The sequence below is a fragment of the Eptesicus fuscus genome, chromosome 17 (genome assembly GCF_027574615.1).
Source record: "Eptesicus fuscus isolate TK198812 chromosome 17, DD_ASM_mEF_20220401, whole genome shotgun sequence".
NCBI classification, from domain to species: Eukaryota; Metazoa; Chordata; class Mammalia; order Chiroptera; family Vespertilionidae; genus Eptesicus; species Eptesicus fuscus.
The window spans coordinates 10,307,083-10,379,171 of NC_072489.1; the positions used below are offsets into that span (position 1 = coordinate 10,307,083).

Sequence of the window (72,089 nt, forward strand, 5' to 3'; positions counted from 1 at the left end):
CCTTTCCTTGTCCTATGGCCTGACATTGCCACCAGGAATTATATTTTTAATCATGTCCAGTTTAATAAATAACACAATTTTACTTTTTGTATTACATCAGTACTTTCCCCCCCTGGTTTATATAAAAAAATGTAATTATTTTGTTCATTTTTGTTTAATTGTAATATTCATCCCTCGATGTACATGACTTATTGTACGATTATAATAATCATTGGTTTAATGGAATAATGACCTTCCTTTTATAAGATTACCTTTGTATTCCTATGAGGTTAATATTGTGAAGCTGCACTATAATATTGTGATATTATAATTTATACAAAATATATATTTGGTCATTCAGAGGACCAAAATATATTTCTCATATATATTTGACCTTCATTCATGTTTCCTGGCACATGGCTCACAAAATCTTTGGAATTTCCTGAGTCATGAGTCATGGGAGCATCTTTTGTTATAATTTGGTTTCTTGGCCTCAGTTCCTAAAATTGCTTCAGAGCCCTTAAGGTGGAAGTGTATCTTGTTAATTATAGCAACTGGGTTTATATTAATGAGGTGACTTTTGGAAAGCACTTAAGAATGGGGGCTGGTTGCTGGGATAAACAAGCATGCAAAGTCCCACCTCCTGATTTCTAGGGAAAAGCCTGGGTAGAGGGTGCATCAATCACCAGTGGTCAATGAGTTAATCAATGATGCCTATGTAATAAAGCTCATAAAACCCGAAGGGTAGCATGTGGAGAGCTTCCAGGGTGGAAACACGGAGATGTGGGGAAAGTGGTACATGCAGAGAGAGTAGGAAAGCTCTGTGCCCGTTCCCTATACCCTGCCCTCTGTATCTATTTCACCTGCTGTTCCTCAGTTATATCCTTTTTCAAAAAAACCATCAACCTAGCAGGAAACCATTTCTGAGTTCTGTGAGACACTCTAGCAATTATTTGAGACAAACAAGACCGTCAGTGGAAGAACAGGTGACAACTCGGGCTTGCGATTGGCTTCTGAAGTTGGTTAAGGGGGTGGAGGGAGTCTTGTAAGACTGAGCCCTTAACCTGTGGAATCTGATGCTATCTCCAGGTAGACAGTGCAGAATTTAGTTAAAATGTAGGATGTCCAGCTGGGTTTGAGAACAGATTGATGGCAAGAGGAAACCCACCTCCACACACTGGAATTGGTGACCAGAATCTTTATCTTTTAACTGCCTTTATATTATTTCTCAACTATGTGTCCCAACTCCATTATGCCATGGAAGGTCAAGTTCCATTTAAAAACCCCAATTACATTTTCAAATCTTTATTATTTCTACTTCAGACTTAATTTTCTCATTTTATTCCTCATTTCAGACTTCTTTGTCCTGCTAACTTTTAGCACTCCACTTCTACCACCCAAATCTCTATACACACCCTAGATTTTTAAATTGTATTATCATTTTTATTGAATTTATCGGGGTGACATTGGTTAATAACATTATATAGGTTTCAAGTATACTGTCACCCTCGTGTTGTCTGTGTCAATACGTTTTTGTTTTTTTTTTTTCTTTTTTGCTTATTCCCTTCACCTTTTTCACTCAGCCCCACAAACCCTCTCCCCTCTGACAGCTGTCAGTCTATTCTCTATCTATGAGTCTGTTTCTATTTTGTTTGCTAGTTTGTTTTGTTCATTAGATTCCACATATGAGTGAGATCATATGGTACTTTGTCTTTTTCTGACTGGGTTATTTCACTTAGCATAATGCTCTCCAGGTCTATCCATGCTGTCACAAAGGATAAGATCTTTTTTATGGCTGAGTAGTATTCAATTGTGTAAATGTACCACTGCTTTTTAAAAATTTTCATCCACTAAAACATTTGTACATTTAAACAATATGATCTAACTGCAACGTTCTAAGCTTTTACATAGCATTTTAATTATGCCAATCCCACATCTTCTTCCACCTCATTAGTATCATATCCTTATTGACTCTGTTACTTTCTCACTAATAACCATATTATCTCCAATTCTTTTCCTCTACAGATTAGATTCTCTGGAAAATTAGTTCAACCATTTCTTTACAAATTCCTAAACTCCTCTGTTTCATTGTCTTTCCCTGGGACAGATACAGCCACTGTGCTTCCCGACCGCAGTGGAGCATTTGGGCACTATTGGAGACCATACATGAAATAGCAGTGCTAGCAAACATCTCTGACCAAACCCCCAGGTGCTCCCTCCACATCTTCCAGAAACCCAACGTATGTTCCTAAATTAACTCACTTTCCCTTTATTTACAAGGGCTGTTTCCAAGCTTTACTTTTAGCTAAAGCTTATTTACTTTTTAAATTTTATTTTTCTACTATAGTTGGCATTGAACACATTTTTGTATTCATTTCAGGTGTGCAGCAGAGCAGATAGACATTCATGTAGGTTTCCAGGTGTTCCCTCCAATAATTCCATTCCCGCCTGGCAGTCTAGATAGTTATTACAGGACTAGAGGCCCGGTGCACGAAATTCGTGCACAGAGCGGGGTTCTCCCTCAGCCCAGCCTGTACCCTCTTCAATATGAGACCCCTTGAGGGATGTCCGACTGCCCGTTTAGGCCCGATCCCAGTGGGATCGGGCCTAAACGGGCAGTCGGACAACCCTCTCACAATCCAGGACTGCTGGCTCCCAACTGCTTGCCTGCCTGCCTTCCTGATTGGCCCTAACCGCTTCTGCCTGCCAGCCTGATAACCCCCTAACCACTCCGCTGCCAGCCTGATTGATGCCTAACAGCTCCCCTGCCAGCCTGTTTGCCCCTAACTTCCCTCCTCTGCCGGCCTGGTCACTCCTAACTGCCCTCTCCTGGAGGGTTGATCACCTCCAACTGCCCTTTTTTGCAGGCCTGGTCCCTCTCAACTGCCCTCCCTTGCAGGGCTGATCCCTCACAACTGCCCTCCCTTGCAGGCCAGGTGCCTCCCAACTGCCCTCTCCTGCTGGCCATCTTGTGGTGGCCATCTTGTGTCCACATGGGGGCAGGATCTTTGACCACATGGGGGCAGCTATATTGTGTGTTGCAGTGATGATCAATCTGCATATTACTCTTTTATTAGATAGGATAGAGGCCTGGTACAGGGGTGGGGGCCAGCTGGTTTGCCCTGAAGGGCGTCCCAGATCAGGTGGGGGTTCCCTTGGGGTGTGAGGCGGCCTGAGCGAGGGGCCTGTGGTGGTTTGCAGGCAGGCCACGCCCCCTGGTAACCCAAGCGGAGGCCCTGGTATCTGGAATTTATTTTCCTTCTACAATTGAAACTTTGTAGCCTGGAGCGGAGCCAAGCCTGGGGCTCCCTCCGAGGCCGCAGCCATTGTGTTGGGGTTATAATTGAAACTTTGTTGCCTTAAGCAGGTGAGCCCGGCCAGGGTGTGTGGAAAGCTTTGCTTCCCCTGTTGCTGGCGGCAACCCTGGCCTGCTCTCTCAAGCTCCATTCTGCTGCCATTTGTTTGAATTTGTTTACCTTCTATAATTGAAACTTTGTAGCTTGAGTGGAGGCTTAGGCCTGGAAATGGCAGGCGGAAAGCTTGGCCTCCTCTGTTACCTAGGAAACCTTGCTCTCTGTGGCTGTAGCCATCTTGGTTTGGGTTAATTTGCATACTCGCTCTGATTGGATGGTGGGCGTGGCTTGTGGGCGTGTCGGAGGTATGGTCAATTTGCATATTTGTCTATTATTAGATTAGATTGTTGACTATATTCCCTGTGCTTTACCTTACATCCTCTTGACTATTTTGTAACTGCCAATTAGTATTTCTTTATCCCATCACCTTTTTTTACACTGTCCCCCAAAACTTCACCCATCTGGCCTCCACCAGTTTGTTCTCTGTATCTGTAAGTCTGTTTCTATTTTATTTTGTTTTTTAGGTTCCACATATAAGTGATATCATATGATTTGATATTCTCTAGATATTATGTTGTCTCAAATGGTGATATTTCCTTCTTTTTTACAGCTTAGTAGTATTCCATTTTGTAAATGTACCACAGCTTTTCCCCCCACTTACCCACTGATGGACATTTGGACTACTTCCATGGCTTGACTATTGCAAATAGTTCTGTAAAGAAGGGGAACATATGTTCTTTTGAAAGTTTTTCAAGGTTTGTTTAGATATATTTCCAGGAGTGGAAATGTTGGGTTATAAGGAAGTTCTATTTTTACTTTTTTGGGGGAAACTCCATACTTTTTTCACAGTGGCCACACCAATCTGCATTATAAATTCCCTTTTCTCCACATTCTCACCAACACTTGTTGTTTGTTGATTTATTAATGATAGCTTTTCTGACAGGTATGTAGTGCTATCTTATTGTGGTTTTGTTTGCATTTCTCTAATGGTTAGCGATGATGAGCAACTTTTCATATGTCTGCTGGACATTTGTATGTCCTCCTTGAAGAAGTGTCTATTCAGGTTTTCTGTCCATTTTCTAATTGGGTAGTTTGTTTTTGTAGTGTTGAGTTGTTTGAGTCCTTCATAAGTTTTAGATATTAACCCTTCATTAAATGTATCATTGGAAAATATATTGTTTTTCATTTTGTTGAAAGTTTTCTTTGCTTTACAAAAAACATTTTGGTTTGATGTAGTCTCAATACTCATTTGCTTTTCAACTTGGGAGTTCAATCATCACTTGCTTCAGACAGTCCTTACTGATAACCAAGACTGGATTAAATCCCCTTGTCATATATTCCCATAGCACCTTCTATTTTTCTTTGTATAACTTGGCAACTTATTATTTGTTCAAATTTTACTTTCCTGTAAAAATTAAATTTCTATGAAGAGTGACTATTATATGTTCCTATTTTTTAAAGTTGTAACCTCAACCCCAATACAGCTTCTACCTCATATAATTTTTTTTTAATATTGCCTGGCTGGTGCGGCCCACTTGACTATCATCCTGTGCACCAGGAAGGAGGTCACCAGTTGGATTCCTGGTCAGCACACATGCCCAGGTTGTGGGCTCGATCTCCAGTATGGGGCGTGCAAGAGGCAGCTGATGGGTGTCTCTCTCTCATCCCATGGATGTTTCTCTCCCTCTCCCTTCCTTTCTCTGAAGTCATCTAAAAATATTTTTCTCTGAAATCAAAGACAATTTTCCATCACAACAAAAATAAGAAAAGATAAGAATGGCATATCTCTTATCTCAATCGAATTCTCTTTTTAACTCTCAAAATCCATTTTCTTAACTTTATCAGTGAGGATGGTTTGCTCAAAATAGCCTACATTGATTGACTTTACTCTGATGTTAACACGGGCCTGTAAAGAACTAAATATACAAGCCCCTCTGCTTATTTTCTATGTTTACAACAATACTTCACAGAAATATACAGATGGAAAGATGCCAGGCAAACACTAAGCCAAATGCAATTAAGTGGTGTGTAGGTTCATTAATTTTAGACAAAAAACAATTTAAGGCAAAGCACATAAAGATTTAAAAGACACTATGTATTAATGAAGGAATTAATAAATTAAAGTGATAGAAAAGTCATACATGTAGCGATTAACACTGTGGTGTAGTATACAAAGCAAATTTTCAGAATTGTCAAATTTAAGAAATCCACAATTATATAGAGTTCAGGCTAACTATAATAGCTAACAATCATAGGATATAAAGACAAAAAATTAGTATAATTATAAGAATGATTATATATATTTGTATGCTCATCTGTATATAAATTTATACATGTATTTATGTACATATATGCAATGTATATACATATACAAACACAAAACAGATAATTTTCATTAATTTCATGATAAAATGTGAATTTAAAAATTTGTCAAGTTAATATGACACAATGGAACAAATTTTCAAGAATTTATCTCATAAAGCTATCACTGGGTGAGCCCTGGCCAGGCAGTTCAGTTGGTTATATCATTGTCCCAATACACCAAGGTTGAGAGTTCAATCTCTGGTCAGGGCACAAACAAGAATCAACCACTGAATGCATAAAGAAGTGGAATAGCAAAATCAATGTTTCTCTGTCTCTCTCTTTGTTACGTTTCTCCACACCTTTCCTCTTTCTCTCTTTAAAATCAATAAATTAAAAACATTAAATTTTAAAAATAAAAGTATTACAAAAATAAGTATATATTGTGCTATCACTGGATGAATGCAATCCTATCTAATAATAGAGTAACATGTAAATTACCATCACTCCGCTACGCCCACAATTGGGCGGTGGGAGGTTGGGGGGCGGGACTCAGGGTGGCCTATCCGGCCATTGAGAGGCATGGATCCGCTGCCACTGAGGGGGGCTACCCTGCTGTTGAGAGGCGCAGGGGGCGGGACCCCGCCCCCTGTGCCTCTCAACGGCCAGATCCGCGGCCGCTGAGGGGGCCTGCCGCGGACACCCAGCTGTGCCTCTCAATGGCAGGGTAGCCAGTTGTCCAGGGCAGCCCCCCTCAGCGGCCATTGAGAGGCGCAGGGGGCAGGAGTTCCTCCCCCTGCGCCTCTCAACAGCAGGGTAGCCCCCCTCAGCGGCTGCGGACCATCAAAAGTGTGGGAGCTGGGTGCCTGTCTGCTCCAGCACCAGGCCTTTCAGAAGCCTCCTCCTGGTGCACCAGCGGACAGGCACCCAGTTCCACCGCGAAAAGCGAAAGAATGTAGGGGACCCTACACGTGCATGATTCAATCATGCACTGGGTCTCTAGTAGTACATAATTTATCCAAAAATTTAGTATACTGTACATGTAGACTTAAAAAATATAAAAGACAATAAAAACTGTTATTCATAAGTTACTCATAATTATGAATAGTGAACAATGCAATCTACAAATTAAATTATTAAATAGTAGCAAATGATAACATATGAAGCCTTAAGGGCTTCAGCTACAGTAGTATTTAGAAAAAAGTTATTTTAAAAAATCTCTATATATTTAAAAGGCTAATATGCTAAGTGTCCAACCGGTCGCTATGACGTGCACTGACTACCGAGGCAGATGCTCAATGCAGGAGCTGCCATGACGTGCACTGGCCACTTACAGAGAAAAGGCACTACGGATCTGGTGCCCACAAAGCAACACTTGGCTTCTCCCAAGGAGGACACAGGCCCCGCCACCACCCCCGAGCTACACCCCACCAAATCGCAGTTGACGCTGCCGAGACCCCATGGCGCAAAATGCGCCCACAGCCCAGCCCAGCCTGGAAACGGGTCACAGTGGGTGCCACATAATGACGTCACGTAGCAACACCCAGCTTCCTCTCCCTAGCGACTAGCCTCCTTGCAGTTTCTTCAGCCCAGGAACATGACTTGCTTTATAGCCAGATGGAAACATGTTATACATTAACCAAATGTCTGTGAAGTGTTTTCCAGTGCCTCATTTCATTTGATCCTCACAGAAGTCCTGGAGTAAGTAGATAGGAGATTCGGTGGAATCCTATTTTCTTTTCATTATTCAGAAAATGGAGATTTAGAAAGCTTAGAAACTTGACCCGACTGAAAAGAAGTAAGAAATGGTGGACCTTGAAAATGACTTCAGGTTTTCTCACTGCGCAGAATATAGTCAAACACCGCTGCAGTTAAATATTTAACCCTTTGTTCTCCCTGCGTGATCTACAATAATAATCTGCGGTGTGTTGGTATTTACTTCTGTGTTGCTGACAATTACCTGAAAGAGAAGTTGGGGTGCTTCACTGGGTTGGAGAAAGTTTAGCTAAATCAGAAAGCAGGTCGAATTAAGCAAGTTTATTCCATATCTATAAAAGGCTAAGTTGACTCGTGCATGCGTGATACATATAAAGCCCTCGCTGGTGCCAATTGCATGCATGTGTTTCCATCTGTCATTGTTGATCGTGAATGTGGTTGACACTTCTATTATAGAGAAAGGGCGAATAATGATATTAAAATATTTCTTCTAATTAATTTCCTTTCAATGTGCATGAATTCATGCACCAGGCCGCTAGTATATTAATAAAACAATTATTAAAAAGAAATAATGTAGCAAACTTAAAAAAGGTAAAATGGAGGATATAAAAATAAGTGCAAAATTAAAAACAAATAAAAAAGAACTAAAGAATAAAAAGGGTGAACAAAACTTATTCTTTAAGTCCAGTCCCATTTCTTCAACTCACCCCGAGAAATTAAAATTTAACAGACTAATTAAAAAAAACACAGATCTTTGATTAGTTGGAACAAATTCAAAGGACATAAATACAGACAAAAGTAAATATATTTAAAATTGTAAGGAGCTAATAAAAATAAAAGAATGCAATTAATTTAAGTATATATTTTATTAAAATGAATTCAAGAAAAGATAAAAATCCTGAATGAATATAAAGAATTTACATTAAATTTATAATCAAAATTATCCCTTCCAAAAGGCCACTAGATGGCTTTATATGCAAGTTTGAGCAAATTTTTCAAAGAACAAATAAACCCTGTGTTATGCAAACTCAGAGTGTAATGAAACAAAATTCTAATTAAAATATTTATGAGCTTAATATAAACTGGATGCTTTATTGAAAAGGTCAAACTAAAAAATAATAATTTATCTCACCTATAAAATACACTATATTAAAGCAAATTCAGTAATGCGGAAAAATGCATATACAGGGAAAGAAGACATTTAAACATCAGACAATCTATTGTACCAAACACCAAATCAATAGCTAAAAGGTTGATAATCTATGACAACCTCTATATCTATCATTTATCTATCATCTATCATCTATCTATCTATCTATCTATCTATCTATCTATCTATTTATCTATCTATTGAACATTACCTAGCATATATGTCATATTATATAATAAGTACAGTAATTACATAATTATTACATAACATTCAGTACTTTGTGATCAATATTTTCTCTAGAAATTAGAAACAAGTCTCACAGCTAATAGCAAGGGATAATAGAAACATTCTTAAAGTGAGAATGAGATAGGACTGTTTCATATCACTGCTCATATAAACTAGGAAATAAAATGAGAGGCTTAAAGTGCTGAAATAAAAAGAGAAAAGAAAAAGTGTCAAAATTTACAAAAGGATATTCATGTACAAATAATCTGAAAGTCCTGGCAAACAATTAGAATAGAGTTCAAAGTGTGCTGAATAAATATTAACAAGTAAATGATATTACATTTCTTATTCCTATTAATAAAAGAATATGAGTATGTTTATACTCACCATGTGTCATAAAACTTTAATAATAGACTATCTTTTTGTGCACCCTATTACGATGCACACCAACCTTCTTTCCTAATAGACTCAAACACTTATTTTGGAAGAGGACTATCATAGCACACATTGTTTAAGATTTTAGTATATATATATATATATATATATATATATATTTCATTTAATCAATATATGTCATTTTGAATGTTTCAATCTTAATAAATAGAATATTGTTGTGCATCAATATGCATTTATTTTCTTAGTCTTATGTTTAAATATACATCCATATTGTCATAATCTACTATATTTTCACTGCTTTAGAGTGTATTATAAGGGCATATTGCAATATATTCATACTAGAGACCCAGTGCACGAATTCATGCACCAGTGGAGTCCCTCGGCCTGGCCTGCAGGATCGGGCTGAAACCAGCTCTCCGACATCCTCTGAAGGGTTCCAGATTGCAAGAGAGTGCAGGCCAAGCTGAGGGACCCCATTGGTGCACAATCAGGAGGTTGGCCAGCTGGGAAGGGACCGCAGGAGGCTCCAGGGCGTGTCTAGCCCATCTCGCTTAGTCCCTATCTGCCGGACCCCAGCAGCAAGCTAACCTACTGGTCAGAACGTTTGCCCGCTGGTGGTCAGTGCACATTATAGTGAGCAGTTGAGTGGACTTAGCATGCCATTAGAATATTATGCTTTGATTGGTTGAACAGACAACCTAATGACTGGACACTTAGCATATGTGGCTTTTATTATATTGGATATTTCCATCTTGGACATTTTCTTTGGTTTCAATGGTTTTGTGGTTAAAATATTACTTATGTGTACATTTCATATACAGATCACATTATACATTTGTGAAATGGTTACTATAGAGTTTATACATAGAATAGAATTGGTGAGTCATATGCTATGTGCATCTTCATTGCCAAATTCTCTAAACTGCGGATAAAAATTTACATTCAAATCACAGAGTGAAATGATAATCCTAATCATTAGTATTGACAGGTGTGTTTTTTGAACTTTTCTCAATCTGAAGACAATTGGGGTATTAATTTTGCTTCCTTGCTTAGTAGGAAGATTAAATATCTTTTTACATACTTATTGGTCACTGTTTTTTTTTCTGCTAAGATTTATTTCTTAATAGTGTGTGTGTAGGAGGAGGGGCATGAGGGTACATATGGACACTAAGAATTATCTTGCCCACCATGCATTTCAAATTCTTTCTAGTATGCAAAGGCTAGGAAGTCAAAATCAGCAATGTGAAGACTCCCTGGACATGAGGGCTTCCCTTTGTCTTGAAGGCTCTGACAGTTAGATGCACTTTGATGTGATAATGAGTCGCCCTGGGCGAGAGGCAGTGTGGGGTGCATCGTTTGCTTATGTCGATTCTGTTGGAGGCACTGAAGTTCTGAGGTCAGGCAGCAAAGACTTCTAATTTTCTCCATAAATCACTTGGATCCTTTTAAACGAATGCCCTGGATATTGTGTGGTTATTTTCCTATTGATTTACCTATCAACCTCTCCCACTATTTATCCATCTCCACATACTTTAATGTAACTTCTCAAATTATATAGATATGTATCTGTATAAGACTACTTCAAGCTGTTTTAAGTGTTACATTTTTTGCTACATTTTCTAATATTTGTTGCTAGTGTACTAGAATTACTTATTATTTTATTGCTCAACTTCACTGTAAAATAAACCACAAAATTCAGTCACATGTAAGAATGAGCATTTATCCTTATGCTCAGAGCTCTGCCATTCAGCTGAGGTGACTTCATTTCAGGTTGTGTGTCTATGGGTCACCGGGGCCTCTCTGCTCCCTGCATGTTCATTCCTGAGCCCAGATGAAAGCAGAGCAGCAGCAGCCTCCCACTGGCTACTGCCTCCATATTTTTTATCTACTTTGCAGCAAAGTTCTTTAAAACAATGCTCTAGAACAGGAGATGGCAAACCACACACACACACACACACACACACACACACACACACACACACCACAAAACACCAATAAAGATAATTATGCAATTATAAAGGACAGTATAAATGCATGTTTCTTAGTTCTTACTAGAGGCCCTGTGCACAAATTTGTGCACAAGTGGGTTCAGGTTGGCCCACCCCAATTGGGACCCATTGGCAGGGCCGGCCTTGGGGAGGGGCCATGGGTGGTTGGCCGACTGTCCCTGTCCCTGACCAGGGTTGGGGGGGGTTATTGGAGGCTGGGCTGGGGGGGATCTGATCGGGGCCAGAATCAGGCCTGTTGGCTGCCACAGTGTGTGTCATAGCCACCAGTCTTTCTGGTCATTCTGCCACTCTGGTTGCTGGGCTTTTATATATATAGATAGTAAATGATTAGAAAATTACATAAAGCAATATGTATGTAATTTTATTGTCATGGCTCTAACATACAGAAATGTAAAATATTTGCAAATAACCCAGAGGTGTGGATAGGAGCAAAGCTGTATTAGACTAAAGAAATTAAGCCAGATGGTAACTCAATACCACAGGGACAAATGGAAAGAATCATAAATGGTAAACAAGAAGATAAATATAACAAGCTTTGTAAATGTATAGTTGTTCTCATTTTCTTTGAGGTTCTTTAATTGACACAAATAATATAAAGCTATTTATAAAATTATTACAATGTTTTATTGTTATGCTTAATAAGCATAACAATAATAGCACCAAAAGGAGAAAGAAGAAATAGATCTCTATTGAGTAACATTTTTATATCCCAGTGGATAAAGTTAATGCAAATCTGAAGTTGATTCTGATAGTTGCTCTAGGGTTTACCATATACATCTGAATTAATTAGAAAATATAGTAAAAACCTTCATTAAAAGAATTAAAATGTTATACTAAAAAATCCATTTCATACAAAAGAAGTAGTAAAGGAGGAATAGAGGATTATAAAGCCATGGAATATAGAAAACAAAAAGTAAAAAGGCAGATGTAAGTCTAACTTTATCAATAATAACATTAAATGTGAGTTGAATAAGTAATTCAATCAAAGGCAAAGGGGAAAAACATGAACCCACTCTATGCTGGCTATAAAGGACACATTTTAGAGTCAAAACCACAAATAGGTTAAAAGTAAAATGACTGAAAAGATATATAGTAGTTAGCAAAAAAGAGCGGGAGTGGCTATACAAGTAAGTTCAGAAAAAAATAGACTTTAAGCAAATGTTCATAGCGTCATTATTCATGATATCCACAAATGGAAACGATTCAAATACCCATAAATTGATTAATGGATGAACAAAATGTGGCATAACAAAGTCTTATTTGGCAATGAAAGGAATGAACAAATAGCAGCAACACCAAACTGTGGAAGAGGGAGAATCTGATTTCTAGAGTTGACAAATTACATTATTTAAAATATCCAGTTTTCTATTCCTTTAAAATAATTTCTATCTCTTTATTGTACTATATTTGGCAAAATAGTGCAATTGTATTTTTATTTGTTTTTTTAGACATTGTTTCCTATAGTTCCTTTTTTAAAAAAAATATTTATTGATTAAGGTGTTACATATGTGTCTTTATTCCCCCATTATCCCCCATCCCCCCCATTTATGCCCTCACCCCCCTGTTATCTGTGTCCATTGGTTAGGCTTATATGCATGCATATAAATCCTTTGGTTGATCTCTCCCCCCTTACTCCCACCCTCCCTTACTTTTCCTCTGAGGTTTGATGGTTTGATCGATGAAATAGCTGATTTAAAGCCTCTTAATTACCATTCTAATTAGCTAGACATTAATAATAGAAAGAAGGCAAAGGGAGGCCAGATATTATAAGGGTGGCCATCTGGGCAGCTTCACCAGGAAGCTCTCCACAGGAGAATACCGTCCATTCCCTGCAAATCACTGGGGGAAGGAGTCCAACACAGGTGATGGACGCGTGGGCAGTAACGTCAGGGTGAGGTAGGGAAGTGCCTGTCCCTCTAACCTGGATCACTGGCCAAGGGGGTGAGGCCACTGCAATCCTATGAAAACTCGGAAATACATAATCCCCAGACAAAGGAGTTTGTAATCTTGGCTCTCTGGTGGCTCTCTCGTTCCTCTGGTTTCTTACATGCACCCGAGTTCCCCCGATAGCCATGTGGCCCTCGCCTAGAGGACCCACGTGCAATGGGCTGACGGGCTGCAGCGGAAAACACAAACGGGGCCAGCTCATTGCTGGATCGGACTGTGTGCCACGTGGAACAGAAACCCTGGGCCTCGGCTTCAATCCTAGCTCTGCTGCAAGCAAAGTGGGCCTTTTCCCCTGGTGGGACGGAGGGGAATGGGGCCCTGGAAACTTAGGTATCTACTCCGATGCAAAAAAAATGTCACTTACACTCCTTTGCAAGACTGGGAAAGTCCCTTTTCTCATGATATCGCAAGAATCCCGCTTCCACTGGCAATGGGTGGGGACACGGAGAGCTACCCACCGATAACCGTTTCTTTCACTTTTAAATATTGGTTTTCAGTAACTACATTGATCTTGACTTTTGGAGGCTGCCTGTGAAACACTTAGCCATTCCTTATGTCAGATCTAATTAGTTGGTTCCTAACTATTAATCTACTTCCTGAAATTTTCTCTTTATTGTGGATTTATACTTTAAAAAAACATGTTTCTGCCATCTCAGTGAGTTTTTGAGAATGAATAAATAAATTTAATATTTTATTTTTAAGAATATGAACAAAATACAAAAAGGAATTAATATTTTGTAAAGCTAGGCAGTTGGTATAGAGGCATTCATAACCTAATTCTTTAGACTTTAAAAATAGATTATTATATTTAATAATTTAAAAGGGGGTTGGTGGTAACTGGAACTGAAGTTGACTGGTTTATTGATCAGATCACACCTTTTTTATAGTATAGTCAGTGATTTTTTTTTTTTTTTTACTGAACTGGCCTATGAATTCATTTATTCTACTTAAATTCCATTTCATAATGTAGTTCAAAGTCTTTGTCATTTTATCTGGAGATTATTTTTACATATCTACTTTTGACTAACCTTTCCTCATTTTTAAAAATAATTATTTATTCAAAACCAGTTATCTTGTAAACTTATCATGATCAGAATCACAAAACCTAGATTTAATTTTGAGTGTTAATAATACATTTATTTTCCTTTATTTCAGGACTCGATAATCTGTCCACAGTCTACATGCATAAACATAAGATATTTCATATTCTCTCTGGCATTACAGAAGTTTGAGTATTTCTCTGAATATATTTTTTACTTATGTGCTTTTAAAATACTGTATGCCTGGCCCTGGCTGGGTAGGTCAGTTGGTTAGAGCATCGTCCAGATATGCCAAGGTTGTGAGTTGAACTCGGGTCAGGGTACATAAAAGAAGCAAAGAAGCAAACAATGAATGCATAAATAAGTGGAACAACAAATCAACACTTCTCTCTCTCTTTCTTCCCCCTTCCTCTCTTTCTCTAAAAATCAATCAATAAAATACTGAAATGCTTTCCTACCATCTCAGAAAACTTCAACAAGTTTTTCAAATCCAGATATTGTACCCTGGCACACTTCAGAAAGTCTACCTTGATGTCTCCCATCTTCCTTAAACTTGCTAAGCATATGTATTTAAAAAATTTAACTGTTAAAGTTTACTCTGTGCTAGTTATTGACATCCTTAATCTTGACAATTCATTATTTTCATCTTTTATTCCCAAGACATCAAAATAAATATTTTGTAATTTTTCATGGTAGCCAGCTTAGTGTTGAGCTCTGGAATTAAATATTGGTTGGATGGTTCTTCCATTATTTGGATGGATGAATCATGTTATGGTTAATTGATGAAATTCAATATTACTTGATAGATACTTTCATTCTTTATGTATATTGATTGGACAATTATTCAATATTATGACCATAGATGAGTTTAGCAAGTCACTGCTAACTTAACTATAACTTAGCTGTATTAAGGTACTCAATAGGATAGGGGAACGTGTCACTGAAAAGTATTCCAGATTATATATTCTGCAGAGAAGAAGTATAAAATAACACAAAGATCTATGATTTTAAGAATTTAGAATATGTCTGATTATAGGTGCAAGGTAACAAGCTTTGATTCCAAGTCTTTCCAGAAGGTTGGTCTTTGATAATCAATATAGCAAATGAGTTCAGTGACTCTGGGTTGCCAGGTGTTTTAAGGCAGTTCTGAAAATACCTATTATTGTCATGTGAAATAAAGAAAATTAGCTACTAGGCCTTTTGAAAAACAGCTGTATGCTATTGACCTGATTGGAAATTGTTTTAACCATTTTGTTGGAAACAGTTGAAAGAATTCATTGTATCATGTGCAACATCTGCTGTTGTAAGAAGTAGCATCTGGCTGCAAATTCACTGGTCTGCCGTAATTACATAAAGTGACAATTTTCTCTTTCATTTAGTATTGATGAATTGTGATGTTGGAGATTTAACATTTAAAAATCTGTGTTTTAACAGATACATGAGTACAAAACCACCTATGCATTTTAAAAATTAAATCGTTATTGTTGGAAGTATTACCTATGCATTTTCAATTTTATTTTAGCCTTGCTTTTCATTGGGACTTGGACCGAACAATGTTTTAAAAGAGAACAATTTGTTTTTCTGTCTGTATGGAGTAGGTAACAAAGGAACTTCCTGAAAATTTTCAGATATTCTCTCCTACTTCCCAATCGGCAATTTCAGATTTCCCAAATTCTTACCTTTGTAATTTGTGTCATTTCTGTAATGTAGTTATCTACTTCAAGACTTTGAAATCTTACCTATCTGCATACATTTTTTGATTGATTGATTTTTATGAGGTATAGTTGAGGTATAATATCATATTAATTTCAGGTATACAACATAATGATTTAATATTGTATACATTGAGAAATTATTACCAAAATAAGTCTAGTTAAAATTTGTCACCATGCATAGCTACAGTTTTTTTCTTGTGAAGAGGATTTTAGATATATTCTCTTAGCAACTTTCAAATATGTAATGCAGTGATATTAACTACTAGAGGCCTGGTGCATGAAATTAGTGCATGGAGGGGGGTTGTCCCTCAGCCCAGCCGGCACCCTCTCCAATCTGGGGACCCCTCGAGGGATGTCCGACTGCCCGTTTAGGCCCGATCCCAACCTCTTCTTTTGCTCTCCACCGGGATTGGGCCTAAACGGGCAGTCGGACATCCCTCTCACAATCCAGGACTGCTGGCTCCCAACTGTTTGCCTGCCTGCCTTCCTGATAGCCCCTAACCACTTCTGCCTGCCAGCCTGATCACCCCCTAACCACTCCACTGCCAGCCTGATTGATGCCTAACTGCTCCCCTGCCAGCCTGTTTGCCCCCAACTTCCCTTCTCTGCCGGCCTGGTCACCCCTAACTGCCCTCTCCTGCAGGGTTGCTTGCCTCCAACTGCCCTCCCTTGCAGGCCTGGTCCCTCTCAACTGCCCTCCCTTGCAGGCCTGGTGCCTCCCAACTGCCCTCCCCTGCTGGCCATCTTGTGGTGGCCATCTTGTGTCCACATGGGGGCAGGATCTTTGACCACATGGGGGCAGCTATATTGTGTGTTGCAGTGATGATCAATCTGCATATTACTCTTTTATTAGATAGGATAGAGGCCTGGTGCATGGGTGGGGGCCAGCTGGTTTGCCCTGAAGGGTGTCCCAGATCAGGGTGGGGGTTCCCTTGGGGCGTGGGGCGGCCTGAGCGAGGGGCCTGTGGTGGTTTGCAGGCCAGCCACACCCCCTGGTGACCCAAGAGGAGGCCCTGGTATCTGGAATTTATTTACCTTCTACAATTGAAACTTTGTAGCCTGGAGCGGAGCCAAGCCTCCTACTCACTCCGTGGCCAGCAGCCATTTCTGTTGGGGTTAATTCACCTTCTATAATTGAAACTTTGTAGCCTGGAGTGGAGGTCTAGGCCGGCCAGGGCAGGTGGAAAGCTTGGCTTCATCCATTGCTGGGGGCAACCCTGGCCTGCTCTCTCCAGCTCTGTGGATGGTGCCATTTCTGTTTGGATTTGTTTACCTTCTATAATTGAAACTTTGTAGCTTGATTGGAGGCTTAGGCCTGGCAAGGGCAGGTGGAAAGCTTGGCTTCCTCCGTTGTCTGGGAAACCTTGCTCTCTGTGGATGTAGCCATCTTGGTTGGGTTTATTTGCATATCTGCTCCTGATTGGCTGGTGGGTGTGGCTTGTAGGTGTAGTGGAGTTAGGGTCAATTTGCATATCACTCTTTTATTAGGTAGGATAGTCACCTTGCTATTCATTACATCCCTAGTATTTCATTATTTTAAAGCACAGTTTGTACCTTTTAACCCACTTCACCTATTTCTTCCACCTTCCACTCCCCACATCGGACATTCACCAATCTCTTCTCTATCTTTGAGTTTGTTTTTATGCTGGAGTCATTGTTATTGCTTTAAATCTGACATAAAAATGAGAGCTTGCAGTATTTGTCTTTCTCTATCTGATTTATTTTACTTAGCATAATGCCCTCAAGGTTTACTTATGTTGTCATAAATGACAAGATTTTGGGTTATTGTTGTTTTTCATGGCAGAATAGCATTCCATTGTACATATACATATATATCACATCTTCTTTATCCATTCATTTACTGATAAACACTTAGGTTGTTTCCATATCATAAATAATATTGCAATGAGGATGAGGGTGCATATATCTTTTTGAGTTAGTGTCCTTGTTTTCTCTGGATAAATACCCAGAGGTGGAAATGTTGGACCAGATAATAGTTTCACTTTTTTTTTTTTTTTTAAGGAATCTCCATGCTGTTTTCTATATAACAATTTACATTCCCACCAACAGTGCACAAGACTTCAATTTCTCCAGATTCATGCCAACATTATTTTGTCTTTATTATAATAGCCATTCTAACAGGTGTGAGTTGATATCTCATTGTGGTTTTAATTTGTATTTCCCTGATGATTAGTGATGTTGAGCATATTTTTATGTATGTAACTAGAGGCCCAGTGCATGAAATTCATGCATGGGTAGGGTCCATAGGCCTGGCCAGCGATTGGGCTGATCGGGGCCTTCGGGCTGCTGGCCGGGGCCTACCTTCCTGGCTGCCGGCTGGGGCCTTCCTTTGTTCCGCCTCACTCCCTGGTGATCAGCGCATGTCATAGCGAGCGATAGAACTCCCAGTCTCCCGGTTGAACTCCTGTGGGGACACTTTGCATATTAGCCTTTTATATATATAGTTGTCTGTATGTCTCTGGGAGAATGTCTATTCAGATACTTCACCCATTTTTTATCGAAATTTTATTTACTTGCTATTGAGTTATATGACTATATGTAGACATTTAGTACAAATATTCATCTCTCTTTCATAGTTCCTTCCATATGTCATGCCAATTTTTATCTAAAATGTATCATGGAAAGAAATAGATAAATTCTTAGAAACATGACTGAATCAAGAAGAAACAGAAAATCTAAAATACTGATTGCTACCAAATAAATCAAATTACTAATCTCCAAACTCCCAACAAATAAATGTTCTGGACCAAATAGCTTTACAGGTGAATGTTACTAAATATTCTAAGAAGAATTAACACTTGTTCTTCTCAAACTATTATATATATTATTTCATGTATGTGTGGAATCTAAAGAACAAACAAAGAAACAAACAAAAACCAGAAGCAGATTCAAAGATACAGAGAACAGACTGTGGGTTGCCAGAGGGGAGATGTATATGGGGCTGGGTGAAAAAGGTGAAGGAATTAAGAAGTACAAATTGGTGGTTGCAAAACAGTTATGGGGATGGAAAATACAGGCTAAGGAATATAGTCAATAATATTGTAATAACTATGTTTGGAGCTAGATGAGTACTAAAATTATTGGGTGGAATCACTTCATAAATTATATATTTGCCTAATCATTATGCTGTACACCTGAAACTAATATAAAATAATATTGACTTAATTGAAAATAAAGCTTAAGTAACTAGTTAGTTAATTATATCATGAATCTATCTGCATTTTCCATGCCCTACCATAAATCTAAAACTCTGAATCTATTTTTTTCCCCAATAATCACATCAAGTATCAGTTCAATTGGAACAACAAATCCCAGATGAAATCCTTCTTCTGCTTTTGGTATCAGCCAGACTATTTGGTAATAGGAAATGCTGAACAATTCTCAAGTGATTAGGAGATTACCTGGTAAGCTGTCAGAGGCAGGGCATCTCCAGAGTTGGTTATTTCAGAGGCTTTAGGACATCATAGACTATCCCTTCACTTATTAATTCACTCAACAAATATGTACTAAACACCTATTATCTATAAGGCTTCATTCAAAATACTTGATTTACATCAGTGAATGAAAGAGTAGTAGACCACTGCCTTGTGGAAATTCCATTCCCATTGTGGGAATCAGATTAATAATATACACTATACACATTAAATAGCAAATAGTTTAGTATGTTAGAAGATAATAGAAGCTCTGGGAAGAAAGGAAGAGGGAAACAAAGATTAAGGGCACTGATCGTGCATTTTAAAGTAGGATGAGCAACCTTTGAGAGGTGGCATACGTGCTGAGTCTTCAGGGAGATGTCTGGGGCAAAAATCTGATTAAAGTAAAGAGCTAATACAAAAATCACAACGGGCAGTTGTGACTGTCAATTTAGAAGAACTCTGAAGGTGCCAGAGTGGCTGTAACCAAGTGAGGGCATGATAGAGTAGAACTGCATCCAGAGGAAAGCCAGGGCTTTTTAGATAATTTTAAGTGCGTTGACTTTTATGCAGTTTAAAATGTTAAGCAGTTGTCAGTTTTTAATGAAAGGGATGACATAAAATGACTTACTATTTTAAGTATACAGCATACAATAGGCACTGGAAATTGTTGGGGCAAGTTAGAAGCAGTACTACAATAACCCGGTAAAAATGATAGAAGCCCACCGCAGTGGGTGGTCATGGAGTAGTCCATGGAATCTGGGTATAATTTGAGGGTAGAGGCAACATCTTCTTAAACAGATTTAAAACTTGTTTGAGAAAGAGAAATCAAGAATAACTCCAGAGTCTTGTATTTCTATTATTGACTTTGATCAGTAATGATCATAATAATAACAGTCCTTAAAAAATACTTTGATTAAATAATTTATATTTCATTACTCTGTTTTTCATAAAGTACTTTTCACCTAACCAAGTAAATATTATTCTTAATTCCGAACATAAGTCAACCCTTCAGGGATCATCAACTAGATGATATAGAGTTGTTAATTATTTATAAAACCCACATATTTAGAATGTAAATACATGAGAGTACATTAGATGAAAATAAAAACTACACTTGGCAAAACTATCCAGACCCTTACTTGGCATTACCAAAATCAGGTTTGGTTACCCCAAATGGTTCTTTTTAGCATTTTATCTCTTCTCATCATTTTAAATATTTTAAATACAGTTATTTTTTAGAAAACCATGGCAGAAAAACTTTATAAAAACACAAAGTAATTTTCTTATAATGTATATAAGTTGACAATGCTCCTTTTAGATCTATAATTTTGCTTTCATTTATATTTCATATTTATGCAGCTTTTCCAAGGATCCAGATTTTATTAGGAGTTAAAATTTGATCTTTTTTCCCCCTATCTTAATTTAATTGCAATTTTATTTATTGCTTTTAAGATTAAGTAGAATAAATATTTCCTCATTTTTCATCCAATAATTCTCTTCACATAAATTGACATAGAATTTTATGTTTTTCTTAAGTTAATGAATTACTGCATCATTACATACTTGTGTGTATTTTTGTGGAGAATATATCTTTAAGGGGCAATTACAAATAGTCTATTTTGAATTCCTTAGAATCTTCTTTTCTGGATTTCTACCTCTAATTTGTTTTCCATTTCACTTGCTACCCCAATCCAAGTTATTACATGCCTGTCACTGTGGCCCATCTTAAACACATGTGCAATCATGTTACTACCATGCTTGAAATACCAAAGATGAATATTTATCACCACTACAACATATATTTTCCTTTTGGGGTGGATGTCGATCATGGCTTCTTAAGACTGTTTTTGTTAACTTTTTCAGCCCCATTCCATTGCATGTCCCTGGCCGCTCCGTTTGGTTATCCTTACCTCACTACATACTTCACCTCAGAAAGTGGCAGTAGAGAACCATCCATTTGAGAAGGGAAAGACATAGACACTGAAGATTACTAATCACCCTCCAAGACAAATTATGATTAGCTGACCAAAAATGACACACAATATAGTGGGAAATAGGTATGCATTGACATAGAATTTTATGTTTTTCTTAAGTTAATGAATTACTGCATCATTACATATTTGTGTGTAGTTAGCATTCACTACAGCTGGAAGGTTGGACTCGTTTATTTTCTCTAATTGACATTTTCCCTTTAATGGTTTAAAGCTATTTTAATCACTACCTACTCACTCAGTGGTTGTCCTGCCTTCATTTCTTGTAAAGCCCCCCGTTTTCCTAATTACTTAGAACATGGTCTAATAAAGCCGGTGCCTTACAATCATGACATTTTAGCTGAAATAATTCCTATTTTTGTAGTAAATTAATGTTTGGTATAATAGATATTTAGTCAGGGAAAGAAACTCCATAGGGGACTATAAAATCAACTCCTTGGCACTCTTTTGAATAAATAACATGGTTTACTTTGGGGGAAATACTCCTTTATTTCTTCACAGTTTGTAATATTTATCTTCTGTTTTGCCTTCATTAGCTTTTTCATAGATCAAAGCTGAACTTGGGCTTCTCTTATTTTTTTTTTCTCGGTACTATTGCAAGAAAGGAGTGGAAGAAGGGGGAGAAGTATGACAACGGTGACATCTTGATAAAGGAGATTTCAGTATTTAACAAATTTGCATGTCATCATAAATGCATTAGCACTTGAGCAGCTGGCTTCTTAAGCAAACACGTCGCTGAGCAGATGGTTCTGACGGAGTGACCATTTTAAACACTTAACTCCATTTAAACTTGAACAATTTGCTTGAGACAGGTTTCTCTCATGCATCAATTTGATGGCATCTTCAAGAAGAGCCCAGCTACTCGCTACTGGAATTATTTCCAAGATGTTAAAAATCAAATTTAAAGGATGCACATATATTTTAAATTCCACCATTTTATGTGTTCCTTATTTTTGTGTGTATGGTATATGTGGTGCAAATTCTTCAAAATAATGCACATCATCTCATCTTTCCTGACTACCTTAACTAACTCTTATGCCTCCCCTTGGCATTTCCATGTTTTTCATCATGTTTTCGTCTATGCGATTCCGTCTGCCTCTCCTTCCAGGCTAATTTTATCATTTCATTTACTGATTTTTCATTGATGCTTCCCCAGCCCAAATCGGCCATTCTCCTTCTACACTTTCTAGCATTTCATTGATAGTGGCTCCAAGGAATTACAATGCAGAATTATAAGGGAGGGAATTGCCTTCACCCGCCCATTGTTGATATAGGGCAGGAATTCCTTTGAAAATGGAAAAGCGAGGTGTTCTAGTTATGTTTATTTTTTACTACTGTGTTGCTGCTTCTTAAAGTGAGATTCATTCAGACTAAGATTTGACTTTGAGCGTAAGTTCAGAGAAGAGCACTGAAGTAAGGATTAGAAATACAGCTTCTTATTTGTGTGAAGAGCAATTTATGTACCACAAGAACAAATGCAACTTCCAAGTCAGAGACGTCTACTATAATTTCCTTCTTATTTGCAAGAGCGTGTGTAAACCTACATTTCTGAGCTCAGCCCCCTGCCTGAATATTGGAGGCATAAAAAGTGTAGAGCTAATATCAGGATGAGTAACATTGGTGTTATAAAATGCATTATGCATTAAGAATAAACCATTTCTGAATAAATATAAATAGGAATTCCAGCAATGTGGGCAAATGGATTAATCTCCCCAGCAAGGAAGAAACAAAATGTCACGTTTTATAATATATTTATATTTTTTTTTTTTTTTACTCTTTTTAACTGGTTATTTAGCTGGATTCTTCCTCAGAAGTGAAGCAAGTCACCTGGATTCTCAGAAATTTTAAGTATTTAGAGAAGAGAAATTTTTCAAGGGAAGAAACGAGTAAACACTGGGCCTCCAGGCCACCCCAGTTCTAAGTATTGTATTAACAGCTACCATTTATTGAATAATTGCTCTGGGCCAGGTACTGTGCTAGGGGTACTTTATATTTACTATTCCATTCATTCTTACAATAACCCTGTAAGGCTACAGATAAGAAAACACAGATTGAGAAAATGTAGGTTTTGGGTTGAGGACTAAACAGCCTTGAAATATTTTAATCAGTATACATACTCATGTCTGAGTGAGTCCAGAGTTCAGAGTTCCACTGAATCCTGCCTATGTCAAGAAGACAATGAGAATGAGTACTAATGTTTTAGAGGATGTTGTCAATTACATTCTCAGAAATTTATCGGTAACCTACATGCTTGCCAACTGTGTTTGAGGGGCTTGACTCCCCACTTCCTGGTCTAGAGTAGGCATTTTCATATTATATTTGTTCCTTTAGTTTATGAAACAGTTAAATGCCTCTTAAATGCTGACAAATGTAATGACAAAAATGATTGTGAGAATGCCATTCACACACATTTAGCTGACATTACAAAATGAAAGATGGATGTGGTTATAAGTTTGAAATGGTAAAGGCACAACAGAAAAACATGAAAGTATTCCTCTCCTTCCATGTCTGAGTTCATTATCTGCAAAATAACACTTTTTAAGAATTTTGTGTAAATTGTTTTCTGGAAAATAATAGTATAATTATTTAAATACATATTTCTAGAAAATTTTTAAATAAATTCAATTATCTTTTGTAAACTTTATTAATTGCAGATAATATTTCTATTACATTTGTTCAGCACATGTGGTTTAATCTCTTTGTTTTTAACTACTTTATTTTTTAGTAAGTGTAACTTAACTGATTATTGTCTAATAAATCAGTTTTGGCTGGGTCCATGATTTGCTGCTAAATTGGTACTGTAATGAATATCTTTGTGTATTTCCATTGGCTTATTATATGAATAAATTCTCAAGACAAAATCCTAGTCATGAGATTAACAGGTCAAAGAGTACAGCTATTGTAAACATGGAAGAATTGTCCAATATTCCCATGAAAGTATTTTACTACAAGCTGTTGCTCAAAATGTGTGAGAACACTTGCTTCTGCACAGCTCTGCCAGTCTTGGATCAGCAAAGAATTTCATATTTGCCAAACTCATGTGGTTTTGACTTTTCCTGAAGCATAAGTATTTGGCATCATTTCTTTATTTGTTTGTTTGTTTAAATTTCTTTATTGATTAAGGTATCACATATTTGTCCTCATCCCCCCATTCCCATCCCACACCCCTCCCCACGCATGCCCCCACCCCCTGTTGTCCTTAACCACTAGTTAGGCTCATATGCATGCACACAAGTCCTTTGGTTGATTTCTCCCCTTTATCCCCACCTCCCCTACCCTCCCTCTGAGGCCTGACAGTCTGATCGATGCCTCCTTGTTTCTGGGTCTGTTCTTGTTCATCAGTCTATGTTGTTTATCATTTCCCCTAGATGAGTGAGATCATGTGCTACTAGAAATACACTTATAAGACCCGAAAATGAGACAAGCAATAATGGTTATGCTGACAGGCAAATTAATCAGTCTGTAGTGAGTTTCTTTCTGGGCCAACAGTTCTTTTGAGACCCAATTTCAATGTCAAACAGCTCCTTATGTGTACATGTCAGCAATGACATTTCAGTTCTGGATGGTGGACAAATGGTGGTAATGCAGGTCCAACCCTCTCTGGTTTGGTCCTGGGCAACCTGCAGTGATACACAGCTGCTGACTGCTAGTATGGCAAGGCGACGTCAGTGTCTTCCATCTCTGGACTGCTTCTCTTCTGTCTTCATGGCTAGAGTAGTCCTGTCGATTCCTCTCTGTTGCTGGAATCCACATGGTCTTGGAGTTGTTTTCTGAAAATATGGCATCATTTCATAATTAATTTTGGATATTTATAATTAGTTATTTAATGTATACTACTTTTTGTATTCTGGTGTGTGTGTGTGTGTGTGTGTGTGTGTGTGTGTGTGGTGGGGGTGCTTCTCTGTAGAAATTAATAATATTGAGTCTCTCCTGTTCCTTCAATAGTCAAACTTGTTTCCTCCCTTTTATACATACTACACGACCAGTCAACCAATTCCACGGGCCCAACTTGCAAATATATGGAGAACCAAACCATTTATCATGACCTTAGGTCATCATGTCTCATTTGAACAATTGTGACATCCTCTCTTTTCATTGTCCAAAGAATAGCTAGTAGGAAATTTTTTAAACATTAAGTCTAATCATGTCATTACTCTGTTCAAAATCTCATTCTCTGAAAAAGCTAAAATCCTTAGAATGTGTTAAAGGCTTTACGTTATCCAGTCCTTGACTGTCTTTCTGACTTTAGTCCCACCTTCTTCCACTGGCTGGCCTCCTTCTTGTGCCACACCTGTTGGGTATGCTTTCACCTCATGCTCTTTGCACTGTTGGCTTACTTGGCCACCAGGCACTCAGATATCAGTCCCTCCCTTCCTTCAGCCTTGTCTGAGCAGCATCCCATGTAGAAAAACAGCTCCCCAAGAACACACTTCCTTTGCCTTGCTGTGCTATTTTTATTATTTGCATCATAACTTATAGCCCCTGAAATATTGTGTCCTTTTTCAGATAAATCAATTTCAATGTAAAAAATAGAATCATAAGAGTACTAAAAAATATACTAAAAAGGATATACATGAATAGCATGTTTGAATTATTTATAATCATTGAGAGACTAAGGTATTTCTAAGCAGAGAGAATGGAATTCTGATTTATTAATATAGTTCCCATCACTGGTTATTGAATGATATCTCTTTTCCCCAGTGATCTGAAAATACCACTTTCATGTCCTACATATATAGAAAACTATTTTTAGACCACTTTATTTTAAACTAAATTGCCATGTATATTTTGATTGATTTGGAGGGATTACTTTGCTCATTGTCAAATTTCCCTTCAGAAAGATTGTACCAACTTACAACTCCAAAACTATATAAGCAGGTCTGTTTGCCTATATTATTCCCCAATAATCAATAATCAATTTATTCTAAAAGGTTTTATTTTCATATGCAGATCTTCAATGATTTAAGACAGGGGATATGTTGATATATATACATACATATATATTGCATGTACATATATGTATACATATATAGACAATATTATATGTGAAAATTTCAAATATACATACTTATATTGCATTTTAAATAGGTATGAGATGGTTTATTTTAGATACAATATACTTTTATTGATTGAATTTTGCTTATAAAATATATAATGGGTTTCATTTTAATATCAACTTTTAGTTTTTAATTAAAGTTATAGATTTAGGGGAATTAAAAATAATTTACATTATTATAAAATGCTAATTTAAATATTATATTATTAAAGGTTACTATATTATTATTTAATTTACCACTTTGTGATATCATTTTTCCATGGCCCTGGAGAAGTATTACTGCACAGTGGTCAGCTCCTCCAGCTCTAGACTTAGTCTGGCTCAGACCTGAATCCTGCCTCTTTGGACATGCATGGCTTTATCACGCTACTTTACCTCCTTCAGCTTCCTTAGTCTCATCTTCTTGATAGGATTACAAATGTCAACAAAGAGCCCTCCCTGGGTGACTTAGTTGGTTGGAGCATTTCCTGGTACACCAAAATGCTGTGGGTTCCATGCCCAGTAAAGACACGTATCTAGGTGTGGCTTCTATCCCCCGCTGCGGCACATACAGGAGGCAGCTGATGGATGTTTCCCTTTCACAAGGATGTCTTTCCCTTTCACAAGGATCTCTCTCTCTCTCTCTCTCTCTCTCTCTCTCTCTCTCTCTCTCTCTCTCCCTCCCTTCCTCTCTTAATCAATTCACGTATTTTTAAAGACGAAATAAGATATCAACCTATTTTGGTTTTAGATATATAGCTTTTGGGATATTTCTTTTCCGCTGTGGAAATTTCAAACTCTCACCATTGTTTTTCTGTGTGTATCTTTTCAAGAATTTCTCTCTGTAAGTGACCCTATCTTTTGATCCTGTTAGACTCAAGTTTGGTTTTTCACTTCCACAGCTTCTTCTCATAACCCTTCACTCAGTGCTTCTCAGGAGGCTCTGAATTTATCTCCTTCAGGATCCCATGGCATCAGTCACTCAGAGCTCTCATATCACATTCGTCATGCTTATGTCTTTGCCTTAAAATGCATATTTTGGGAATGCTTTTAGTAAACTTAAAATTGATTTCTTTAGTTCCTGTTTTTAATGGCTTTTATAGTATAAATTATTTTATAAAATTACTTTTATTTAAGTTTTCATTTGATATAAAATAATCACTTTATATAATTGGGACCTCCCCTTTACTATCTTACAGAATACATAAAAGATATTTAAGTTTTCTGCTGTTTCTGGGAGTGAGCCTGCTTTATTGAAGGTTGTTACCACTGAATTTTCAGAAATGTCCTTTTAGATTAATGAACCTTATTATATAGTTATTGATGAGTTTATAAATTGCTTTTCAGACTGATGAGGTTTCTTATTCATGTGTTTTAGTCTAAATCAAGAGAAAAGGCAGATATTTATGTTTTAGCCATTTCATTTTCTGTACTGGAGTTCAGTTGTCTAGGAGGCAATGCAATGGGTGGCCAAGCAAGCCGGTCGCAGGGAAGTTGGTTCCAGAGTGGTTGCGGTGCATGCTAGTTGTAGAAAGCTAGCCATGGTGGGACCATCTCGCCTCCTCTGACTCTCACAGCAGTTCCCATGGAACCCTCTGCTGCCGTGTCTCCCCTTGCACACCCACTTCCATTGCACTGCATTTGGCTGACAAGTTGCCCAGCTACTTCACAATGATACTGCCATTTGGGGTTGGCACCTTCTGTTCTGAGCTTGGTTGCTTTATATTTGTTTGTTTCTGTTTGGTTTAGTTTTGTCTTTTTTCCCCAAGATATTCTGTCCACACAATCTCCAGGCGGGTTTTCCTTTACACATTTCATATTATCAGCTTCTCAGTACTTCTTTCAAAGCAATCTTATTTGAATTTACTGGCTATTGATAACATTCATTTTCATCTTCCATTTTTTGATAGAGAGGACAGACATTTTCATCTTTAAAGTACATTTGTTATTTGTAAAGGAGTTTGTGAATAAAGTTAGACATTTAAATTCAAATGAACACCTTTATGCATCTACATTTAAAAAAATATTTTTATTGATTTCAGAGAGGAAGGAAGAGGGAGAGAGAAAGAGAAGCATCAATGATGAGAGAGAATCATGTATCGGCTGCCTCCTGCACGACCCCTACTGGGGATCAAGCCAGCAACCTGGGCATGTACCCTTGATTGGAATCGAACCCCGGATCTGTCAGTCCACAGGCCGATGCTCTATCCACTGAGCCAAACCAGGTAGGGCCTTAAATCTGACATACACCTTAAAAGTGGTATCCCATCACAATTCAAACCAAAATACTCTGATGTATGCTATCACCTTCATTAAAATAACGAATAAGATGTTATTAATTGTTCTCATTATTTTGCATTTGCACATGGAACTTGTATTAAATGCAGAGTCAGGACATTTTTGCGTATCACATCTGGGAAAAGGTACAAATGAGCAGGTACCTTCTCTAAACTGTCAGTTAAATTAATCATCATGCCAGTAACTAAAACCTTTCAAGGACTTTCCATCATCTTCCTCCAGACTCTCTTCCCATGATATATTTTAAGAAATAGGGAGTCTGGCCTGGCCAGTGTTGCTTAGTGGTTGAGCATCGACCCCAAGAGGTCACTGGTTCAATTCCTGGTCAGGTCATCGATGTCTCTATCTCTTTCTCTCTTTTCCTCTCTCCCTAAAAATCAATAAAAACATATTTAAAAAAAATATGGGTCGGGTTCAGTGTGGAACATGATTTTTCTAGTTTGGAAACAGGATGATGGAGTAGCAAAACCTCTAAAGAACTCTGAATTTCCTGTGCACCATTTTCATGTTTGTATTATTGAGAAATTTATTAAACTTCTCAGATATTTTTATTTATAAAATGGTGAAATAATAACCTTGAAGAATTTTGGAAAATTATATTGCATAAATTGTTTAAAGCACTTTCAAGACACTTTGTTAGTCAATGATAAATGTCAATATTCTCCTTGGTGAAAGTTTTAAGTTAACAGAATTGTGACTGATTGCTAATTCCTCTTGCATTTCTTTCTACTTCTTTTTTTCCCCTTGTCCTTCCTGTCTCCTCCTAAGAGTGAACATTCAAAAATTGAAAATGATGAAATTGCATTGTTAAAATTTTTTATATGAGAATACAGGGCACAGATAAAAGTACATTATTATAACTGGAAATGTGCAATGACAATGGCAAAAGAAGTGCAGGGAATTGGAAGAATGATTTTCTGAGTCACTAAGGTTGGGATTTTCTTCTTTACAGCAAATTTAAGAAGTAGGAATGAATGAGTTGTTTGAAAGAGCAGTTCAGCTGTCAATGTCACATTTCATTATACATAAAGCCAACAGTTCCTCCCTATTAATGAGATCTTCTCTTCGACTGACAACATGATTAAACTACACATGGCTGTGATGTCACACATCTGGTTGAAAACAGTCTTGATGTCTAACAGATGAGTGTTCTAATCTGACACAAAATACGGCCACCTTAGAGAATCAACCACTGCAGCCTAGCTTTTCCAGAATGCTGCCACTTCCCTTATTCTTTCCCAAGATGGAACCAGCAACTTCAATGAAAGCGTCTGTTACTGTGTGCTTTGGAAAGGCTAATTATGCATCTTTCCATGTTAGAGAATATGCAGTAAAGAAACAACACCTCCTCAAAAATATCTATAAATCTCAGCATCTTAAATACATTACATATCAGAGTTAGCAATTTCTTTGGATTATTCTATAGAAGTAGAAATCATTAGTGTGTAAGAGGCCCAAAATTTGTTTGATGTCCTTTGCAAAACTCAATATGATTTTCAATTTATTAATCATCCAGATATTCTGGTCTATATCCTTGATACTGTATTAGTTCCTCTGAAAATTACAACTATAGGTAAATTATGGTATAAGAAATTATATGCAATCAGAATATCAATAGACTATCCAAAGAAATTTTAATACAACAGTCTGTGATGGATAAAAATTGATGAAATAAATGCCATGCAATTAATAAATGAGTAAACTTTCTGACTGAATTATAGTAGAATAAATTTGGAGTGAAGTGGTATTTGACATGAGCTTCAAAGAGTAAGAATTCTGCATGGAACATTAGAGAAATTGTAAACTTAAGAAGAGACTTAGTTAATAGCATAAGAGAAACCTATTAGCTTAAAGAAACATTATGCTTAGCTAGTTTAATGCCAATAAACATATTATATTAAAATAAAAATATTTACCATATATTGATTAGAAAAGTTAACATGGAACAAAGCTTCAAGATCATACACATTTTAAAATGCTTAATTGTTATGAGAAATATATGCATCATCAATTATCTGTATAAAGGCATTGACTAAAATGCAAAAGAAAAATATTAGGAATAATTGGTTTATCTGATGACATAACATTTGAAAGATAACATGATGACATTTAGATAAATTTAAATGTTCTGAAATTCTTCAATAAATACAATCCATTTGTGTTTTATTTTATTCTAAAAATTTACACCATTTATTTACTTCTTCCTTTGAATAGTTACATGCTACTTGAATCTGTGATTTTGGCTAGGGTTCTAGAAGCTTGTGAAACCACAAAATAAAACACAATGGTCTCTAAATTCAAATAGGCGAGTGACTTTGTAAGCATGAAGTTTAGTCTATTGGTGAAAACTATAGCAAACTGGACCAAAAGAAACAAAATGCTGACAGATAAAACAGGGGAATAAGAAAAAAGTTTTTCAAATATATCAAACATAAAAGTAATGCAGAATGTAAGGTTCCAAGTCCATCAATAAATAAAGAGCATATGAAATCTCTAAGAACATCAAAATTGCCAAGCTGTTGACCTGCTTTTAAGACAGATACTTAACAAGAGCTGTTTTTTTAAAGGATGCAGCAATCAGTATTGTCATTTGAATGTACAAGCTGCACAGTGATGAAGGTAAAGGTGATATAAATGCTTGAAACAGTTAAGGTTACAAAAATCACTACCTAGGTGACACACATTTCGGGGTACTGAAAATTAGACAATAAACAGCATTGATGCAATTCTGAAAAACCATGAAGAAACTTCAATGAATTATAGTAGAATAATTCTACTAATCTATATACATAGAAGCCTATGTGACCATCTGACTATCTGACCGTCTGACTGGTAGCTATGATATACAATGACCACCAGGGGGCAGATGCTCAACACAGGAGCTGCTGAGCGACAGCAACTTTGCAGAGTGCCCTTTCGCACTCCGGGACCCCTTGGGGGATGTCAGACTGCCAGTTTCTGGCCTGATCCCTGCAGGTCAGGCCGAGAGACCCCACCTGCCAGAGGGATCCTGCTCACTCTGCAGATACCCTTTGAGCCCCCGTGCCACCCCAGGTGCAGCTGGCTGAGGAGGGACTGCGGAAGGTTGGCTGCAGGGCGTGTCTGGCCTGTCTGGCTCAGTCGAATTAATTTTCTTTCAATGTGCATGAATCCGTACACTACACGGGGCCTCTAGTATTATATAAGCATGCAGAAGAATGATTAACAAGTTGTAAGACACTAAATTTTTAAGTGTGATTTAAAAATGGGGAAGAATGTAAAAATACTTTTAAAACACATTGGTGTAAAAAGTTTAGTCATTTATATTTAAGAGAAACTGAAATGATTTTTGTTAGAATCAGAAATAACATTTTCATTAGCAAATATAAGTACATTAAAATCAGAGTTAAATGTATTTAAAGTCACCAAACCAATCATTGCTTTTCTATTCATTGTCGTAAGTTGTTTTTTCCTCAACTCCTGGAACATGTTTATAACTATTGAGAATATAGTGCTTAGAATAAATTATTCCATTATTATAATTCACCTTGTAAATCATATCTTTTGGAATTTTATGAATATCTAAGAAAATTTTGTTTGTTTGATGTACAAGCATAGTTCAACCCATTGCAGTCCCATTCAGTGTAGACACTTTCATAATAAACCACTGTGGACTGTTAGATATGTGCCATTGTTCACCAAGAAATATAGGAAAAGGAAAACAATTCTAAGCTAAAAAAGAAGTACAGATAACAGTTGTTCTGATAAGGAAAAGTGTCCATTATATGATTATTAAATAGCAAAAATATATAACATAAAATGTATGATAGCTTCTAGCACTTAAAAATACAGTTAACATAAAATATAATAATTGATAACATAGGGGAATGATTAAAAATAGTATTGATGGTAAAAATCTACATTATAGGAATAAAATTATAGATTAAAAAGTAATAAATCAGATAAAGAAAATATGTCAAAATCAAAAGATGTTTGTGAAATGGTATTTATACAAGGAATAATAGAGTTAAATTTATTCTTCTTTATCTGAAATCTATTTACTGTTCTTTCCTTATACTTTTTTTATTGTTTAAAGTATTACATGTCTCCTTTATTCCTGATTGACACCCCCCCTGCCACTCCAACCCCCAAGGACAAGCCCCCACCACCCCAGTGTCTGTGTCCATTGGTCATGCTAGTATGCATGCATACATGTCCTTTGGTTGATCTCTAACTCCTTCCCTCCCCTGCCTTCTCCCCGAGGTTGTATGGTCTGCTCAGTGCCACCTTGTCTCTGGATCCATTTTTGTTCATCAGCTTATGTTGATCATTATATCCCACAAATGAGTGAGATCATGTGATATATATCTTTCTCCGACTGGCTTATTTCGATTAGCATAATGCTCTCCAGGTCCATCCATGCTGTTGCAAATGGTAGGAGTTCCTTCATTTTTATAGCAGCGTAGTATTCCATTGTGTAGATGTACCACAGTTTTCTGATCCACTCATCTGCTGATGGGCACTTAGGCTGTTTCCAAATCTTAGCTATTGTAAATTGTGCTGCTATGAACATAGGGGTGCACATATCCTTTCTGGTTCTGGTTTCTTGGGATTATAGTCCTAGAAGTGGGATCACTGGGTCAAATGGGAGTTCCATTTTTAATCTTTTTAGGAAACTCCATACTGTTTTCCACAGTGGCTGCGCCAGTCTGCATTCTTACCAGCAGTGCAAGAGGATTCCTTTTTCTCCGCATCCTCATCAGCGCTTGTCCTTTGTTGATTTGTTGATGATAGCCATTCTGACAGGTGTGAGATGGTACTTTGTTGTCATTTTGAATTTGCATCTCTGGGATGATTAGTGACTTTGAGCACATTTTCATATGTCTCTTGGCTTTCTATATGTCCTCTTTCGAAAAGTGTCTATTTAGGTCCTTTGCCCCCCCTTTTTTTAGATTGTTTATCTTCCTTTTGTTAAGTTGTAGGATTTCTTGTAAATTCTGGAGATTAAACACTTATCTGAAATAGCATTAGCAAATATGTTCTCCCATGCAATGGGCTTTCTTGTTGTTTTGTTGATGGTTTCTTTTTCTGTGCAGAAGCTTTTTATTTTGATGTAGTCCCCTTTGTTTATTTTCTCCTTAGTTTCCATTGCCCTAGGAGATGTATCGGTAAAGATATTGTTACAACATATGTCTCATATTTTGCTGCCTATGGATTCTTCTAAGATTTTTATAGTTTCCCATCTTACATTTAAGTCATTTAACCATTTTTAGTTTGTTTTTGTGTATGATGTAAGTTGGTGTTCTAGTTTACTCTTTTTTTGCATATATTTGTCCAAATTTCCCAGCACCATTTATTGAAGAGTCCGTCTTGACTCCATTTTATGCTCTTGCCTCCTTTGTCAAATATTAATTGAGCATAATGGTTTGGGTCTATTTCTGGGTTCTCTGTTCTGTTCCATGGATATATATGTCTGTTCTTGTGCCAGTACCAGGCAGTTTTGAGGACCGTGGCTTTGTAATATAGCTTGATACCTGGTATTGTGATCCCTCCAACTTTGGTCTTCTTTCTCAGGATTGCTGTGGCTATTTGGGATCTTTTTTTATTCCAGATAAATTTTTGGAGAGTTTGTTCTAGGTCTGTGAAATATGCTGTTGGTATTTTAATGGGGAGTGCATTAAATCTATAAATTGCTTTGGGTAGTATGGACATTTTAATGATGTTGTTTCTACCAATCCCTGAATACGGTATGTCCTTCCATTTGTTTATGTCTTCCTCTATCTCTTTTTTCAATGTCCTGTAGTTTTCTGAGTACAGGTCTTTTACTTCCTCAGTTACGTTTGTTCCTAGGTATCTTAATTTTTTTGGTGCAACGGTAAATGGGATTGTTTTTTTAGTTTCTCTTTCTGTGAATTCATTGTTGGTGTATAAAAAAAGCCAGAGATTTCTGGGTGTTAATTTTGTATCCTGTTACACTGCCAAATTCATTTATTAAGTCTAGTAGTTTTTTTTTATGGAGTCTTTGGGATTTTCTATGTACAGTATCATGTCATCTGCAAATAATGACAGTTTTACTTCTTCTTTTCCAATTTGGATGACTTTTATATCTTCTTTTTGTCTGATTATTATGGCTCCTTATACCTTTTAAAACTATGTTGTTGATTAAAATAGTTAATTTTTAACATGAAGATTATGACAAGAGGACTTGAAACTTCACAATGAAATGGAATGCTCAGTTCCCTATAAGAATAGAACTTATATGCATATATGCATAACTCATGGACACAGGCAATAGTGGGTGAAGGCCAGGGTAGGGGGTAGGAGCCGGGTGGAGAGGACCAATGAGAGGAGGGGAAAAGGGGACATCTGTAATACTTTCAACAGTAAAGATTTAAAAAAAAAAAAAAAAAAAAAACGAAAGAAAGAAAATAAAAGACAGAAAAAAAGGAAAAGGAACATGCCCAAAGTTAACAATGTAGGAATTGGCCCTAGCTGGTTTGGCTCAGTGGATAGAGCATCGGCCCGAGGATTGAAGGATCTCAGGTTCGATTCCAGTCAAGGGCACATACCCAGGTTGTGGGCTTGATCCCTACTGTAGGGTGTGCAGGAGGCAGCAGATCAACGATTCTCTCTCATCGTTGATATTTCTATCTCTCTCCCCCTCTCCCTCTCTGAAAACAATACAAATAATTTATTTATTTTTTAAATGTGGGAATTGGCAGAGATCACATTTGAACTCAGGAATCAACAAGGTAACTAAACATGGTCAAACAACAGGAAAACAATCAGGTCAAATCACAAGGATTTTTATAGCACAATTAGATATACTGTAAACCTTAATTAAATATCATTGCAGTCTGGGAGCAGAATCTAAACCTCTGTCTTTTAATTACATCACGCTACTCCCCTGCTCAAAATAAAAAGCCAAGCTTTTCACGATGCTGTCCACTGGCTGATTTGACCACTCATCAACTACCATACCCAGCCCGCTTGGCTTTAGCCATTCTAGCCTCTGTGAGAGTTCCAGCAACTCAGGAAGCATCTGAGCCTTTACACTTGCTTTCCCATCCCTGATACTTTTCTGCATCTGTGCATGGCTTGCTCCCAAACTTCATTCAAATCTCTGTTCAAATGTGATGTCCTCTCTGAGAGGCCTTAGGGCCTTACCTGACCATTCAGAGCCCCTCCGCTCCTCTCTGCTCCCTTACCCTGCCTTGTTTTTCTTCCCAGCAGGTATCCCTCTCTCACACCAGGGGTATCGCCTGGTTCCTGGCCTCCCTCAGTAGAATGTAAGCTACCAGAGAGGGATTTATTCCTCTGTCTTCCTGTCACCTAGAACACAGCCAGGTGCAGAGGGAATACTCAGGGAATTTTGAGAAAAGAAGGAATATGTGATTCCTCAGCCAATGTTTGCTAGTTTATTTATTAATATTATTTTTTCTATAAGTTAAAAAAAAAGAATATGCATATGGGTGCCCGAATGTAAAATTATGTTAATTTGACAGTTTTAAAACATGATTAAAACATTCTTATTTTTTTCTAAATGAAAAACACAGGAATACATGAAAATTATAAATCATACATTTATCTAAACTCTGTTAAGGTATATCTTCTTTGAAAAATATTTTATTGATTTCAGAGAGGAAGGGAGAGGGAGAGAAAGATATAAACATCAATGATGAGAGAGAATCATTGATCGGCTGCCTCCTGCATGCCCCACACTGGGTATCGAGCCCGCAACCCAGGCATATGCCTTGACCTCCTGGTTCATAGGTCAATGCTCAATCACTGAGCCATGCCAGCCGGGCTGTTAAGATATTTTATGTGTCCTTTTATATATTCATATCAAATGCATACTTGTTGACTACTTAAAGTATGTGGAGTTTTAACCCCTCGTTTTATTAAACTAATATAAATGTACATGCATTTATATTGTATTGCATATTATATATTTCATAGGCATTATATATTTTTAAATGAGCATCAAAGTATATGAAACAACTAGCAAAACTGAAGGCAAATCCTAAAACATAGTTGGAGCTGCTAACACTCCTTGATAAATCACAGAAAAATACAGGTAAGATGGCATTAAGCTTATGCAATATTTGAGTAAAAGTATCAACTATTTTCACCTAAGTGGCTTTTTAACAGCTTTATTGAGATATGATTTACATACCATACTCTTCATTCATTCAATATGTACAATTCAATGATCTTAACTGGATCCAGAGTTGTGTAAACATTGCTACAATCTCATTGTAGAACATTTTTGTCATCTCAGAGAGAAGCTCCAAGTCATTTTCAGTCAATTTCTATTCCTTAAACCCACCCCACTAGGCAACTGCCAACCTACTTTCTGTCTCTGCAAATTTGCTTATTTTGGACATTTCATTTAAATAAAATTGTACAGTCCATGACATTTTGTGACTGGCTTCTCTCACTTAGCATAATGTTTCCAAGGTTCACGCATGTTGTAGAATGCATCAGTATTTTCTTCTTTTGTTAAATTTTTGAATACTCTCTTACTGTATGGATGGGTCATCTTTAATTTATCCATTATCAATCGATGGGAATCTGGGTTTTCACCTTTTGGCTATAAGGAGCACAGCTGCTATGAATATTTATGCATACACTTTTGTGTGAGATGTGTTTGCATTTTCTGTAACTGACTTTTATAGAACACACACTCAACAGCTACAGAACACACATTTTTATAAAGTGCATATGGTACATTTGCCTTGTCAAGATCAACCATACATTGTGTCATAAAGTTTAAACATATTTTTAATAACTGAAATCTTATAGCCTATATTATCTGACCACATGGAATCAAACTAGAAGAAGGTAATGTATTGCTAAGAATTTTTATATTCTTAATGTTCAGTTCATTGTTTGAAATCTACTTTGACTTGCATATGTATATTATTTCACTTCTGTATCATAATATCATTTATCCTTTTTTATATTGTTAACTTTCTCTCACTTCTCTTCAGTTTGTCTTTATTGCTATTTTTCAGAATATTTTGTGTTCTATTGGGGGAATTTCTGCCAAAATGTTTAAAGTGACCTCACTCCCTCTACATATTTGTTCCTTGATTTAATCTGTTGCAGATTTCCTTATGAGAGATAAGTTTGCTATGTATTTTCTTCAGAGAGAAAATCTGTACTTGTCTCTTTTGGGAGATCAAATGGGCTCCCTCATACTTCAAATGTCCTTTCTTTTCATAGTTTTCAAGATTCTCCTCTCTGTTAAAGAGTATTCCTTTTTTGTTTGATAGGAAAGCCAGCAAGTAGAATTGTTATTTTAAAAATAAATAAATAAAATTTTTCATGTTTGTGTCAAGTATAAGATGAAAGGGTACATAGGTAGAGATATAGAGTTATAGATATTTAGTTATAGATGATATAGATATAGACATAGATATAGATATAGATCATCACCCAAGAATATATTTTCCATTTATTTTTAGAGAAAGAGAGGGAGAGAGAGAGAGAGAGCGAGAGAGAGAGAAGAGAGAGAGAGAAACATTGCTTGGTTGCCTCCCTCACAGAACCTGGTGTAACCCGGAACCCAGGTAGTGCCCTCAATTGGGAATTGAACCCATGACACTAAGGTGGGCAGACCAACACTCTAATCTTCGAGGCACACAGGCTAGGGCAGAAAGAATATAGTTTATCACCTAAGGGACTTTTCAAAAATATTCATGCAATCCCAACATTTACCTGATTGTCCCACATCTGACCCATTCAGTCACAGCAAAAGTTCCTGTGTTTTTCTGAGATTCTCTTCTACTTAAAACGTCATCAGATCTTTACATAAGGTAAGTGACCAAATGTGTTAACTTTTCCTTCAATCTGACAATATCTTTATCTTAAAGCAGCAGAAGTTTATAGGATTTGGGGGTCCTCCTTTGCTTATTGCTGGCAGTAGCATAGTTTTCCGTTTTTATTTTCATGCTATGTAAGGTATTCCCAGATTAATATACAAGGAGGGAATTTGTCTTCTTGCCCAATTTTCCATTTATCTGAAATTACCTTTGTATTTCCACATTAAAAGGAAACTATTTACATAATCTATCCTATAATATTTATTCTATCAAAACTCTTTTATACGTGTGGATTGATACCTCTAACTACCCTTCAGAGTAATGTACAGATATAAAACAAAATGTCTGGAGTTGTTATGTGAAAGGTTGGTGAAATGTATCACTTTGTTCATATAATAAATGCTTTACCTGCAGGATGGTACAGGTTTCATTTTTGCATCAAGGGGCCTAACTGTTGACTCAATGTTTTTCTGAGTCCTAAATGATGTGATGAAACCAATCCATAACAATAAAATGTCTTTAATATTTCTTACCAAGAGTGAATCATTTGTTTCCAAATTTGTGCTTATAGGTGTCCGCATCCCCTACTGGGTGTGAATATAGACTTAATTAGCAGAAAGAAAGGACTTCCCATTCTGTGAACTGAGGTGCTTCCAAGCACAAAGTTCCTTCTTGGAGGAAAATAACCTTTCTTCATGAATTTTTATTTCTGGATAAATAGTATAGGTGTTGAAGACAGTGACACTTACAATCCAATCCCAGTTTTTATAATTACATGTGTGAGCTCAGGCATTTGATAACTTCACTAGCATCAGCCTCCCCTTGGTAAACTTGAGAGTGATGCCTGTCATGTGGGGAGGAACAGAACAGAGGACTCACTCAAAAATGCAGAACTTTTATTAATCATTGATATTTGACTCAAAATTTCTTTCAGATTCCCACACTGGTTAAAGCAATTAGCATTGAAAGAAAGTTATTTTATCCTTTATGCTAACCCTTAGAGAGAGGATGTATTTTTAAAGTTTGTGCTATCTCTTCCTAGGTTACTCCCGAGGAGTTTGTAGGCCTGCAACAGGTCAGCACTTCCTTGGACTGGGCACCAATCACAGCAGCGGCAAAAGAACAAAGAGATTAATGCCTCTGAAGGAGAAAAGAGAATCTAAGATTCAATAGTCCTGAGTCTAAATAAATCATTCTGTTCTTGAACTATCTCATACATTCTCCTGAGGATGAAGCAAGTATGTGAATTACCACATCTATTAGAGGTTGCATTAAGAAATGCATCACTTTCACTGAATTGGTCTGAAAATTCCCCAAACATTCCAATGCTAAACAAACTAACCAGCAAGTAGCAAGCAAACAACAACAAAAACAAAAATGCAAATACTTTTTTATGCTAAAATGTGTTTTTACCCTCTAATTAGAGCTTTAATGTATTACCCTTATTTATATATGAATTCACTAATCTATACTAATAAAAGCCTATATGGCCCCCGCGCCCTCGTGTGATGCTCTCATGTCATTACAAGATGGCCGCCCCCACATCATCACAAGATGGCCACCCTCACTCCCTCACAAGATGGCCACCACAAGATGGCCTGCAGGGGAGGGCAGTTGTGGATGATCAGGCCAGCAGGGGAGGGCAGTTGGGGGCAATCAGGCCGGCAGGCAGAAGTGGTTAGGGGCAATCAGGCAGGCAGGCTAGTGGTTAGGAGTCAGCAGTCCCGGATTTTGAGAGGGATGTCTGAATGCCAGAGATTGGGCCTAAACTGGCAGTCGGACATCCCCCAAGGGGTCCCAGATTGGAGAGGGTGCAGGCTGGGCTGAGGGACACTCTCCTGTGCACGAATTTTGTGCACTGGGCCTCTAGTATTTTATATATTCATGTTCTGGAATTTCCACTCTGTACTATCTATTATGAGTAAATACTATTTTAATAAAAATAGCTAAAAATAAATCTTATTAAAAATCAGCCCAGTTGGCATGGCTCAGTGGTTGAGCATCGACCTATGAACCAGGAGGCTGCGGTTTGATTCCCAGTCAGAAGACATGCTAGATTGTGTGCTCAGTCCCCAGTGTGGGGTGTGTAGGAGGCAGCCAATCAATGATTCTCTCTCATCATTGATGTTTCTATCTCTTTCTCCCTCTCCCTTTCTCTCTGAAATCAATAAATATATATATATATATCTATATATATATATATATTATAAAATATATGTATATATTTAAAATTCCTATTATGTTTTGTTGTAAAATTGTGCAGTTGTCCCTATTTCAGTGATATTCCCTATGAATTTTAGGAATTACAACACAAGTTCCATAAATAATAGAATATTATTATAAACACATTAAGTTTTAATTAACTTGAAGATCTATATATTATAAAAGCCTAAGTGACCCTCCAACTGGCTGACGGGCCAGTAGCTATGACATGCACTGACCACCAAGGGGGCAGATGCTCAATACAGGAGCTGCTGAGAGACAGCAACTTTGCAGAGTGCGCTCTCGCACTCTGAGACCCCTTGGGGGATGTTGGATTGCCGTTTTGGCCCGATCCCTGTAGGCCAGGCCAAGGGACACCACCTGTGCACAAATCCATGCGCTGAGCCTCTAGTATATTTATAATATTGAATCTTCCTATATATGAGTATATTTATTTTTGAATTTTATCCATAGAGATCTTTTTGTAGATATGAAAAAGTCTTTGTTAGGTCACATGTAACAGACATTATATAAGATCAATTTTATTTTATATTGAATCAGTTATATCACTATATGTTGGGTGTTCTAATGTTCCAGAATATCATGAAGCATATCTTGTCCATAATAAATTTTGCTGTAAATATCTCAGTATGTATACCTAAATGTTAGGAATCTGCTCAACATAATAACAGTACCATTATCTCAAAAGTTGAAATTGACAAAAAGTTTCTTAAACCGGTTGTTTTGTTCAGATTTTTTCTTTTATTGATTTTTAGAGAGAGAGAAAAGGAGGGAGGAGGGGGAGAGAGAGAGAACATCAAACATGTGAGTGATACACATCAATTGGTTGCCTCCCACCTGCACCTTTAACTAGGGCCGGCAGTCAAACCTGCAAGGAAGGTATGAGCCCTTCAGCTGGAATCAAACCCAAGACTTTTTGGTCCATTGGCCAACACTCTAACCATTTAGCCAAACTGGCAACAGTGAGATTTTTAATATTATTTCATAATTTATTGTTATCTTTATTTTACAGTTTGTCTTTCTTTACCCCCTTAAAAAATATTATCTCTTTTCTTCCTTTTCGAGATGATGCTGAATATTCCGGTTCTAGGTGGCACCAACATAATTAGAATTTTCTTTGTGCCATAACACATCTATAACAGTATCAGAGTAACAATATTTACAATAACAACACAAATAATATTTTTACTGTAAATAGTGTGAATTTCTTGTAGGTTTTTAAATTATTATTTTAGAACATACTTTACTATGGTTATCCAGCAAATTTCAGCGATTACAATGGCACTTAAAGTGCTTATGCTTTTGATTAAATCAAAGGTAGGTTCATTTGTTTCATCTTTATTTTGTGTTTTAGGGGTGGCTTTATAAAATTAATTGTGTTCTGTAGTTATTTAAAATATCGATGTGGTTCCAAAATGTAGTCCCTCTCATTGATGTTTGGTATATTTCATTCTAAGTTGTGCTTATCCTGAATGTGTAATTATAATGTTCATTATTTTATTGGAAGAAAAATTATAATGAACCATTTATTTATGAAGCATATATTGATATTAAAGTATTAGAATTAATAGGTGAAGATTAGAATATACCTGGTAAGGAGAAATAAACTATTAGAATCCTGTTGGATGGAAGGGGATATAGTAGGATATTTCACATAATTTCTCTTGTTTAATTGCCACAGCAACTTTCTGATTATTTTGTTAAAATACTATAACTGAAGAATAAAGTAAGGATGATGTAGGTTAGTTAGTCTTAACGATTCATGGGGGTAATGAGTGCAAGATTTGCACTTAAATCTAGATATAATCTTAACCAGTCTCTTTGTAGTGTATCCTATCACATTAAAGTAGGTAATTCCTTACAGAATTATTTTATACCTTATTGGACCTTCAAAATAATACTGGGGGAAAATTTAATACATGTTTGACTCTAAATGTTGACTCTAAATCCCATTTGTGTGTGTGATACATTTATGTTTGTTTTCTAACACCATACTGCCTGGTAGCATATTGGGTTGGGCCTAAGTTTGTAAATATACCATGTAACAAGCAACTGAGTGAGATGAGAGAATGACTTATTTTTATATATAAAAGCAGAATGATGTATTTCATTTACTAAGTGTATTTAGAATATTCCATAAATATTCTAAATTGTTAGAGTTCCCAAGATACACATTCTTTCACATGTTCCACTCTAAATTCTGTTAGTTTTTTCTCCTATACACTTTAAGTAAAATCACAGATTTTTCTGCTTTCCATTAACAAGCACATTTCATTACAAATGCAGTTTTCCTTTAAAAACAAGCAACATTCTAATGACATTGAGAGCAGAAATACAACAGATAAGAAGGTTCAATAAGGTATGTGCATTTGTTTTATCTGTTGGGACTGCAGAAGGAACGTGCATTGGAAGCTGCTAATAATGTCAATTAGCCAAGTCTAAAGGAAGGCTGATTATCTATTCTAACAGCAAATCTCCCCAAGACTTTGATTTTAAAGCACTCAATTTTTTATTTTTGTTAATCCTCACCTGAGGATATGTTTCCACTGATTTTTAGAGAGAATGGAAAAAAGAAGGAGAGACACACAGAGAAAAACATTAATGTGAGAGAGACACTATCAATTGGTTGCCTCCTGCATGCACCCAGACCAGGGACAGGGATTGAGCCTGCAACCGAGGTACCTGCCCTTGACCAGAATTGAACCCAGGACCCTGCAGTCCACAGGCTGATGCTCTATCCACTGAGCAAAACTGGCTAGGGCAAGCATGAAATTTTTTTTTTAAATCCTCAACTGATTATGTGTTTTTATTGATTTTAGAGAGAAAGGAAGGGAGAGACAGAGGTGGGTAGAGAGGAACATCTACTAGTATGTAAGAAAGAAACATCAATCAGTTGCCTCCCACACACACCCTAACTGGGGATTGAACTGCAACCTGGGTATGTGCCCTGACCAGAAATTGAACCCATGACCCTTCATTGCTGAGGACAGCACCATAACCAACTAAGCCACACCTGACAGGGCAAGCGTGCAAACTTTGACTAGCTCTAAAATTTGGCATAGCAATTTTGCCAACAACCTTATCTTTATTCTTACAGAGATTGTCCTGTTTACAACTGGTGAAAATGCTCAACTCCTGGCAGTTCCACAGGCTTTTGTTTGGGTAAAATGATTCCACCTTACCTAAAATGGTTTTCTGAAATCATCACACAGAGTTAAGGTTGGACTTGTTTCACCTTTATCAACCCTGAGCACAGGTGGACACTGATCATAAGCTATTTGATAGAGATGTATCCTATCTAATAAAAGAGTAATATGCAAATTGACCATCACTCCAACACACAAGATGGCTGTCTCCATGTGGACACAAGATGGCCACCACAAGATGGCCAGCAGGGGAGGGCAGTTGGGAGGGACCTGGCCTGCAGGGGAGGGCAGTTTGGGGTGATCAAGCCTGCAGGGGAGGGCAGTTAGGGGTGACCAGGCCTGCAGGGGAGGGCAGTTAGGGGCAATCAGGCTGGCAGGGGAGCAGTTAGGCATCAATCAGGCTGGCAGGGGAGTGGTTAGGGGGTGATCAGGTTGGCAGGCAGAAGTGGTTAGGGGCAATCAGGAAGGCAGGCAGGTGAGCAGTTGGGAGCCAGCAGTCCTGGATTGTGAGAGGGATGTCTGACTGCCCTACCAGGATCAGGCCTAAACGGGCAGTCAGACATCCCTTGAGGGGTCCCAGATTGGAGAGGGTGCAGGCTGGGCTGAGGAACACACCACCCATGCACGAATTTCATGCACTAGGCCTCTAGTGTTTTTATAAAATCCCAGTTTTCACATTAAAAAAAAGTGTTCTCAGTGTTTTTAATATAAAACAAGTGATAAATGAAAACAAAATCTTACCATAAAAAAACAGGGGTGGTTAAGAGACACCCAGGCTCTGCTTCTGATTTATGGGACTGGCCGTCATGAGCAGGTCTGACTCACCCACATGGCCCCCTTTTCCTTGTCTTTGCTGGAGACAAGTTTCCCCAACAGCTCAGGCCACCAAACTGAATCAGCACCTATGGCCAATTTTTGCCAAATCTTTAGCACACAACTCAGGAAGATCAGCGTCCACCCTGTCCTCTCACTGTCGTGGCCACAGTGAATGGCACACCCTAGCACTCCACCATCACAGGGCTCACCAGACTTCCCTCCACAGGATGCCAGGCCCCAGGGAACCTGCACAGCTCAGTGAATGGTTGACGGATGTATTGCAGCTACCATCACCTATTTGGGGATTTTAACTGCAACATAAATTGAGGTTAAACGGGGGGCACAATTGCCTTACCAGGATTTTATTGGGGAGCAGTGGTTACTTCCATTACATTCAATATAATAATCACAATTACTTTCTGCAATATCTAGGTTATTCTCCCTTCAATAAATGAGTTAAAGAACTTTCCCACGTTCGCATTTCTAGCAAGCGGCAGAGGCAGACAGACCTTGGAAGAAAGTCTCTGTGTTTCTTGGCTCAAACTCTTTCCTGTGTCATTTCACTGCATCCACTTACAATAGTTCTGTACTCTGCGTTGATGAACCCAAGGAATCAAAAGGCCATTGGCACTGTCACCTAAATAAGATGAAAGCCACCACTGACAAGGGGAAATTATAAAGGAAGAGAAGTGGAAGGACCTTCAAATACAGACTTAAAGTGTGGCCAGACCTCAGCAAATCTAGTGAATAACTTCTAGTATGTTGTCAATATACTCCTTGTTATACATAAATGGCAAAGAGAATTATGGTTTATTATAGTCATTATACACTGCATAATAAAGTGCTTTCAACGCCCATTATGTCATGTTTATTTTCAATAATATTGCAGAATAGGCACTATTATTATTATCTCCTCGTTATAAATGAAGAATCCAGCACTCAGAAAGGTGAAGTGATGCCCTCGTGTTTATACAGTGAACAAGTAACAGGTCATTATTGGAGCTCAGGTCTCTGACTCTGAATAGAGAATACATTGCTTTCTTATCTCCTCCTATATTAAAGGTCCTTCTCTCCAGAGTGGGGTGTAACATTTTCTTCAGTTATAAAGTGTAGTGAAAGATAACAGACCAATGCTTGCAGCCCACTTTGCACAAATAAACCTTTATAAGCTTACATCTGCTAGGGTGAATCATTGGTTAGCCAGACGTTGATATCAATAATCAATTTTGGGTTAAATGCTTATTTTTAAATGCACTAGCAGAAAATTACAATGGAAATATTTAGGTTAATTTGGCTTTGCATTTTTTCAAGAACTTCTTTAATGATGGAATAATCTACATGATGGAAAAGCCTGGAATAACACACCAAATTAAAAAGATCTTGTTTTCTAGTCTGACTGGAGTCCTGACAAGATTATAGGGCTTATCAAGTTAGATTATTAAGAATGATATAAGTGACTATCTAAGCTTACACATCTTACTTTTAAATTAATGGACCCTGATTTTAAAAATATTAAAGAACTGAACATACTGATATTAAAATGAATCTAAGAAGATGTAATCTTTACTCTTTTTAAGACACTGCATTTGAGTTTAAAAGTTAGAAGAAATAGATAATACTAAACACACCTGAAGTTCCAATTATCTTTTAAGACATTTAGTAATGGGATAATTCACTGTTTTTCCTTATCCATCTTTTCTAGCTTTTAGCCTAAATAGTAATTATCCTATATAATAAAGAGGTAATATGAAAATTGACCCTCACACCCTCGCACAAGATGGCCACCCCCATGTGGTCAAAGATGGCTGCCATAAAATGGCCAGCAGGGGAGGGCAGTTAGGGGCAACCAGGCTGGCAGGGGAGGGCTGTTGGGGGGGAGAGGGACCAGACCTGCAGGGGAGGGCAGTTGGGGGCAATTGGGCTGGCAAAGGAGTGGTTAGGGGGTGATCAGGCTGGTAGGCAGGTGAGCGGTTGGGAGCCAGCAGTCCTGGATAGCAAGAGGGATGTCTGACTGATGGTTTAGGCCTGATCCCACAGTTAGGAGTGACCAGGCCAGCAGGAGAGGGCAGTTAGGGGTGACCAGGCCGGCAGGGGAGGGCAGTTAGGGGCAATTGGGCTGGCAGAGGAACAGTTAGGGATTGATCAGGCTGGCAGCTGAGTGGTTAGGGGGTTGATCAGGTTGGCAGACAGAAGCAGTTAGGGGCAATCAGGCAAGCAGGCAAGTGGTTGGGAGCCAGTAGTCCTGGATTGTGGGAGGGATGTCCAACTGCCCATTTTGCCCTGATTAGGCCTAAATGGGCAGTCGGACATTCCCTGAGGGGTTCCAGATTGGAGAGGGTGCAGCCTGGGCTGAGGGACTCCCCCGAGTGCACAAATTTCATGCACCAGGCCTCTAGTATTAAATAAAGAAGGAATCTCTTAGAAATGAAACAAAACAATGTGTCCAAAATTTATATGATATTATTAAAATACCCATTATTGACCTCATAAAAACTGTTACAATGATGCTAAGCTGAAAAAAACAAGACCACTGCCTGCTCAAAAGGCCATTATCTTCCTTGAGAGATGATGGTAATCATATGAACTTGGCTGAAACACGCTTGAATGAAAGCTGGTCAACTCAGATGGAAGTTCTTTTTTCACTAAGCTTTTATAATAAAGCATTTTAATTATACACATGAAGTTGCAAGAAAATGTAATAACAGCACTTAAAAGATCCCATTTAGAATGGTACAAGAAAGACTGAAATGTATTAATTATAAATTCTAGTCATGCTGTTAGAAAAATTAAAGAGAAGGTAAGATTCTTCTCAAATATGACTTTTTTCTCCATCAATGGTTTTTATATAGAAAAAGATTTTAAAATAAAACTAGACAGAAACATATGGTTTGTTAAAATATTTGGTTGTAATAATAGAATATTAGATCTAAACAAATGACAAGACTGAGGATGTGGACAGCAATTTCTGAGAAAAGCAATTTAAATGGTGATGATTAAATGTCATTGCTAGCAATGGTTTAGAAGTAATTCTATACTTCTACTCAGAGACAGTGCACTTCTAGAGGGATTATATGTGAGGATAAGAATTATTTTGGTTAAACTAGATATGTAAATTCTTACTAACACCACAGGCCAGTGTCTTTATTTAAGCCTGTGTACATTTGTGTTCAATGGATTTCCAAATAATCATCAAGCAAACTTGCAATATTGATTTCTTATGGAGCAATGATGTAAATCACAACTCAAACTTTTAATGCCATTATCATTAGATAGCAATAAAGTGGTTCTGATTAAAATTTATTGGTTTGTAGTCAAAGAAACAACTATTTCTTAAGCATTAGGATGCTAATTTTAAGAACTAAAAATTGATCATTTTTCCATCACATCAGCCTTTTGTAGTACTATTTCTCTAACAAGCATTTAATTTAATTTTTAATGTCAGTATTTTTTAAAATACTGACATGAATTTATGCATGGATGGAGTCCTTCGGGCTGGCAGCGATCAGGCCAATTGGGGCCATCTCGCCCAGTCCTGATCAGCGCCAGGATGGTGGGAGGTTGGCTGGCCATGGGAGATTGGCTGTGGAAGCACACTGACCACCAGGGGGCAGCTCCTGCATTGAGAGTCTGCCCCCTGGTGGTCAGTGAGCATCATAGCTACTTGCCGGTCATCCAGTCATCAGGTCCTCCGGTCGTAACGGTCAGTTAGGCTTTTACTTATAGAGACTAGAGGCCTGGTGCACAAAATTCATGTGTGGGTACGGTCCCTAGGCCTCTGTGTGTGGGGCAACCCTCAGGACAGGGGCCTTGGCCTGGCACTGACCACGTCCTTCCCCCACTCCTGGTTCCCCATTCGCCATCAGGCGATCGGAGCCTACCAGCTGGGGAAAGGGACCGAGAGGTGGTCAGTGCGCCTCATAGTGACTGGTCTAGCAGTTGTTCTGGTCATTCTGCCACTAGGGTCAATTTGCATATTACCCTTTTATTAGTATACTAGGGGCCCGGTGCACGAAATTCGTGCACTGGGGGTCGGGGATCCCTCAGCCCAACCTGCTCCCTCTCACATACTGGGAGCCCTCAGGGGATGTCCTACTGATGGCTTAGGCCCGCGCCCCACGGGGGTCCGCTAAGCTGCAGTCTGGCCTCCCTTTGTGGGAGGTAACTGGGATGATCAGGGGAAGGCACCAGCCCCATCACCCCGCTGCTGCAGCCACTGCCAGTAACCATAGCCACCAAGGTGTTTTCATCAACACGGACTCCAGTCCCTTCACCAAGAAAAAATGACAACTTTCTTTAGGCATTTTCAAGATGTGTCTTTCATAGGATATGCATTTCTTTATTTATTTTTTATCCTCACCTGAGGATATGTTTCCATTGACTTTTAGAGAATGTGGAAGAGAAAGGGAAAGACAGAGAGAAACACTTTGATTGGTTGCCTCCTGCATGAGCCCTGATCTGGGCCCTGGCCAGGGAGGAGCCTGCAACCTAGGTACATGCCCTTGATCAGAATCGAACCCAGACCCTGCTGTCTGCAGGCCAAGGCATTATCCACTGAGCCAAACCTTGTAGGGCAGGTTATGACATTTCTAGCCCTCCAGCAGCGGACCTTCATTTTCTTCCCCAGGAGTGTGGTGGAAAAGCCCTAGATCACCTTTTTGGATTCTTATTACCCAAGTTACTAAGAATATTACCAGTGGCATACAGAAAGCTTAGCCAATGTGCAGTCAGAAAAGGTGTTTCCTCTATAGTTCACACCAATCGAGGGCTGGGCCCTCTGGCCGAAGCTTTAGGCCTGGGCAGGCCCCTCCAGCTCCCTCTGATCACCGGCTCAGCCCCTGCCCAGGCCTGCTCAGACCAAAAGCCTCTTGGACAAGAGAGGACCCCCAGCTCCCTGAGATCAATCGCAGAGGGTCCGCTCCTGCCCAGGCTGAAAGCAGACCCCCAGATCCCTGCCCAGGCGATCGATCGCAGGGGGTCCGCTCATGCACCAGGCCAAAGCAACCCCCAGCTCCCTGTGATTGATTGCAGGGGGTCTGTTCCGGCACCAGGTCAAAAGCCTCCACCAGAGGCTTTCGGCCTGGGACCAGAGCGGACACCCAGCTCCCTGCGATCCATCACAGGGGGTCTGCTGGTGCACCAGGCCAAAGCCACCCCCAGCTCCCTGCCATCAATCGCAGGGGATCCATTGTAGGGGGTCCGCTCAGGGCGCCTATGTATGCAAATTAACCGCCATTTTGGTTGGGTTAATTTGTATACTCGCCCTGATTGGCTGGTGGGCGTGGCTTGGGTGTAGCAAAGATGTGGTCAATTTGCATATTACTCTTTTATTAGGTAGGATAGCATAGAGGCTTGGTGCACAGGTGAGAGTCAGCTGGCCTGTCTTGATGGGGGCCCCAGATTGGGGTGGGGGTCCCCACTGGAGGGCGGGGCTGGCTGGGGTGAGGGACCATGGGCAATTTACTGACCAGGCACCCTCCCCATCGGGGTGGGAGTTCCCACTGGGGTGCGGGGCAGGCCTGGGCGAGGGGCCATGGTTGTTCTGGTCTCTGGTCGTTCTGCTGTTTTGGTAGCTGGGCTTTTATTATATAGGATGCTTTAAGAAACATATAATAAGTGTTTTCCTTACTAATGTGCATTTGGTCAATAGAATTTATTAGACAATGGATGAATTAAAACCCAATATAAAAACTTGATATAACCTCAAAAACTTTTAGAAATGTATATCTTTATTTAAAAAACTTCAACTACAGCCTTGGCTGGTGTCACTCAGTTGGTTGTAGCATCATCCTGTACAACAAAAGGTGGCCAGTGAGGTTACATAGCCAGGTTGCAGGTTCAATGCCCAGGTGGCATGCATGCTGGAGACAGCCTGTCAATGTTTTTTCTCTCACGTCAATGTTTTTCTCTATCTCACTCTCCCTTCCTCTCTCTAAAATCAATTTAAAAAACTTCAACTACAAGCATAGCTTTATTAAGGTAGGGTTTTGTTAATATGTGTCTAATTATCTGTGTCCTTAAAGCTCTATTGTTCCCCTAAAATAACTCTGCTCAGTTGCCTACCAAAAATAATACTGTAGTAAATTCTCACACTTTCTCTCCCCACCAAAACAGTGATTAAATTAGCAAAAGCTATCTGGATCACCTGTGGAGCCCTACAATCTAATAAAAATTTACAACTACCAGAGAAATGCTTAATGAGGAAGGACACTTTTACATTGGCAAAGAATAGACAGATACATCAATGAAACATAATTGATGAACATAATTTGAGAACCCACACAAATAGTGTTGAGTGATATTTGACAGAGGTGTAAAGACAATTCAATGGAACAAAGATAGTCCTCAGGACTAGTGCTGGAACAACTGGACAACCACATGCTAAAAGTAATCTAGATATAAACATTACTACACCTTCCCAAAAATTAACTCAAAGTGGACCATACACATAAAAATAAAACACAAAGCTATAACAATTCTAGATGATACTAGAGAAAAAAATCTATTTGACCTTGGATTTTGCAATGTGTTTTCAGATACAATAGCAAAAGCAAATCCATGAAAAAGATAAGCTAGACTACATTAAAGTTAAACATACCTTCTTTTTGAAAAACACTGTTAAGAAAATGAAAAAAACAAGCCACAGACTTGGAAAAAAATAATTGCAAAATACATACACTGAGTGGCCAGATTATTATGATCTCTGAACGCATAATAATCTGGCCACTCAGTGTATTTGTATCTCAAATGGGTACCAAAAGTATTCTAGACTTTTGCTGGAGATCAACCACCTGTTTGCCCTGAGTTTTCTATCAGCCAGTGCAAAGGGGAAAACTGATCAGGTGCATGATTTATAGCATCTTTGATATCAAATAAATGAGGTACTCAAGAGGAGTACACTGAGTGGCCAGATTATTATGTGTTCGGAGATCATAATAATCTGGCCACTCAGTGTATATAATAAAGGAATTATATCTAGAATATACAAAGACCTCCTAAAATTTATCATCACAGCAGAAACCGGTTTGGCTCAATGGATAGAGCGTCGGTCTGCAGACTGAAAGGTCCCAGGTTCGATTCCGGTCAAGGGCATGTACATTGGCTGCGGGCACATCCCCAGTAGAGGGTGTGCAGGAGGCAGCTGGTCGATGATTCTCTCTCATCGATGTTTCTAGCTCTCTATCCCTCTCCCTTCCTCTCTGTAAAAAAATCAATAAAATATATATATAAAAAAAATTTATCATCACAAAGATGAGTAAGCCAAATAAAAACATTATCAAAAGATCTGAACTGACACCTTACCAAAGATAATATATAGACGGCAAACGAAGATATGTAAAGATGTCATTTGGGAGTTGCAAACTAAAACAATGATGAAATACTTCTACATACCTATTAGAATGGCTGAATTTTTTTTAAGTTACAATACAAGTGCTGATGAAAATGTGGAACAAGAGGGGCTCTCATTCATTACTGGTAGAATGCAAAATGATACTTAGGAAAACATTCAGGCAGTAGCCTGAAAATTAATCATAGCTTTACCATGTGATCCAGCAATTGCACAACTAGGTATTTCCCCCAAATAAATTGAAAACTTACATGCACACAACTCCCTGAACGTGTATGTTTTGGAAGCTGTAGTCACGATAACCCCAAATTGAAGCAACCAAGATGTCCTTCAATAGAGACATAGTTCGTAACCTCTGAAAAGATTACAAACTATGTGATCCCAATGATATGATATTCTGGAAAAGGCAAACTATAGATGCAGTAAAAAGAGCAGTTGCCAGAGGTAAACTGCAGGGGTAGGAGAAGAAAAGAAGATGAATAGCTGAGGAACAGAGGTTATTTAAGGTGGTGACCTATCCTATATAATAAAACCCTAATATGCAAATCAACCAAACAGAGGAATGACCAGTTGCTATGATGCGCACTGACCACCAGGGGGCAGACGCTAAATGCAGGAGCTGCCCCCTGGTGGTCAGTGCACTCCCACAGGGGGAGTGCCGCTCAGCCAGAAGTCGGGCTCGTGGCTGGCTAGTGCAGGGGTGGTGGTGGGAGCCTCTCCCGCCTCCAAGGCACTGCTAAGGACCTTGGCAGGCGGACATCTCCCGAGGGCTGCTGGACTGCAAGAGGCTGCAGGCTGGGCTAGGAACGCCCCCTCTCCCCCCAGTGCACAAATGTCATGCACCAGGCCTCTAATGTATAACAAAATGATAATTTTGGATGTATGACACTACACATTTGTCAAAATTTACAGAACTATGCATCACAAAGAGTGAAACCCAATGTAAACTGTGGTCATTAGTTAATAATAATGTATCAATATACTACACTTATGTAAAATGTTAAATATAGGGAAAACTGAATGGGGAAGAGGGAGTATATAAGAATTATTTCTATTAACTGCTTTATAAAGTCTACTATTTAAAAGTTAATAATATACCAAAGAAGATGTTAATGAGGAATTGAGAAATAAAAAACATGTGATATATAGAAACAAATAGCAAAATGGAAGGAGTGTTTTATTTATAATTAATTTAAATGTATTAAATTATCTAATTGAACACAGTGACTGAAATATTTGATTTTTCGAAATGATATAACAGTATGATGTCTATGAGATTCACTATAAACCCAAAGATTACAATAGATTGAAAGTGAAAGGATGTTCAAGTATATATACCATGCAAATAGTGATGAAAAGAAAGTTCGGGTGGCCATACTATTTCAAGCAAAATGCACTATTTTTTTAAAAAACATGTTTTAATTGATTTTAGAGAGAGAAGGAAGAGGGATAGATAGCTGGAAATATCTATGAGAGAGAAACATTGATTGCCTGCCTCATGCACGCCCCCTACTGGGGATCAAGTCTGCAACCTGAACATAAGTGTTGACACAGAAATTGAACTGGTGACCTCCTGGTTCATGGGTTGACACTCAACTACTGAAGGACGCTGGCAGGGCAACACTTTATTTTTAAGAATAACAATTTTATTTCCTACACTTAAAAGCTGATTAAAAACCATTATGAATTATATTAAAGAAAATACAACATCTGTGTGGCTCAGTGGTTGAGTATTGACCCATGAACCAAGAGGTCACAATTTCAATTCCCAGTCAGGGCACAGGCCTGGAATTGTAGGCTTAATACCCAGTAAGGGGCATGAAGAGGTAGCCAGTTGATGTTTCTCTCTCATTGATGTTTCTATCTCTCTACCCTTCTCCCTTCCTCTTTCCTCTTTCTCTAAAAGAAAAAAAAAATCAATAACAGTATTTTTTAAAAGAAAATATAACATCTCAATTATCTCAGTTAAAAACTATGGTAACTACATTTATTCATTAAATATCATTATATGTTTTCTGAAACACAATTTGAAAACATCTGCATGCATGTTAAATCTCAGTACAATGGATTCAAGATGAAGTTTGCAGGTTACATGCATCAAGGCTAAATTACAAATTATTATAGTCGTCATCATCATTATAATCAACGTCATGTTTTCTTTCCAATGCATTTGATGATTCATTGGCAGTATTTTGTGATGACACCAGGTTAGTGGTAGTAAGAATTTTTTGGACCCAATTAGTGAATTAATTAGAACATTCTGAACTGCTAATGTTGGAGGAATTGATGCTTTTACAGCTGGGGACTGTGAAGTGGGCATCTGTATTGTAAACCTTTGTCTTGTGAGGGACATTGGAGTCCCTACTTCATTTGAAACTGACATGGTTTGTGCAGTTGTTGTGCCAAGTATGGGGGCACTTTGTCTTCTAGTAATTGAACCAACACTTAACCATGGAACTGTTTTTCTTCCCACAGAAGTAGATGCCTTTTTTGGTAAAGACTTAAGTCTATATTTTGGAGTGATGGAGCAATATCTATCAGGTGGCAATCTAGGGCCTGAATATGGCTTGATCAATGGCAATGGGGTTTGATTTCTTTGCCCTGCAATATCTAATAAAAAAATCTCTTGGGGGAGGAGAAGTACAAGACAGGTTAGCACGATACTGGATTGCCAATTGCACATCATCTGCATCAACTGTAGCTTCCTTAGCATGACTTAAATAAATTTTTGCATCATTTAGAATTGTGACCACATATCAGAAGGCAAACTTCAACATCTGATTATTTTATTATTTTTTTATTAAGTTTCTTGGGGAGACATTGGTCAATGTGATCATATAGGTTTCAGGTGGGGGTTTCTATGTCACAAGATCCATATGTTGCACTGTGTGTGCACCACACATAGTCAAACCTTCTCCTGTCACCTTCCCTCTGGTGACCACCACACTGCTGTTTGTGTTTATGAGTTTCAGTTTTATGCCCCACATATGGGAGATGTGATATGGTTCTTAGTTGTTTATTTTGTGTTTTTTTTGTTTTTTTTTTAGTGACTTACTTCACTTAGCCTAATAGTCTCAAGGTCCATCCATGTTGTTGTGGATGGCAGTATTTCATCCTTTCTTAAGGCTCAGTAGTATTCCATTGTGTATATGGACCACATCTTTATCTAGTCCTCTATTGCAGGACACTTTCATTGTTTCCATGTCTTGGCTACAGTCAATAACTCATAAAACTCAACACCAAACAAACAACCCAATCAAAAAGGGGGCAGAGGACCTGAAAATACATCTCTCCCAAGAAGGCATAAGAACAGCCAATAGATATATGAAAAGAAGTTCAACCTCACTAGCAATTAGGGAAATGCGAATTAAAACTAGAATGCGATACCTCCTTACACCTGTTAGAGTGGCCATTATCAACAAGACAAGCAATAACACGAATTGGAGAGGTTGTGGAAAAAGGGAACCCTCATTCACTGGCTGATGGGAAGTAGACTGGAAAGCAATCTGGCGATTCCTCAAAAAATTAAAAATAGAGCTACCATGTGACCCAGCAATCCCTCTCCTGGGTATATACCTGAAAAACTCAAAATCATGTATTAGCAAAGATCTATGCGCCTCTATATTCATTCCAACATCTGATTTATAACTCTTGGCTCATATTCTGTAATCCCCATATCCCTCAGGATTTGTGCCATCATCTGTGCATCTTTCTGCATGCTCGTGGGAGAAGCCATCCTGCCAGACTCCATGACATCCGGTGATCAAACTTCTCCAGCTAAATCACCCACATTCATGTATTTCAGTCCTGATCTTGATTCAAGTTCTTTACCTAGCTTGGTTTTTCCATGTGTACTTTTACCTGGTATGCCCATGAGCAGGCTGTCCGGAAGCCACAAAATGCACTTTTAAACAATCAATGGGTCAAAGAAGAAATGACAAGGTAAGTTAGTGATTAGAACAGATATATATTTTGGGGGAGAAAGACCTGGGGTGCGAGGCAATTTTTGAGATATGCAAATAAATCTGAGACCAGTCAGGGACCATTTAGTGCTACCTAAAGGATTAAAATAGAAAGGAGCTATAGAAATACCTCAGGAGGAAAACACGTAGAAGGCAAGTAGGCATGAAATTAATAATTATTTTTAAATGCTAACGTGTTGAATTCATTTCAAAATCTGACTTTAATAAGAAAAGTAGGCAAGAACATTTTGCACAATTAGGTAATAATGGAGAATTTGTAAAATATCTATTAATAAAACATAGCAAAATGAATATTTTTAAATGAGCATTAAAATCCATTAGGTTTAGATAAAGTTATTCTAATAGTATGAGGAAATTATCTCACTAATTTGACAAAAAGAATTTATTTTGGAACGGCAAAGTAAGGTATAATAGGAATGCAATTAGGAAGAGTACATGCAGTTCAGTTCTTTCATCACATGCAGCAGGCGATTCTGCAAATTATTTCTATTCACAGAAAGATTTTAAAAATGAGCTGCAGTTTTAGAGAAGTAGAAGATATTGATCCCTATCAGTGACTAGATTGAAAGATTACTTTCCTGCCGCACGAATCAGGTCTTATTCCTGCCCAGTCCTCTCTATAGGTCCTGCATAGAACTTCCGTTTTTCAATACATGGTGCCCTCACATGTCATGGGTCTTCTCTGGATGTTCTGGCTTTGCCAATAAGGACACACTATACCTCCACAGCAGCCAGAGAAATTGTTCCTTTTTTTAAGACCTCTGTTCAAATTCGTATTAAGATTTTTCTTAGAATAAAATTTAAAATCCCAATTATTACTCATTTCAAGCTTTCTCTTCAGCATCTTCTCCTAATTATCTCTCCCCTGCCCCAAACCCCTCCTCCCCAATTCAATCTAGCCATTGGAGTCTCCTTGCTGTTCTTGAAGAATGTTACCTACAGAGCATACACAAGGTTACATTCCTTCCACCTGATACATTTTTCTCCCAGAGATTCTCACTGCCCTTCAATCATTATGTCCTTGATCAAAAGGCATTTCTTCAGAAAAGCTTTCTCTAGCCAAGCTATCTAAAACAGCACTCTAACCTACTGTGCTTTACTTTTTCTTGTAAAAGTTATCACTAAATTGTTTTTCTTAATATAGATGTTTATCACTATAAATTTTCCTCTTAGAAATGCTTTGCAGCTTTCTCTAAGTGTCATATGTGTTTCATTTTTGCTTATATCAAGATATTGTTTTGATGTCTTTTGATTTATTCTTTGACACATTGATTGTTCAGGAGCGTGTTGTTTAATCTCCACATATTTGTAATTTTCCCAACTTTCTTAACTGTTAACAATTCTAATGTGATATCATTGTTGTCAGTGTTCTTAAATTTGTAAGACTTGTTGTGTGACCCAAGTTATGGTCCATCATGGAGAATATTCTGTGTTCACTTGAGAAGAATGTGTATTCTGCTGATGTTGCATGGAAAGTTCTGTATGTATCTGTTAGGTTTTCTTCTGGTCTAAAGTTTAGTTCAAGTTCAGCATATCATTTGTGGTTTATTTGTCTGGATAATTTATTCTTTTGCAAGTGGGGTATTAAAGTCTCCTACTATTATTGCTTTGTTGTCTATTTTTCCTTTCAGATTTGTTACTATGTGTTTATTATATTTAGGTGTGCATATACATTAAAAAGTATTATATCTAATAAAAGTATTATTATCTAATTTGGTGTGCATATACATTAAAAATATTATATATATTTTTTTACGAATTGATTTCTTTATCATTATGCAATGTCCATCTTTATGGCCTATTATCATATTTGGCTTAAAATATCTATTTGGTCTGATAAAAGTATAGCTTCCGCAACTCTCCTTTGGTTTGTGCTCACATGAAATATCTTTCTCTGTCACTCACTGTGAGCCTGCTTGAGTGAGCTATTTGTAGGCAGCATATATTGGAGTCTAGTTTTTTATCTATCTGGCCACTCTATGCCTTCTGAATTGGGAATTCTATTTATTTACACTTAGAGTAATTGTTGAAATGTAAGAACTTACTAGTGTTGTCCTGTTGTTTTCTGGCTGTTTTGTAGTTCATTTGTTCCCTGCTTCCTCTCCTCCTGCTGGCTTTCTTTGTGTATTGATGGTTTTCCTTATATGAAGGAAATGGTATGCTTCAATTCCCTTCTCTCTTATTTGTGAATCTACTGTACGTTTGTGGTTACTTTGAGGCTTACTTAAACATCATATATACTAGTCTATTTTTACGCTGATAAAACGTTACCTTCAGTCTCAAACAAAAACTCTACCTCCCTTTTACTCTCCCATATTTTATGTTTCAGATGTCACAATTAGCATCTTTTTATATTGTGCATTGAGTGGGGGGAGGGAGTGGGGAGGAACTCAGGCAGTTGGTCTTATACTACTCAGCTCAGAGGCCCAGGCTGGCTGCCAGTTGTTTCCTGGGCTCCCCTGTGGTTTAGCATTGGGGCAGGTAGAGGGAGTTTGGGGAGACTCAGGTGGCTGGCATTAGTAAACTCAAATACCTGTGGGGCACAAGCTTGCAGGACCTGCAGGAGCGTAAGGCGATGATGTTTGCTGTTGGCCTTCTCAGTGGTAAAATCTGTTTAGTTAGTCTGCAAACCAAGTCTTGGTGAACTGTCACTTCTCCCAGTGTGTAACCACTAATTGTAGCTCCTTGGTGTTTCGTTTATTTGTTTGTTTGTTAGTTTTGCCTACTTCCTAGCCAGCTCTATAGGTCTTGTCTTTGCTGGTCAGGACCTTTAGCAGTGCCCCCAAAACCTGGAGAAGGTGGGCACTCACCCCACTTTTCCTTTCCTGGCAAGAGGAAATCTTTCCAGCTGGGAACTTCCTTCTACTAACAATGACCTTTTGGGGAATGGGATGATGCAGACAAAGTGAAGCTGTCCACCTTGGTTTTTTGTGCAATTATTCTCAGGCTTTCTGATTCGCTGTTGCTAAAACTCCCTATGTGGACTCGACAGATCTCCCAGCTTTTGTTCATAGATAGCTGTCTAATAATTAATTGTTGTGATCAGACATGGAGGCTGAATTATACTATGTCATTATTTTGGTCTCAACTCATTTCCCATTCTTAAATCTCTGTCCCTCTCTTTGTCACTTGGTAAAACTCCACACCCCCACCTTTGCTCTATACCTTTGTTCTTGCAACTGCTTGGTGCTAGAGCGAAATATATCACCGTACTGACTGAGTGAACTCTAAATTTATGAAGTGGGTCCTTAATGTTGCCAGGGAATTAGATAACGACTTCCAGTTGAGTCAGCCTCGTCACTTTCTTTTGTCTTTTCTCCTCAGTATCCATATCTCTTTTTCTGGCACAGACACTGATACTAAAGAACATTCCTTCTGTTAGGAAATACAATCAAAGTGAATTTCCACAGTCACCTAAGACCACATCTACCTGTCCGTATATGTACCTACATATTTATAATATTTTTATTTCTCATATCAAATGTCTTGTCATTTTGCCTTATCTCTTCTCTCCAAGAATTTTGATCTAGTCATTTTTGAGAGCCTCTCCTACAAAATCAGTTGAATCATTGATGTTGTTGGTCATTCATGTCAGCTGAAGCATGATATTAACCATAATGCTTCTAAAATACATTCTCCTGACCTCTGAACAAGAAATTTCCTTTCTAAATATAAAGTAAACTAAAATGTGACATTACATTTTGAACAATACTTGGTGAGAATGAAATTTAGAAGGTATCATTTAAAGTGATAGTAAAATTCCTATAAAGCCAAAGGAAGCTAAACTAGAGGGACGCTAAGGTTGTTGCTATGATCCTATTTTTAGCTCCCTATTGAGTGATTCCTCAGAAACACCTAATCTACACTAATAAAAGAGAAACATGCAAATTGACCATACCTCCACTATGCCCACAAGCCACAACCACCAGCCAATCAGGAGCAAGTATGCAAATTAATCCAACCAATATGGCAGTGGCCATGAAGCTGGAGCAAGTAGGAGGCTTGGGTTGCCTCGGCAATGGAGGAAGCCAAGCTTCCCGCCCACCCTGGCTGGCCCTGGCCTCCACTCAAGGCTACAAAGTTTCAATTATAGAAGATAAATAAATCCCAGATACTTGCTTCGGGCCGGCCCTGGCCTCCACTCAAGGAGGCGCTGAAAAAAAAAAAAAAAAAGTAAAGCAAAAACGAGGGGCTAGGAGCTTGGGTCGCAGGGAGGTGATCAGGCCAGGATGGGATGGCAGTTGTGGGTGATCAGGCTGGTGGGGGGCAGGGCCGTTGGGGGTAAGCAGACCAGCAGGGGGACCAGTTGGGGGTGAGCAGGCCATCAGTGGGGTTCAGTTGGGGGTGATCAGGACAGTGGGGGTGGCAGTTTGGAGTGAGCAAGCCAGCAGGGGGGAACCTGGGGGCGAGCAGGCCAGCGGGGAGGGAAGATGGGGGTGAGCAGGCCAGCAGGGGAGGCAGTTAGGGGTGAACAGGCTGTCATGGGGGGCAGTTGGGGGTGATCAGGCTGGCAGGGTGGCATTTGGGGGCGAGCAGGCCAGCAGTGGGGGGCAGTTGGGGGCGAGCAGGCTGGCAGGCAGAGTTGTTAGGGGCAATCAGACAGGCAGGCAGGTGAGCGGCTGGAGCCAGCAGTCCCGGATTGTGAGAGGGATGTCCACTTGCCGGTTTAGGCCCGATCCCTGTAAACGGGAGTAGAACATCCTTCGAAGGGTCCCAGATTGGAGAGGGTGCAGGCTGGGCTGAGGAACACCCCCCCCACCCCCCGTATTCAAATTTCATGCACCGGGCCACTAATACAGTAATAATGATAAACACATTGTATTTTTAACATGAATGTAAGTCTAATTAAAAAAAAAAATACACTGCTTCCCAAATAACATAAAATTTCCGCTCTCCACAAATATTTCCTAAAAGTTCATCATCAAATTCATCATTTTTCTTCTTTAATTACATTGATTTAATTTTCTTCCATTGTCTCAGAGTTTCTTTTATTTATTTATTTATTTATTTATTTATTTACTTATTTATTTATCTTTATTGTTGAAAGTATTCCCGATGTCCCCATTTCCCCTCATTGATCCCCCCACCCCACCAGGCCTACCACACTATTATATGCCTGTGTCCCTGGGTTATGCTTATATGCATATGAGTTATGTAGTTAATCTCTTCCTGCACTGTCTCAGGATTTCTAATCCTGACAATAGTTTGTGGCTGAAAGCTTTCCATAGAATATAATGGAAAGAGAAATGCAAAACCACGGAATTACCATTCAGATATCTACCATTTTACTGTGAGTAAATAGAAGAGGTTTTTCTGTACCTGTTTATTTCCTACATTAAAAAATCCTCAATTGATCAGCTTTTTAGAGCAAGTCCAATTCTTTGTGTATCACTTAATCCATATATTCAGTATTAATTACTAATAGATATCTGGTAGTATCCATAAAGAACACAACTTTCTCCTAGGAGCAGCAAGCAGCATTCAGAGATTTTAAGGGATTTTTAAAAATTGGTAAAATAAATTCTATTAAAAAGTCAATCAGTCTTTTTCATAATTCTCTTATGCAAATTGTAAAAATTTTTTTTTTCCTTTTCAGCGTAATGGTTACTGACCATTAGAATTCCTAATATATGACACTTATTTAAATATAACTTATTGCTAGACAGGATATCTAGCAAACTTCACAGTAGGGAATTCAATAGATAAAAAATACAATCTGAGAGAAGAACAGAATATCTGGCATCCAAAATGGCTCAGTAGGATACAAATAAGTAAAACACGGGATGAAATGAATTGGAACTGAACCTATTTGCATTAGGGATTGAACATGATGTGCTCAGTAGGAAAGTTTGAAACACTTCACTGAACAATAGAAAAATAAATTGAATATTTTAGCAATGTCTCAGTGTTCCCCAAATGAGCTTTTGTTCCTCATCCCGATTCAGCCATTTTCTCCCCAAAGTAATGGTTTCTTAATATGTCTTTTTTTTTTTTTTAATCTATGTTTTGCCCTTAAATGCAGTCAAAATTTTCTGTGAGCAACAACTTGATGGTTTCTATGGTTCTTTGGTTGATGTGGTGTGGCTAGTTTTGACTTGACCTAAGCTGAGTTTCCTTTGCTCTTATCAATCTATTCCTTTCAAAGCGACTCCTAATGGGGAATTTATAATTTGGAACAAGTTTATGATCCTTGAAGACCTAATGGTGTCCTGCTCTTTAGCAAACTTAATTAAGAGGCACTGGTTTGGGCTCCTTGTTTGTTTATTTTAGCTAACAGTCTTTATACACACCCATCTGTGTTAGTTTGCCAGGCGGCCATCGCAAAGTACCACAGACTGGGTGCTGGGACAGCAGAAACATTTTGCCTCACAGTTCTGGAGCCTCGGAGTCCAAGATCAAGGTGTCACCAGGGTTGGTTTCTCCCGAATCTTCTCTCCTTGGCTGCAGATGTCCTCCTTCTCTCTGTGGCCCCAGGTGACCTCTTCTCTGTAGATATGCCTCCCTGATTCCCTTTTTGAATGACCAAATTCCTCTTTTTATTAGGAAACCAGTCAGATTGTATTCGGGCCCATTCATAAACCCTCCTTTAACCTTAATTACCTATTTTAAGTCCCTATCTCCAAATAAAGCCATGTTCTGAGCAGTGAAGTCAGGGTATGTATTTTGGGAGGACAAACTTTAGATCACAACACCATCTAGAATGAATTTGTCATGTCATATAAATCCTAAAATTAGAGATGTACAAAAATTATCCTAGAAAATAACTGAGACCATTATTTATGTTATCCTACAAGATTCTGCATGAGATCCAACATTGAGTGGATTTCAGCACTTTACGGTATGACTAAGCATTCAAAATTTGATATTAAAAAATTAAAAACTAGTCTCTTAATAAATTTAACTTTGAAGCATTTTGTAGAGAGATGGGACAAAAAAAGTTACTACTTATAAGACATAACAACACATTCTCAGTGCAAAGAACACCAGGAAATTAACAATAATGAAACTCTGCGTTTTTAATAAAAAATCTACACTGAATTTGGTTGATGAATAAATGAGTGAATTAAAAAGGGATTTAACGGTGTACCATTGAGACATTTTGGTTATTTAAATGCTTGTCTTCCAATAATCTGCATAAGAGAATGAAATAAAATATTTTACAAAGTGATTATAATGCAGTTGCAGATAAATTTGGATTTGTTTTGCATAAGCAAAGAAATAAACATTAAACTGACCGTGGCATAGAAAATGCTTCTAGGCTTTAGCCTTCCACAGAAACCTCACTCCTATCATGACCTCACTTTACTGGTTTCAAAATCCAATATACTTCTGCAGGCAATATATTTCTCTTCTTCCCAGCCCAGGGTCCACCTCACCCAATTAGATATTCATGGTGTTGCAGGAACAAGTCAGTTCAAGCAACAAATCTAGTTTGAAGCATTTCCATATTTCAGCCCACCAGGTAGAACTAACCGTTCCATCCCTTTGCCTCTACTATATGTGGTAAATAAACTTTGTATATAAGTATGAATATACACCAGGCAATCAGTGCAGAGGGTATGTTGAAACATTGTGTGTAGGAACACCTATGTAATTCTTAATCTACTAGTATAATCACTCTTATCTAATCCTTTTATTTTTATAAAGCCTGGACTCTAAAATCAAATTAAGAAAATACCAAAAATTAGCTAGATTTGGAGAACATTACCAGCAACTGTATGCACCATCATGGTGCCGATGAGGGCTCAGTAAGTAAAGAGATGCTCTCAACGCTTGGGGCCCACTCAACCCTTGTTTCTCCTTAATAGAGTGAGTTGTGTTGTACATAAGTCTATAAAATGTTCTTCTTAAAATGAATTTTAACCATACTGTTGTAACGTAAAAAAAAAACATTGAAACCTGTAAAGAATTTTTGTGTTTATTTGAGCCAAACTGTCGACCTATGCCAGGAAGCAGAACCTCAACGAATTGAGATAATGCTCCGGAGAATGGCGGGTTACATTTGTATTTATAAATTGCAATCAAAGGAGGGACATAGGTGGGTTGCATGAAATCCATTGGTGATAGACTAGAGAGGCAGGAGAAGGCAAATCAGGGAAACCCCTGGGATTGGATAAAAAGTAAAATGATGGACACATACTTAGGTGAGTGCAGGAACAATAAACATAATAATGAAGGAATTTGTGGTATCTGTCCTGGTGCCTACCACATTTGGTTGTGCCCCAGGGGCTCCAGAAAAAGGGAAGTTACAAGTTACCCAGACATTTCAAAGGGGATGTTATCATAGATGCAAAAAGACAGATAGGCTCAGTTAAGGTAAAGATTGACCTTGTCAGTGAAGATACCGGCCTAAGATGTAACTGCCCAACATAACTGCTTTTAGTTAAAGTTTAATTTTAGACCCTCCTTTGTGGTTCCTTTAGGTCTCAGAGTTTTCAAGACCGCCATGCAGGCCTCCCCTGGGCTTGTCAGGTCAGCATGTGGCCCCTTTCGTCCACACTGTACAATAAAAAAAAAAAAAAAAAAAAAAAATCACACAAGGTTTGCATTTAATCTCTATTTTTATCATGATATTTTCCTGAAAATATACTGCAAAATCTGCACTGCAGTAAAAAAAAAAAAAATAAAAAACAATAGAAAAAAAAAGAAAAAGAAAATAACTGTTCATTATTTCTCCATTTTCTATACCCTCTCTGCCCATTGATAGGCATATGCATTTACATATTTATCTATGTTCATGTCAGCCTATAAACCCACAAATTAATTTTTTTGCACACTTACCCATATTTCTATCCCAGCCGTTATCAGCGGTAAGTCTGCTATTTTTATCTTCAACTGCCTGGTTTATTTCTTTCTCAAAAACTTCAAGACTCAAATGGGGGAAAAATAAGTTTTCTTTATGACTCCACTGAAAAATAAGGACTAACTTATCCAAGACGGATTCCTCACAGAGTGGCCTCTGAAAAGCTCTCCGGGAGCCAGCTACAGCTGAGAGGTTAGGACAAACCAACTTATGGCAGAAACCTGAAGTGGCAGTTAGTCGGACTGGTGCTCCCCAACCAAGAATATGGACATAGCAGACCTGGGCTGCACCTTGGGCTCTCCCATCTTATCCAGCTGCAGCCCCAGGTTTGACCCCAGTCTCTTGATTTTGCCTGCTGATGAGATGGAGCCAACGTTCTGCCATATCATATTGCTGGGACCACCAGGTTTAGACCCCTAGACCTTGACCACTCTATCAAGGACTTCTATTTTCTTTTCTTTTTAAAATATATTTTTATTGATTTCAGAGAGGACACGAGAGGGAAGGAGAGATAGAAATATCAATGATGAGAATCATTGATTGGCTGCCTTCTGCATGCCCCTGACATGTGCCCTTGACCGGAATCGAACCCGGGACCCTTCAGTCTAAAGGCTGATGCTCTATCCACTGAGCAAAACCAGCGAGGGAGGCTTCTATTTTCTTAATCATGCAGCCCAAAGACTGAGAATTCTCCTACAGAGCCTTAACTATGTCTCTGCTACATCCTTGTGTGCTTGCTATTCAAATGCAATAGGAGACAGGCTCACAAACACCAAAAGCCCAGAGGTCAATGCTCAGCCTTTTGTAATGGAGGCGGCTAATGTCTTTCTGCAGACAAGAGGACAAATAGCGCGTCTTCATTTCTAACAAGACTTCTCTGAAGCCTCGCAGTGAAGAACATTTCCCTCTACACAAATATACAAAGGAAAAGCTATGTCTATCAGAGCGGTTTATTAGCTGAACATCTGCAAGCCGCTTTGCAAAGAGTGAGAAAAATAATTTACTTCAACCCAATTTGCTGTCACAAAAGTTCCAGAGATGTGTAAAATGCATCTTCTCGTTTTTATGACATTTAAAAGAAATCAATTCCAAGCTCTTTAACCATAAGTGACTTAAGAATAAATTTAAAATGGTTTCATAAAACAGATACTATTTTGTTAATGTAAATGGTGTGTAGAATAGAATGAATTTTAGAGGGAAAGTCCATGATTTTATTTCTCCTCAAATAAACCTAAAGTAACTATACCAACATTAAATAGACGACCGTGAATACCTCTGCCATGGAGAAGGCTCACAATACCCTGGGGATGGTAGAGGAAGCCATCAAGAAGACGTGGCCCCAACTTGACCCCAGAGCCAGACCCAGGCAATTGCAGGCTCCACACCCTCCCCTGGTCTTGGAAAGTGCGTTCCACTGGCCTTTCTGTGCTAACGCTGCCCAAGGACACGGCCTTGAGAGAGCAAAGTGGTGCTGAGATCATCGGGGCTTCGTACAGGACTCCGTCCAGTTCAAGCCCCCTGTGTATGCGACTGAACCCAGCTAAGACCGCCCGTCAAACTTGTAAGATGCTGGTGGGCCGTGAAGAAAACGCTTCCTCTGGCAGCACCTAAGACAAGCCTTGCGAGCACGCTCCCGTGCTGCCTGAAGTGCCAGCTGCCCGCCTGCAGTGCTCTGCCTTTGGCCTGGGTCTCCCCCTGCCCCAGGCTTATGGGGTCAGTGTCAGATTTCACTCAGGACGCCCCTGAGGAGGTTTCCATCCTCAGCTGTATGTATTGTATCGTAAAAGCACACACGCCCTCGATTTCAGTGAGTTCTATTAGCTAATGAATAAATGACAATGGAAAATCATTTTAAATCCATTGCATTTTGAGGTGGTAGTAGGCAAAAAATGGGGGGAAAGGAAACAGCAGGATACTGAATGGAATGAAAACCTACATAGGAAACCACACACATGTGAACAAGTATTTCATTAAAAATGGATTCAACAAGGCATAAAAATAGTTTTTAATTAAAAAATGTAGATTAGAATAAAAACATAGAAATGAGAAACAATCCTAATATATAAGTGTGTGTGTGTGTGTGTGTGTGTGTGTAGTGTATGCGTGTGTGCTTGGTGTGTGTGTGTATGTGTGTGGTGTGTGTGTGGTGTGTGTGTGTGTATGTGTGTGGTGTGTGTGTGTTTGTGGTGTGTTTGTGTGTGGTGTGTGTGTGTTTGTGGTGTGTTTGTGTGTGTATGGTGTGTGTATGTGGTGTGTGTGTGGTGTGTGTTTGTGTGTGTGTATGGTGTGTGTGTGGTGTATGTGTGTGTGTGTGTACGGTGTGTGTGCTTGTGTGTGTGTTGTGTGTGTTTGTGTGTGTATGTGTATGTGTGTGTGCTTGGTGTGTGTGTGTATGTGTGTGGTGTGTGTGTGGTGTGTGTGTGTGTATGTGTGTAGTGTGTGTGTGTTTGTGGTGTGTTTGTGTGTGTATGGTGTGTGTATGTGGTGTGTGTGTGGTGTGTGTTTGTGTGTGTGTATGGTGTGTGTGTGGTGTGTGTGTGTGTTGTGTGTGCTTGTGTGTGTTGTGTGTGTTTGTGTGTAGTATGTGTGTGTTTGTGTGTGGTGTGTGTGTTGTGTGGTATGTGTATGTTTGTGTGTGGTGTGTGTGTGGTATGTGTGTGCTTGTGTGTGGTGGGTGTGGTATGTGTTTGTGTGTGTGTGGTGTGTGTGTATGGTGGGTGTGGTATGTGTGTGTTTGTGTGTGTGTGGTGTGTGTGTGTTTGTGTGTGTGTGGTGGGTGTGGTGGGTGTGGTGTGTGTGTGGTGTGTGTGTATGGTGGGTGTGGTGGGTGTGGTATGTGTGTGTTTGTGTGTGTGTGGTGTGTGTGTATGGTGTGTGTGGTGTGTGTGGTATGTGTGTGTTTGTGTGTGGTGTGTGTGTATGGTGTGTGTGGTGGGTGTGGTATGTGTATGTTTGTGTGTGGTGTGTGTGGTATGTGTGTGTTTGTGTGTGGTGGGTGTGGTATGTGTGTGTTTGTGTGTGGTGTGTGTGTATGGTGTGTGTGGTGGGTGTGGTATGTGTATGTTTGTGTGTGTGTGTTGTGTTGTGTGTGTGTGGGGGGCGGGGTTTCATTGAGAGAGCTCCACTGGCTCCTTGGAGCCGCGCAGTCAGCCCTCTTGTTCAAAGCATCAGTTCCTCTTTCTTGGTGTTTTTGAACAATCTTTTAGAATGGCTTCATCTCTGGGTGGTTCAATCTTGAGCTTTCATTTCAGCCTCCTCTCTCTGCCTGACTATTTTACCCTTTCGGTGTATACTCCTGGTGGTCTCCCCGGCCCAGTGCGTAGGTAGCAGCCTCTCATTTCAGGGTATCACAGTGAATAAAATGTTCTCCCTTCCCCGTTATGTTTAGCCACTGCTCTCCCAGGTGCTACTCTGATAGACCACAGTCTGCAGATGGAGAGAGACAGGGGTAAGTTAAGCAATAACATAGAAATCACTGGGCCCAATAACACTTCTTCAAGATGCCATATCAATGCCCTATACCAGCTTCATGAACCACTCAGGGCTCCAGGCAATCTGCGGGAAGACTCCTGCTGCTACACTAGCTCAGAAGTTATAATTGCTAGCAAGAAGTTAGAATTTCTCGAAGATATGGTGGGCCACTTGTTAGCACCGTCCAGTTGACTGACGAGGTATATCTGACCACCTTCAGGGAGGCAGCCACACTCTGCCCCTTTGGAAGGAGGCTTTTAGGTAGTCAGAGTGAAAGCCTCCTTCCCCAGGCACTTAGGTAGCAGTGACGAGATGAGGTTATGCATGTGTGCTTAGGTGGGAGAAACTCAGGACGGATTCCGATTATGAATTCCACAAATGAGGATGGGAAGTGATGGCAAAGCCTGTGAAGCAAACAGTACACAGTGACAGTGGTCCAAGTGCAGGCTCGCCAGCAGACAGGGTGCCTTCCAGGGCTGCCTCTCCCTTTCGGGAAATGCAGCCACTAAGACAAGAGCAGTCTAATGGCATCTCTCCCTTCTGGAGCCAAAGCACCCTGCACACTGTGCCAATCATTTTAACCGTATCACCTTGCTGAGTTCTGATGATGATGCACTGAAGGGAAGCACTGCGGTCAGTCACTGGCAGAGAGAGGGAACTGTGGGCAACGCCTTCATGTGGTTTGCATGGAAGGACAGGTAAGGCAGGACAAGTCGGCTGAGGATTGCTAACTTGGAATGAATTAGTAGGCTCTGGGGGTATAGGGCTCTCCCTGGATGTCTGTTCCTTGGCTCTGGGACATTTGCGGCAGGTGTATAGTGACCCTGAATGTCAGTTAGAATGAAACAGGGAGAATTTTTTTTTCCTTCTTAGATAGGGACTAGATATTTGGAGTGTTTGGGATATTATAGTTATAGGGTTTACTGTTTCTTGTAAGCTCTTTATACTCTTTGACATGTTAATATGAATAGTTTGTCACAATTTAAAATATGTACTAAAGAGACTTCTGCTACTGTCTTAGGATGGAGTAACAGAAAACGATAAAATCAATATAAACACAGTTCTTACACCCTTCACAAAAATTAACTCAAAATGTTAATGTAACTGATGTAAAGGTAAAATCCAAAACTATAAAACTCCTAGAAAGTAGTGTAGGAAACCCTTTCCAAGTCCCGCGTGGTCCAGGGTTCCAGTTCAGGGTTCGGGTTCTGGAGAAGGGCCGCACACAAATGAATGGAGACTTGAAGAAATTCAATTTGGCGAAATGGGGGGCCAGGCGGTAGTCCACCTCTAGTGGGAGAACTCACGACTGCTCTGGCTCTGCCATCCCTTTTATTGAGGCTTTGGGGAAAACATCTTAGTCAAGATAAACAGAAATATACATGTAGCCCTTAGGCAGGAAATAACAGAAACTTACATGGGACAAACAAAGGTGGAAGCTGCTTCAGCTAATAATGTCTCAACTAAAGGGTGAGTGGTTAGAGCAATTAAGGTTGTTGACCAGCCTTCCTGGCTTCCTGTCAACATCTCTCTTTTAGTGAAACTGATTTGTTTCCGGCAAAGTAGCAAAGGAGAAAAACTAGATGACCTTGGGTAGGGTGATGGCTTATCCTATCTAATAAAGAGGGAATATGCTAATTGACTGGTACGCCCTCACAAGATGGCACCCACAGCCACAAGATGGTGGCACCCAGTCCCCTCAGCCTCGCCTCATTCAGCTGGAGTCCCCCAGTCCCCTCAGCCCCACCTCATCAAGCCAGAGTCCCCCAGTCCCCTCAGCGCCGCAGGGGTAGGCCATTGGGGGTGATAGGGCCGGCAGGGGAAGGCAGTTGGGGATGATCATGCCGGCAGGGGAGCAATTAGGTGTCAATCAGGCCAGCAGGGGAGTGGTTAGGTGTCGATCAGGCAGGCAGTCAAGTGGTTAGGAGCCAGCAGTCCTGATTGTGAGAGGGACGTCTGACTGCCAGTTTAGGACCGATCCCACAGGGATCCAGCAGTCAGACATCCCCTGAGGGGTCCCAGATTGGAGAGGGTGCAGACTGGACTGAGGAACACCACCCCACCCTACCCCCCCATGCATGAATTTTATGCACCAGGCCTCTAGTCTATAATAATAAAAGCATAATATGCAAATCTACTGAATGACCAAACAATAGAATGACCATCTGGACAACCTTCCAGATGACCACGCTATGACACCCACTGGCGCCAAGCCAGCCAAGGCAGGTGTGATTCGATTGGTTCGGGGCCTGGCCATTGCCCCATGATCGACCTGCAGAGAGAGGCCCAGGCCACTGACTGGTGGACTGCAGTGGGTGGGTGGGGCCTCCCTCTATGGGGGTGATCCATCGAGGAACCCCAGCCATGTGGGCAGGGCCTACCTCTTTGGAGCGATCAATCATGGGGCTCATGGGCTGTGAGAGGGCCCAGGCCAGGCTGAGGGAGTCCCCCCTCCCAGTGCATGAATTTTGTGCACTGGGCCTCTAGCTTAGATATAACACCAAAGGCATGATCAATGAAGAGATATTGGAATAGCTGGGCCTTGGTAAAATTAAAACTCCTGCTCTGTGAAAGACAATGCCACGTGAATAAGAAGAGAGGCCAGGCCTCTCATACAGCTGCTGTCCATTATAACAGTGTGGTCCTTGTTCCTCAGGTCTTCATTTTTCTACATCTCATATCTCTTATTTTATTTAATGAGTATATAGCTTCAATTCACTGGATAAAAAATATAATAGTCTGGGTGTACAATTGATTAATGGTCTGGTTAGATGTAGAATTAAGTTTAAAATAATGTTCTCTATGCACTTTGAACTCTGATTCAAAGAGCAGTGGTGGCCAGCATCGCAGAAGGTAGGTCTGCAGCCCATCCTCCAGCGGTTATAACTCTGTGACGTCACTGTGAACACTGAATTGGCAAATTCAGAAAGTTTGTCATTGGAGGAAACAGGGTAAGCTTCCTATGGGCCTCTGGTCACAAATTTTCATCAGCCATCAGTACACACCATTTTCTATATTGTGGTTAAAGACACCTTGTTTGATACATGTTGTTGCTTCATTAACACTGAACCCAGGGCCAACAGCACGGTAACTCATGCCCCAGCGCAGCCCAACGGCCACACCGATTTCTCCAGGGGCACCTCACAGCCTTCCTGCGTCTTCACTGCACAGCTCTTCAGCACTATCTTGGGGGCCATTTTAAACAGTGAAATCACCAACTAAAAGCACAAAAATGCAAAAAGTGTGGCATTAAATGCACTCTGTAAAGGACGTTTGTTTACAGCGTGAGAGACCAAACAAAAGTCAGAGCATTGCCTGGACCACCTGGCGCTGGCAGGTGCCCATCCGGCGACTCCGATCCTCTGCTGCTCTGAGCATCCCCACGGAGGCCGAGAAAGCCCCGTGAATACTGATTAGGGGTTTAAATAAATTCTAGCAATAGGAAAATTTGGAGTCCGAGAATAATTAGGACCGATTGTACATATTATTCTTGGAAGTTTTTAAAATGTTTTCAATCTAGAATTTTCTTAAATTCCATGTAATTCATGTTCAAGAAAATATTTCCCCCAAGCCCCCAAAAGAAATTTAAATTCAGGGAGAGGAAGCGAAAGCAGAGTGCAAATTGTTAGAGTGAAAGTGAAGTAAAATCAATGCAAGTGAAAGTGTTTACCTCCTCTCCACCCTGAACTCGTGGGGAATTTAACTACCAACAGGCCGGTCAGAAAACAGCCACACCCCCGTGTTTCTTTACATCGTATTCCGGTGGTAAACAATTTTCAACTGGAACTTTAACATGTTTATCTTTAAAGGATCACTTGGCAAAATTACCTTTCAATATTTCAAGGGAGCAAGACAAGAGTTAGTACCTCTTATTAACAAACTCCGTTCTGGTCAAGATCAGAAG

The 72,089-nt window shown here is 39.0% G+C and overlaps 1 long non-coding RNA gene and 1 pseudogene across 1 annotated transcript; one reads left to right on the top strand and one right to left on the bottom strand.

Moving 5' to 3' along the window:
- The first annotated feature begins 7,228 nt into the window (after window positions 1-7,228).
- Window positions 7,229-39,604, top strand: LOC129152059 (uncharacterized). Its single transcript, XR_008558803.1, has 3 exons — window positions 7,229-7,334; window positions 36,531-36,648; window positions 39,441-39,604. It is a non-coding gene; the product is annotated as an uncharacterized LOC129152059 (long non-coding RNA).
- A 14,432-nt stretch (window positions 39,605-54,036) lies between these two features.
- Window positions 54,037-55,679, bottom strand: LOC103292854 (transcription initiation factor TFIID subunit 9-like; annotated as a pseudogene).
- Between the last annotated feature and the right edge of the window lie 16,410 nt (window positions 55,680-72,089).